Source organism: Oncorhynchus mykiss, chromosome 1 (genome assembly GCF_013265735.2).
Source record: "Oncorhynchus mykiss isolate Arlee chromosome 1, USDA_OmykA_1.1, whole genome shotgun sequence".
Lineage (NCBI taxonomy): Eukaryota > Metazoa > Chordata > Actinopteri > Salmoniformes > Salmonidae > Oncorhynchus > Oncorhynchus mykiss.
The window spans coordinates 48,071,599-48,131,518 of record NC_048565.1 but is presented as its reverse complement, the minus strand read 5'-3'; the positions used below and the strand labels follow the sequence as shown (position 1 = coordinate 48,131,518).

The 59,920-nt window shown below is 41.9% G+C and overlaps 1 protein-coding gene across 1 annotated transcript; it reads left to right on the top strand.

Annotated features, from left to right (window-relative positions):
- Nucleotides 1-8,162: 8,162 nt before the first annotated feature.
- LOC110524212 (terminal nucleotidyltransferase 4B) lies at nt 8,163-59,690 on the top strand. The gene is made up of 12 exons (XM_021603662.2): nt 8,163-9,046; nt 27,594-27,717; nt 40,978-41,024; nt 41,124-41,253; nt 41,379-41,486; nt 41,630-41,758; nt 43,126-43,339; nt 43,821-43,947; nt 51,515-51,618; nt 51,765-51,934; nt 52,218-52,364; nt 57,146-59,690. The coding sequence occupies exons 1-12, from the start codon at nt 8,472-8,474 to the stop codon at nt 57,323-57,325; spliced, it is 2,055 nt and encodes a 684-aa protein (XP_021459337.2). The 5' UTR covers nt 8,163-8,471; the 3' UTR covers nt 57,326-59,690.
- The last annotated feature ends 230 nt before the right edge of the window (nt 59,691-59,920 follow it).

The window sequence follows — 59,920 nt, the reverse complement described above, 5'->3', positions numbered from 1 at the left end:
AGGTGGATTGTATTTATCATCATTAGTCATTTAGGTCAACATTGGATCATTCAGAGATCCTCACTGAACTTCTGGAGAGAGTTTGCTGCACTGAAAGTAAAGGGGCTGAATAATTTTGCACGCCCAATTTTTCAGTTTTTGATTTGTTAAGAAAGTTTGAAATATCCAATAAATGTCGTTCCACTTCATGATTGTGTCCCACTTGTTGTTGATTCTTCACAAAAAAATACAGTTTTATATCTTTATGTTTGAAGCCTGAAATGTGGCAAAAAGGTCGCAAAGTTCAAGGGGGCCGAATACTTTCGCAAGGCACTGTAGTACTGGGTATATGCCTGAAGTTGTTATTTTACCCTAATAGGCATTGATGGAATGTAAATATTCAAAAAATGAAGTGAACGTCCACATTAAAGTCTATTCCGTTCGAAAACTGATATGTTGTAGATGTTAGCAAAGGTTTTACAAGGTTGTCACTGGACAAATTTGTTTTATGTGAGCTTTTCAGTGTCTTCATGCTAATCGTGAGCTAGCGCAGCTAACGCTAGCATTGAAATGACAGCCAGTCAGGCTGAAGAAGTTGCCTACGTTCAGCTGTTGTTTTGCTTAAATACAAGGTTTTGGGCTAAAAACGTAACTCAAAAACATGTCCTTCAATGCTGGCCGATAAGTCACATTTAGGTAGCTTGTCGTCCTTTAGTCTATGATAAATCAAAATAGAGACAACATAGTACAAAAATCAACAACTACCAGGATTATGAGTAGGGTGTTTTTGGAGTATCTCTGTTGTCTAATCTATATATGCCTGGCCCTGCATTCAAGCAACAATCTTGCTAGCATGTAATTTACCTTGATAATGTTAACATAGTCCAATGTGTTCCCATGGCTGTTGTAGTTTTTTCATCAGAGCTTTTAATAAAACACAAGATGGCGCCGTTCACTGCGGTTAGCAGTATAGTCGGGCAGAGGTTGAGGCTAACTATAATATAATATGGCCGGGGTTCGAGGCTACCTACGTTAGCTAAATTAGCTAGCCATTATCTGACTTAGTTTATGCTAAGCACGGCTGATCCTGGTGCTTGATTGTTAGCTGAATTTTATAGCCAGTAATGAGAAACAGATCTTTCCACTGCAAACTAGCTGATAAACATTATGATTCAGTAACAACAATTTTCAAAGACAAAATCGTTATCTTGTGAAGGTTCATACTCTGCTAGCAGTGGAAAAGGAAGTTCCTTCAAACTGTGAAATCTGGTTGAAAGGAGGACCTAGGGAAATTGGATGGTAAAAACATTAAAGAACGGCTAAATTAGCATGTGTCCGTGTATATTTCGCAGCTGTAGGGTTAATTTGACATGTGCAGGACCGCTTGCAGACGTTTATTTAGCACATGCTGGACCACCTGCAAGCACATTTGCACAAGCTTAATTTAGCGAGTGAAGACGCTAATTTAACGCGTGTACGTGTTCAGCTTACTTTACATAAGTAGCGTTAAAAAATATTGTTTTGACCACGTGCTTTATGACCCAAACAGCGTTCCATAGACTGCTGCAACTGGTGGTACACGACTGCAGGATTTTTGTATTCGACCCCGACTCCTGTGTTCCCAAAAACATGCTGAAACGAATGCGCACACACGTACACACCACCTCATTATTGCATTTTCATACTAGGAATAATACATGTGCATTCTAGAGAGAACTTGCATGTGCATGATGCTGCCCATTTGCTTATCAACTTATAAAAAGGCATATTTTATTTGAATACATGTGTATAAACTAGAATATTTCAGTGACATTTCTGCTGTGCGCAGCCTTGACAGCTCCCCTGGTTTTAGGCATCGCACTCTCTCTGATAGGCATATTCTTTGACGATAGCTTGTGTAATTTAAATAGCCTAAAACCAGAGAGGAAGAGGCGAAGTAAACAGGTAAGTTATGCGTTATAATAATTAACACTGTACATTTTTTACAAAAAAGAAATGAAAGACAAAACAAGAACCCTGTCTAACATGAATAAATTAGACTAATTCAATCCCTTCGACAGGCGCATAGGCCTATGTCAAAATGCAATTAAAAAAACAACAGTAGCACCAATTACACATTTACAAAAATTGCAGGGTTAACTCATGCCCATTCACAGAGACAGCGGAACAATGTTTTCACAGTTGGGTGCAGAAAAAAAGTTCCAAACAACCAGTTGACTGGTTTTAAAGAAATAAAAAACTGTGAAAACAATCAAACAAATATTTCTCATAAGATTTCAGTTTGCCTTCAAGAAAAGGTTCCTGGAGTATCCTTTAGGCGTTCTTCAAATTGAAACGGTGAAGAACCCTTTTTAATGGATCCTCAAAGAACCTTTTGAAGAAAATTTGAGTAATTTAAAAAAAATACCCCACCAGCCCAGTTATCATTATTATTATTCATTATAATATGCATAATAATAACAACAACACAATCCTCTAGTTCTCAGTGTTTGTTATGATTTTAGTAGCAAAGTCCAATGGATATATCCTCTGGCGTGTTGATGCTCTCCGTATCCATAGCCAGAATGATTTTGCAGCGAATGGTGATCGAGCAGGTTTCCTGTTATATTCATCAAAGGTGTAGGTATATGCCTCCTTGTCTGTATACCTGCAGACAGACACAAAAGTGAGCATTTTTGGCGGCTCAGGGTGGCTCAGGGCAGACGGGAGACTCTGGCGGCTCAGGGCAGACGGCAGACTCTGGCGGCTCAGGGCAGACGGCAGACTCTGGCGGCTCAGGGCAGACGGCAGACTCTGGCGGCTCAGGGCAGACGGCAGACTCTGGCGGCTCAGGGCAGACGGGAGACTCTGGCGGCTCAGGGCAGACGGGAGACTCTGGCGGCTCAGGGCAGACGGGAGACTCTGGCGGCTCAGGGCAGACGGGAGACTCTGGCGGCTCAGGGCAGACGGGAGACTCTGGCGGCTCAGGGCAGACGGGAGACTCTGGCGGCTCAGGGCAGACGGGAGACTCTGGCGGCTCAGGGCAGACGGGAGACTCTGGCGGCTCAGGGCAGACGGGAGACTCTGGCGGCTCAGGGCAGACGGGAGACTCTGGCGGCTCAGGGCAGACGGGAGACTCTGGCGGCTCAGGGCAGACGGGAGACTCTGGCGGCTCAGGACAGACGGGAGACTCTGGCGGCTCAGGACAGACGGGAGACTCTGGCGGCTCAGGACAGACGGGAGACTCTGGCGGCTCAGGACAGACGGGAGACTGGCGGCTCAGGACAGACGGGAGACTGGCGGCTCAGGACAGACGGGAGACTCTGGCGGCGCTGAGCAGGAGAAAGGCTCTGGCGGCGCTGAGCAGGAGAAAGGCTCTGGCGGCGCTGAGCAGGAGAAAGGCTCTGGCGGCGCTGAGCAGGAGAAAGGCTCTGGCGGCGCTGAGCAGGAGAAAGGCTCTGGCGGCGCTGAGCAGGAGAAAGGCTCTGGCGGCGCTGAGTAGGAGAAAGGCTCTGGCGGCGCTGAGCAGGAGAAAGGCTCTGGCGGCGCTGAGCAGGAGAAAGGCTCTGGCGGCGCTGAGCAGGAGGAAGGCTCTGGACAGACGGGAGACTCTGGCAGTGCTGGAGAGGAAGAAGGCGTTCCATAGTATGTATGTCGTGAAGCTATTACTGTGTAACTCCGGTAGGGCAACATCTGAAAAATAGCGCACTTGGTAGTGTGTACCTTTGCTCGATCAGTCGGTGACAGCCAACATCACCCGCGACAGAAAACGGTTGATTGTCAAGGGCAATGAATTCCATTATCTTGGCTTTGATGGATTTTGCCTATGAGTTGTCTCGCTGAAAATGTGTTACTTTTTCAAAAGACTGCTTGACTTGTTGACTGCTCGATCCACACAGCAGACATTGTGGGCTGGTTTAGGAATGCTGGGTTTTGCACATTGACGTTAAACTAGACATCGGCCGATACCGATGTTAGACTTTTTAGCTAATATCGGCCGATTCAGATATGTTCACCGATATATCGTACATCCCTAGTTCAGATATCTGCATGCAAATACAGCTAGCCTTCAACATATTCTTATAGCCTACATATTCTTACCCGTTGATATCTGTTGAATTGTGTCCATTTTCTGTTTTAGAATGAATGGCACAAATATGAAAAGATAGAGGTTATCATATTAAACAATATACATTTAGATTTAGGACAAACCTGATATTGAAGAGATCTTTACATTTTTCAGTTAAGTGTCTGCACCTGTTGTCCTTTCAAGATGTGTCTGTACTTGCACTCTGTGAAGCATTTATTTGGGCTGCAATCTGAGGTGCAGTTAACTCTAATGACTGTATCCTCTGCAACAGAGGTAACTCAGGGTGTTCCTTTCCTGTGGCTGTCCTCATGAGAGCCAGTTTCATTATAGCGCTTGATGGTTTTTGCGACTGCACTTGAAGGAACTTGCCAGATTCTTGACATTTTCCGCATTTACTGACCTTCATGCCTTGACCTTTTCACACATACCAACAAATTGGTATAATTATTCTACAGTGGTCTCTGCAGCGTACACCACTGTAGAATGTGGTTAGAACTTCAAGTTCCGTTTGATGCAACAATCAGCAATTGAGCTGCCCACACTTCTCTCACAGAAACATTTTGCACAAACACGGTCCTTACAAAGTTATGTCCAGAATGTGACCAGTTTATTTTTGGATGCAATGTTCAGACATTCACAGAAGTAGCTACAGCATAACACAATCATCCAACCTGGAAAATGTAGGCTACATTTGTCCTAGTGCTAACGGAGAAAAAAATTGACATAACAAGTGGTCATACCTTTCGTCTGACAGAAACTACAATATGAATTAGCTAATAGCAATTACTATTTATAATGAATCACATCATGGGTGAGCTCAACATTGATGTAAATAATTGAGTAAAACACTTTCTAGAAATCGAAAGTAATCCGACGATGGGTAGTTTGTGCGTGCCGCCATGTTTGTTTTTTTGCAAAAACCAAAGATAAGAGGAGACAAGATGAGTTTTGTATGTTTATAGTATGCATGTATAGTATGCATGTTGAATGGGGTGTGTCTTCTAAGATCATTCACTTCCCTTCATTCACTTCCGGAAGTTTACCCGAAAGATGAGTGAGAACCATTCCTTCAACTCATTATAACATCTTTGGTCTGACAGATCTTTGGTCTGACAGCTGGCAAATAGCATAGCATTATCTCAGTACAACCTAAAAAAGTATTTTACACACATCATAGGTGTCCATTACAATCTATGCAATAATCACGATGCATTATTCGTCACCAGTACTTGAAAACATGTGAATAAAACTGTAAATACATTATGCTACATACATACATACATACTGTATACGCCTACAGTAGAAACGACAACACAATATACAGAAAATAAGGAACTTACTGTGATAGGAACGCACACATGTCCAAAGTTATTATTTGTAAGGAAAACAACAAGGAGGGCAATGCGAGCGCCAGCCAGAACATTTCCAATTTGTGCAAGACTGTGCAAATGTCTGCAAACATGATCTGCGCAAACATTGGTGAAGTGCGTTGGCTCTCCTCTAAGAGAGAAGTTTGTCCTGCTCAGTAAAGCCTCAAACATAAATTGTCCGCAACATTGAAATGGGCTACTTCTATGTGAATTAATGAGGAGGAGGAACAAACCTTAATTAAACTGTTAGAAAATACAACTTGTTAGAAAATATTTTGAAATTGACAAGTTGAAACACAGTTTATAGATAATTAGCAGGCAGCGCGTGTTAACTGTCCTGTTGCGTAATAATCACATTTTGGAACAGTGAGTGCATTCTGACATCATGTGCATAAAACAACTCACGCTGGGGTGACCGTTAGATATATTTAGAACTCACATATGAAAAGGTTAACGTAGGGCTATCTTCTGTATACCACCCCTATCTTGTCACAACACAACTGATTGGCTAAAATGCATTAAGAAGGAAATAAATTACACAAATTCATTTTTAACAATGCACACCTGTTAATTGAAATGCATTCCTGGTGATTTCCTCATGAAGCTGGTTGAGAGAATGCCAAGAGTGTGCAAAGTTGTCATCAAGGCAAAGGGAAGAATATAAAATATATTTAGATTTGTTTAACACCTTTTCGCTCGAGCTTGACAAGCCCTACTGTCTGGTAACAGTATGGGAAGTAGCTAGCTTTAAGCCAATACCAGGGTGACAGTCACGGTAAGCACACGCATAAAACACATGAAGCAACAGTACATCTATCAACAATACTTTTAATAAAAAATAAAGAATTGCCAGTTTTATAACTGAAAATGTACACTTATTTGTGTAAAACTAAGTGAGATAGGACTCAGACTCATCCTCTGGCTTAAAAACATAAGTCCAAACTCTCCCAGTATCATAGCTCAATTTCTTCCGTGGTAAGAAACGGAAGAAATGAAAACCACAATCAAAACCGTCTAACTAGAGCAGAACGCACCCACTTTACATTCAACACGCCCACTACTTTCCCTAAGATCTTTATAACTAAACCAAGATAGGCCACAGCCAGTCGTTTCAAATTTGAAGAAATTAGTCATAGTTGGCAGAACAAGCAAGGAGGTAGGCAGAGCCAAGCACGAGCTAGCGAGATCGTATTGGCGCGTTCTAGCATATATTTCCGTTAGGGAATGCCTACTCTGTGAGACGCGAGTGTGCTGTCTAGCTCCCGCCTATCCTTTCTTTGGATTGGTGGATACTTCTCATTATTGTATCTTGATTTTAATATTCGATGAGGGTTGTTATTTAACTAGGCAAGTCAATTAAGAACAAATTATTTACAATGACGGCCTACTGGGGTTAACTGCCTTGTTCAGGGGCAGAATGACAGATTTGTAACTTGTCAACTCAGGGATTCGATCCAGCAACCTTTCGGTTACAGGAAAAACCTTCTCAAACCTCAGTAGCACTGATAAACTTAAACTTTTTCCTCTTTTCTACAGATCAACCTTTTGACCTCAATCACTATGCCTACCTTCACATTTGCTTTGATACCATAGTGTGAGGGACCCAATACTCATCCCACTCTATATCTATAAACTCAGACTACCAATCGATCGAAGATTTATCTTTGCAGCTCTCACATTGGAGAGGAAGTTACCACTATAGATACTGATCTAAAATAATTTTGCATGTTACTACCTCACGGTGAAGGTTAGGATTTTTGGAGGTAATCTGATTGGAGGTAATCTGATCTGTGTCTAAAGACCTATTCGCACATGACGAGTATTACTAAATAATTTTGGTTATGTAATTATAACCCCAGAATGTCCGTTATTCCAGAGCACGATTCGGACGGGACTATTTTTTTCCAAACTGCCACCTCTAATTCTTTCTCTTTTTTCAATAAATTGACAGTTCTGTCTGAAGCCTGGAGGTTCCATCAGCCTTCAGATGTGAGCCAAACAGCGCACTTGCACTTGATATGCATTTTTAGGCTATGGATGAGAAAGCGAACTTGTCATTTCCAAACGTTTAGCTCAGTTGTATGCTGCTTTGCGATCTATTAACAGCAAGGGTTGCATTAAATAGACGCAATATTTGTTTATGATGCATTTGGCTATGTTCAATTCATTCGCACAAAAAGTATTTACAAAAGCATTCACTGTGAAAGTTGATACATGTACTATAGGCCCTTCATATATCTACTATATTCAGCACTTCGTTTAATTTATCGAATCAGTTACTGTTTTCTTACTCAAACCGCGAGCAACATCTGTCAAACTCAGACATTTCTCAGGGATGTCGATTCGCACCGGGCAAGTATTGTCAGAGGACTTTGGAGTTTGCCAAAAAAACAGTAGGTTATTCTGGCTGGAATTGTTACTCTCCTGCCATGTAAAAATTACTGACATGGCAGATTTGAACGGCACTAAAATGACAGATGTGCTGTTTTGTGCTTGTGCACATAATTACGTTACCCCAATAAAACTCCAAGTAGTGGAGAAATTAAGTGGTTAATATCATTATTGGCACAGGCAAAACAGATAGCAATAAATACTTGTGGAAATATTCAATAACGTCGAATATAAGATAAAACATCAATGTCTGTCTATTTTGTTCATATTTTAAGCAGATGGATTGTTTCCCAGCAGCCAGAGTGATTTAATTTGTCAAGCTCCGTGACTTCGGAAACACCCCTCTCCGCCCACCTCCAGTCTACTGTCCCGAGAGTGGAGTTTGCGCAATGTTATCAGCTCCGCCATTGACGGAGTCGCTGGAGAAAATTGCACATAGCCTGTCGCGTTTGTTCTTAGTAAGTATTCGACGTCTAGATCATGTATTCTCACAACTGAATTTAGTGTCGTTAATACATACGGTTGTTTACATCTACATGATTGGATTTGCATAAACTGTACGGCAGAAGTTGTCAAGCCTCCTGCATCGTTAGCTAGCTTACGCACACCTAGCCAGCAGCGAGCGTGTCGTGCACGGCTGCGTCGCCCGTGTGCTCCACTCCATGGATCCAAGAATCGCCTGGTTCCAGCCAGAACAGCTCGGCCCTGCCAATAGCGCGTGGATGAATATTTGGGAAACGACACAAGGTCTGGGCAATTTGAGTTTGAGTAATCATAACAACCACGGCTCTGCTGTGTGGAACACGCCCACCACCAAGACGAGCCCTAGTACAACGGTATCCGTGAACTGGGGCACGGGCAACGTGATTCAGAACGGAGTCCCCGACGCTGTCACGAGCAGCAGTGAGACGAGGATGCAAGGGACGATCAATCCAAAAGGCGATAATGAAATAGAACATAAATTCGACCTATTGGAAGCAAATATCAACCAGCATCCTGCGGGGAGGGGTAGTAGTGGACCTTGGGTAGTGGGTGGCACTGCGTTCGGTAGCCTCAGAGAAAGAGAATGTGGACTTGGGAACAGACGGAGAAGAGACAACCGAGCGAGCACTTTCGGATTTAACCGCAGTTTATTGAGTATTGGCAGTAACTCTGCAGTGGACGACGCTGGGTGCCATGGAGTTGGTTACACAGGCACGCCTTGGAAAACCAGGAACTACTCTGCAGGGATTTTGGGGTAAGGAAGGATGCCTGGGGCAGCAGAACTCCTCTACACACACGTGTCATGTTTGAACTGGCAGGATGTCAATGTATTACAGAACACAGGGAGGGACATTGGTGTGTGTTTTGCCAATAAGTTATGAGCCACCTGATAAGTTGATCTACATGAGGAGATTTCTCACACAGAATGATCACATATTGCCTGTCTTTTCTAGCTCGTCAGTGATAAAGATGACTTTCGTTGAACATCATATGTACTATTCAGCAGCAGTTGTTTACAATATGTGAAGTCTTATCATAAGACTCGTGCAAACACACATTTGGGATCATGTGAGTTGAAAGAGTTGGGTGCCCACTTTAGAGTAGACTGCTATTATTATCCTCAGTTTTGTTTCCTTCCTCGGAACATGACCAGGTAGATCTGAACTGGCACCACACAAGGCTAGCTCAGCTCTGTTACATTCCAATGACTCATCTGGTTCAGACTCCACAAACTCCTTCCTACTTGACATACTGAGAAGTTCGTGGTACAAGTGTTTTTCAGTGAGAAGCGTGCATTCCTCAATTTTCCATTTATGATTTTATAATAGTATGGGCTCCTTGAATTATGGATATTTCATCGCTATCCTATATAGTTTCAGAATCAGAAGTAGGTCCTACACCCGAAACTATTAAAATGGCTAGGGGCCCATTCTATGAGCTTTTCAGTTAACCCCACCACTGATCTGAGACCTGAACATGTAGAAATGAAACCACCCTTTTCATTTTAGTCTTATCTCCTCTGCTGTATTAATAGCCTAGCACAGGGGTCTCCAACAGTACCAGTAGCTCGCAGCACACCTATGAGTAGCTTACCAAACAATTATGTTCCACTGCAAACTGTCATAAACAAATCTCACAAGTATCAGACCCTGCAAGTTCCCAGCTACTTACTAATCAAGGCAACACTGACATTATCCAGGGCTTGACATTCACTTTTTTTTTTAGCCTTTGGGCAAGTAGGACTGATTCTTTACTTGTCTGAAAGCTCAAGTCACTTGTCCCCCCCCCCCAAAAAAAGGTGACACTTTTTTTGTGTTTTTGTACGATGCAAGGAACCACTGTACAAAATAACCTTAATTATTGTCACTGGTATTGACAATGGGAGGCTGCTGGCCTCTTATCCCATGTATCATATCTTCTGCTGTTGTGGCCTTGAGCAAGGCACTTAACCCCCCACAAATTAAAATACTACACTGATGGGCAACTGATTCAAAACCATGTGGTCTGTCAACCCTCCATTTGGAGAGCTATTATCTAACCCTGCTCAAACACACCAGTCAGCTTATCAAGGTCCAGTTGATTGCCAGATTTAAATAAAAAAAATATATTTTTACAATGTGATGTTACCCCCAATCGTTCTCCTTAATGCTGAGAGCTAAACTGAGATGCATCATGTCCCATTTTTGCAGTCGGACTCACAACCTTCCAATCTCAGGGCAGACACTAACCACAAGGCCACTGAGATGGTCAGTTAGGCTATTCTAATAATATATATTTTTACTTTGTCAGAATTACATGGCCAGTATTGAATAGAGGAGAATCCGAGCCAATTTTGAGTGCTGCCCTAAATGCACCACCATCAAGCAGCTTAGGGAAGAGATCCTCTGTCTGTTAGCTCAGCTGCAAAAAAGGATAACATGCTTCTGAGTAAACCTCTGTAACCCAGGCAAATCGAATCTCAGTTTTAAATGCCTCCTATAGCAAAGCTGTTGCTGAGTTGGGAGGTGTTGATCTGTCCCAATCCAACGGACAGATGTAAAAGCTCAACTCCGCGGCCCGCGGGAGACTGGACACTCGCAAGGCGTAGAGGATTGGGGAGGCAGTCTGGGCACACTTTCATCTATACGAAAGATCCAATCCATCTATCTGACAGCTTTGCCCCTCTTGAGACGGACCTACCAGCCCCAGGAGTCTGCACGGATCCTGGGTGTATACTAACAGCCGGCAGGTGCCCGGTGGCACCCTCCCTAACAGCCACCACAGTTCAGCAAATCGCTTCCCCATCAGATTCCATCAACACCATTATTGTGGGCAGCTCGACGGTGAGATTTTGGCCTGCTTACGATCTGTGGACTGACCAAGGTCCACTGTCACCCAGGAGCCTGTGTCCATGACATCAACTCCCCCCTGCCCACGGTTCTGGCCAACTACTCCAATATTGACACCATTGTCACTCACACAGGTTTTAACTACCTTTTTTTTTTTTAGGCGATCTGAGAAACATTTTCCAAACACCCTCGCTAGCACAGGGAAGATAATAATTATCTATGGCCCCCTCCCGTGTTGCCGAAGGGGTTCGTAACTTTTCAGCTGACTCTTTGCCCTGAACGAGTACACAAAGAAACTTTGTAATGACAGGAATGTTTATTTTTGTGACAACTTTGATTTGCTGTGGGAGCAACAAGCACTTTTTAAAAGAGACAAGATTCACCCTAACCCCAGCGGTTCATGATTATTTCCAGCAACATCGCAAACTGTTTTGAGACTGGCGGACAGGGTCTATTAGTGCTCCAGTTCGCCCTGTCAGAAATAAGCAACAGAGAATTTGGAAAGCCTATCAACTCCTGTTTAAATGGCACTATGGTTATTGTGAGTAACCTAATTTTATGTTCCTTTTAACTTTGCCTTCTAGTGAGTTTATACAAACTGTCATCTCCTACCACTCTGATAGATAAGACTGTCAGAAAACATGGTTGTAACATTAATAAGTTATTCCAACCAATCCCCCCTACCCAGACAACAGCTTTTCATACTCTATCATAAAAGGGAATAAGGGGGGGGGGGCATCCTCTATTATTTTTTTTACTAATGCTCTCAGCTGTAAGACCATTTGTTTGGCGACTTTGGGTCTTTTGAGCATCATGCTGTACTGTTTAAATTTCAGGCACCCGTGCTTGCCATAACCCCGTATAGGCCACCAAAACACAGTGGTGTAAAACTACTTAAGTAGAAATACTTTAAAGTACTACCGTAAGTAGTTGTTTTGGGTACTTTACTATTTATATTTTTGACAACTTTTACTTCACTACATTCCTTAAGAAAATATTGTACTTTTTACTCCATACATTTTTCTTGACTTGAATGCTTAGCAGCACAGGAAAATGGTCCAATTCACGCACTTATCAGCAGAACATCCCTGGTCATCCCTACTGCCTCTGATCTGGTGGACTCGTTAAATAAACACACATGCTTTGTTTGTAAATCATGTCTGAATGTTGGAGTGTGCCCTTGCTATCCACAAATTTAAAAAATTGCGTATAGTGCCGTCTGGTTTGCATAACATAAGGAATTTGAAATTATTTTTATTTCTACTTTTGATACTTATGTCAATTTTAGCGATTACATTTACTTTTGATACTTAAGTATATTAAACCAAATACATTTTAAACTTTTACTTAAGTAGTATTTTACTGGGTGACTCTTACTTGAGTCATTTACTATTAAGATATCTTTACTTTTACTGAAGTATGACAATTGGGTACTTTTTCTACCACTGCCAAAACACTGCCCCACTTTCTTTACTGATTTAACTGAACTATTGTCTTTGAGAACTATGATAAAATAACTGTTGGGTGCATTTAATATTCATGTTGACCAAGATACTGACTCCCTAGCCATTTAATTTCTGAATCTTTTGAGCTCTATGGACTTTATCCAGCATGTTCCTGGGCCCACCCATAAATGCGGCCATACTCTGGACCTGGTTATTACCAAAGGGCTTTCTATTGACGTATCCTCTATTGTTGCTGTTGCTTTATCTAATCACCACTGTGTATTCTTTTACTACCTTGTTGCCTATTGCACAGGGTAATACTGAACGCATTATTAAGAAACACTATCTTACCTGTGAAGTTGCTACAGAATTTATTGGAGTGTATGAACAATACTCCACCTATTCTGCCTTCATCTTCTGATGATTTAGTTGATCACTTTAATTGCAAAATAAGGGCAACTTGGCATATATAACAAGGCAATTTAGAAATGCCAGACGGGCTCATTTTTATAACTTGCTCACTATTTATCAGAATAATCAGATAGTGCTCTTCTCAACCATTGATGGCTTGATAAATCCTACCCCCGCAAATCTTTGAACTTTCCTCCACATCTAAATGTAATGAGTTTGCGCCATATTACAGATCTAATGTTAGTTATCAGTCAAGCAAGACCCGGTGAGAATTTTGATATGTGTCCTAGGCTACCACGCAAAGGGACTATGGATTTATTTTCCCTGGTTGGCACAGACATGCACTGGAAATTGATATCACAACTTAAGCCTTTTACCTGCCTTCTCGAGGCTATCCCCACCACCTTCTTCATATCTGAAGAAGTGCAAGCTATTGTTAATCTCTAACTGTTCACAGGCACTTTCCCCACTGCACTAAACTGCTATGGTGAAACCCCTTCTGAAAAAAGTCATCTAGATTTTCTGATTTTAGCAAATTTTCAGCCAATTTCCAACCTTCCATTGTTAAGCAAAAATCTGGAGAAACGTGTTATTTTTAAGTCCCAACTTTATTTTAGAAAAATTCCAATCTGGTTTTCGTAACACCCACAGCACAGAGAAAGCCTTAGTTAATGTGATTTTAGCTGTTTGGCATCTGTGTTGGCTCTATCTAGTTTCTATCTAGTCTCGTACAATGCATTCAGAAAGTAGTCAGACCCTTGCCCTTTTTCCACATTTTGTTACATTACAGCCTTATTCTAAAATGGATTAAGCTGTTTTTTTTTTACCTCACAATCTACACACACTACCCCATAATGACTAAGCAAAAACATGTTTTCAAAATGTTTGCAAATGTATTAAAAATAAAAAATACTAAATTTACATAAGTATTCATTATAGACCCTTTACTATGAGACTTGAAATTGAGCTCCAGTGCATCCTGTTTCCATTGATCATCCTTGATGTTTCTAGAACATGATTGGAGTCCACCTGTGGTAAATTCAATTGATTGGACATGATTTGGAAGGCACACACCTGTCTATATAAAGGTCCCACAGTTGACAGTGCATATCAGAGCAAAAACCAAGGAATTGTCTGTAGAGCTCAGAAACAAGATTGTGTCGAGGCACAGATCTGGGGATAGGTACCAAAAAATGTGTGCAGCATTGAAGGTGCTCAAACACATAGTGGCCTCCATCATTCTTAAATGAAAGAAGTTTGTAACTACCAAGACACTTCCTAGAGCTGGCCGCCAGGCCAAACTGAGCAATCGGGAGAAGGTCCTTGGTCAGAAAGGTGACCAAGAAACTTATGGTCACTCTGACAGAGCTCCAGAGTTCCTCTGTAGATATGGGAGAACTTCCAGAATGACAACTATCTCTGCAGCACCACCAATCAGGCCTTCATGGTAGATTGGCCAGATGGAAGCCATTCCTCAGTAAAAGTCACTTAGACTCTCAGACCATGAGAAATACGATTCTCTGGTCTGATGAAACCACGACTGAAGTCTTTGGCCTGAATGTCAAGCAAAACATCTGGAGGAAACCTGGCACCATCCCTACGGTGAAGCAAGGTGATGGCAGCATCATGCTGTGGGGGAATGTTTTTCAGTGGCAAGGACTGGGAAACTAGTCAGGATCGAGGGAAAGATGAACAGAGCAAAGTACAGAGATCCTTGATGAAAACCTGCTCCAGAGTGCTCAGGACCTCAGATTGGGGCGAAGGTTCACCTTCCAACAGGACAACAACCCTAAGCACACAGCCAAGACAACACGGGAGTGGCTTCAGGACAAGTCTCTGAATGTCCTTGAGTGGCCCAGCCAGAGCCTGGATTTGAACTTGATCGAACATCTCTGAAGAGACCTGAAAATAGCAGTGCAGCAATGCTCCCCATTCAACCTGACAGAGCTTGAGAAGATCTGCAGAGAAAATAAACTCTCCAACAGGTGTGCTAAGCTTGTAGCGTCATACCCAAGGAGACTCGAGGCTGTAGTCACTGCCAAAAGGTGCTTCAACAAAGTATTAAGTAAAGGGTCAATGGAAAGGCTCTCAATACCTACAGTTGAAGTCAGAAGTTTACATGCACTTAGGTTGCAGTCATTAACTAGTTTTTCAACCACTCCAGAACTTTCTTGTTAACAAACTATAGTTTTGGCAAGTCGGTTAGGACATCTACATTGTGCATGACAAGTAATTTTCCAACAATTGTTTACAGACAGATTATTTCACTTATAAATCACAATTCCAGTGGGTCAGAAGTTTATGTACACTAAGTTGACTGTGCCTTTAAACAGCTTGGAACATTCCAGAAAATTATGTCATGGCTTTAGAAGCTTCTGATAGGCTAATTGACATAATTTGAGTCAATTGGCGGTGTACCTGTGGATGTATTTCAAGGCCTACCTTCAAACAGTGCCTCTTTGCTTGACATCTTGGCATCTTTTCTTGACATCAATCAAAAGAAATCAGCCAAGACCTCAGAAAAAAAAGATAGACCTCCACAAGTCTGGTTCATCCTTGGGAGCAATTTTCAAATGCCTGAAGGTACCACGTTCATCTGTAGAAACAATAGTACGCAAGTATAAACACCATTTGACCGTCATACCGCTCAGGAAGGAGACGCATTCTGTCTTCAAGAGATTAACGTACTTTGGTGCGAAAGTGAAATCTATATCCACAGTAAAACGACACCTATGTCGACATAACCTGAAAGGCCGCTCAGCAAGGAAGAAGCCACTGCTCCAAAACTGCCATTTAAAAAAAGCAAGACTACGGTTTGCAACTGCACATGGGACAAAGATCGTACTTTTTGGAGAAATGCCCTCTGTTCTGATGAAACAAAAAATATAACATTTTGGCCATAATGAGCATCGTTATGTTGGGAGGAAAAAGGGGGAGGCTTGCAAGCCGAAGAACACCATCCCAACCATGACGCACGGTGTGTTAGTATCATGTTGTGGGGTTGCTTTGCTGCAGGAGGGACTGGTACACTACACAAAATAGATCAATAGATCACGAGGATGGAAAATGATGTGGTGCTATATTGAAGCAACATCTCAAGACCTCAGTCAGGAAGTTAAAGCTTGGTTGCAAATGGACAATGACCCCAAGCATACTTCCAAAGTTGTGGCAAAATGGCTTAAGGACAACAAAGTCAAGGTATTGGAGTGGCCATCACAAAGCCCTGACCTCAATCCTATAGAAAATGTGTGGGCAGAACTAAAAAAGCGTGTGTGAGCAAGGAGGCCTACAAACCTGACTCCGTTACACCAGCTCTGTCAGGAGGAATGGCCCAAAATGCACCCAACTTATTGTGGGAAGCTTGTGGAAGGCTACCCAAAACATTTGAGCCAAGTTAAACAATTTAAAGGCAATGCTACCAAATACTAATTGAGTGTATGTAAACTTCTGACCCACTGGGAATGTGATGAAAGAAATAAAAGCTGAAATAAATCACTCAATTATTATTCTGACATTTCAAGTTCTTAAAATGAAGTGGTGATCCTAACTGACCTAAGACAGGGAATTTGTACTACGATTAAATGTCAGGAATGTGAAACTGAGGTTAAATGTAATTGGCTAAGGTGTATGTAAACTTCTGACTTAAACTGTGTGTTAAGGTATTACTGTTTCTTTTTAATAAATTAGCAATAAATTCGTAACCTGTTTTCGCTTTGTCATTATAGGGTCTAGTGTGTAGATGAATTTAAAAAAAGTATTTAAATGTAACCTTTATTTAACTAGGAAAGTCAGTTAAGAACAAATTCTTATTTACAATGACGGCCTAAGAACAGTGGGTTAACTGTTTTGTTCATGGGCACAACAACAGATTTTTACCTTGTCAGCTCGGGGATTCAATCGAGCAACCTTTCAGTTACTGGCCCAGTGCTCTTACTGGCCCAGTGCTCCTGCCACCCCTTGTATTGATAAGGAACATTTTTTTATTTAATTCATTTTAGAATAAGGCTGTAACATAACAAAATGTAAGGAAGGGGTCTGAATACTTTCCGAAAGCGTTGTAAATGTATGTATTAGAGGTCGGCCGTTCTTGTGATCATTAAAAATCCTACAATGTGATTTACTTTATTTTATTTTTCTCATTTTGTCCGTCATAGTTGAAGTGTACCTATGATGAAAATTACAGGCCTCATCTTTTTAAGTGGGAGAACTTGCACAATTGGTGGCTGACTAAATACTTTTTTGCCCCACTGTAAACAGGCTTATGTTTGGTTCTGATGGGGAAGAACAGTTCAACTAAGCTCAACAAAACTTATCTTCTTCAAGAATCAATGTGTATACAACGCCTAGTGAAAGTCTACACACCCTTGAACAGTTTTCACGTTTGAGATTGACTCCTTTACTCTCCAGCCACACCAGCTCAAGCTCAGGGTGCCAGCCTTCGGATTCACATTGAGTATTTTTGGCGCACGGTGGTGGAAGGTAGAGAGAGTCCATCAGAGAGGCTGAGGGTGGAGAGACGGTCTACTGGCAGGAAGACAAACAAGAAGACATGTATTGTAGAGCACATCACTTTACCTGGTCTTTCAAGTGATGAAGGGGGGTCAGCTGGAAACACTCGTCATTCAACCTATAGAATGTTGTTTTACATTATAATTAGTTATTATTAGTGGCAAGTTAAAATGTATCGTAAACCAGAATGTATGAACTAATTATTGTTCAACAAATAATGTTATTATGAGTGATAACTGTTGTCACAAGTTTCTGCCTGTGAACAGTGAGTATTTGGTGCATGGTGGTGGAAGGTGGAGACGGTCTGTCAGAGAGGCTGAGGGTGGAGAGACAGTCTGCTGGCAGGAAGACAAACAAGAAGAAATGTATTGTGGGGCACATAACTTTTATATGGGGTTCAAGTGAGGAATGGGATCAGCTGGAAACACTACTCATTCAACCTAATAGAATGTTGTTTTACAGTATACTTAGTATTTCTTATTTTATATAGATTTGCATTTCAATGAAAGAAGACAGCAGCTGATTGACCCATTGACTGTATAGGGTCAACCATGACTAGTTTCACAAAACGATTTATTGTTTTGTGGTCGACCACTACTGGAAACTAACGCACTTCTGTACATCGTGCTGTAAAGTACAATTGACCTTATTTTAGTGTCCCAAAAACGTAACACACTGCTCAAAAAAATAAAGGGAACAGCTAAACAACACAATGTAACTCCAAGTCAATCACACTTCTGTGAAATCAAACTGTCCACTTAGGAAGCAACACTGACAATAAATTTCACATGCTGTTGTGCAAATGGAAGACAACAGGTGGAAATTATAGGCAATTAGCAAGACACCCCCAATAAAGGAGTGGTTCTGCAGGTGGGGATCCACAGACCACTTCTCAGTTCCTATGCTTCCTGGCTGATGTTTTGGTCACTTTTGAATGCTGGCGGTGCTTTCACTCTAGTGGTAGCATGAGACGGAGTCTACAACCCACACAAGTGGCTCAGGTAGTGCAGCTCATCCAGGATGGCACATCAATGCGAGCACATCTGGGACATCATGTCTCGCTGCACCACAGACTGTCCAGGAGTTGGCGGATGCTTTAGTCCAGGTCTGGGAGGAGATCCCTCAGGAGACCATCCACCACCTCATCAGGAGCATGCCCAGGCGTTGTAGGGAGGTCATACAGGCACGTGGAGGCCACACACACTACTGAGCTTCATTTTGACTTGTTTTAAGGACATTACATCAAAGCTGGATCAGCCTGTAGTGTTGTTTTCCACTTTAATTTTGAGTGTGACTCCAAATCCAGACCTCCATGGGTTGATAAATTTGATTTCCATTGATAATTTTTGCGTGATTTTGTTTTCAGCACATTCAACTATGTAAAGAAAAAAGTATTTAATAAGAATATTTCATTCATTTAGATCTAGGATGTGTTATTTTAGTGTTCTCTTTATTTTTTGAGCAGTGTCCTTCCAGGTCAACTGTAATATGAATACCATTGTAAAGCACAATCATTGACGAGACCATCATGCTGCCCGTCTCTCCATGATTGAAGAAGGCGATGAGCTCCGTCAGGTCTTTTTAACAATGGAAGGTGGGGAAGCGAAACCTACTGCGTGATAGGGAAAGGGGGGAAACTGCATTCTTCACTCGATCTGTCCAACTTATCACCTCTAAAATGTAAATAAAACACTAAAGTTTATATAATGTGTCATTAAATACCTACAGTTGAAGTCGGAAGTTTACATACACCTTACCCAACTACATTTAAATTCAGCTTTTCACAATTCCTGACATTTAATCCTGGTAAAAATTCCTTGTTTTAGGTAAGTTAGGATCACAGCTTTATTTGAAGAATGTGAAATGTCAGAATAATAATTGAGTGATTTATTTCAGCTTTTATTTCTTTCATCACATTCCCAGTGGGTCAGAAGTTTACATACACTCAATTAGTATTTGGTAGCATTGCCTTTAAATTGTTTAACTTGGATCAAATGTTTTGGGTAGCCTTCCACAAGCTTCCCACAATAAGTTGGGTGAATTTTGGGCCATTCCTCCTGACAGAGCTGGTGTAACGTTTGTAGGCCTCCTTGCTCACGCACGCTTTTTTTAGTTCTGCCCACACATTTTCTATAGGATTGAGGTCAGGGCTTTGTGATGGCCACTCCAATACCTTGACTTTGTTGTCCTTAAGCCATTTTGCCACAACTTTGGAAGTATGCTTGGGGTCATTGTCCATTTGGAAGACCAATTTTCATTTTACTTGCTCATGAGGCCATCTATTTTGTGAAGTGCACCAGTCCCTCCTGCAGCAAAGCACTCCCACAACATGATGCTGCCACCCCCGTGCTTCACAGTTGGGATGGTTTTCTTCGGCTTGCAAGCCTCCCCTTTTTCCTCCAAACATAACGATGGTCATTATGTCCAAGCAGTTCTATTTTTGTTTCATCAGACCAGAGGACATTTCTCCAAAAAGTACGATCTTAAAAGGAACCACCATGTGCCGTTGCAAACTGTAGTCTGGCATTTTATGGGTTTTTTGGAGCAGTGGCTTTTTCCTTGCTGAGCAGCCTTTCAGGTTATGTCTGTGTAGGACTCGTTTTACTGTGGATATAGATACTTTTGTACCTGTTTCCTTCAGCATCTTCACAAGGTCCTTTGCTGCTGTTCTGGAGTTGATTTCCACTTTTTGCACCAAAGTACGTCATATCTAGGTGACAGAATGCGTCTCCTTCCTGAGCGTACTTGATGAACGTGGTACCTTCAGGATGAACCAGACTTTTTTTCTGAGGTCTTAGCTGATTTAAAAAAAAAATGAAAACATTTTTTCCCATGATGTCAAGCACAGAGGGCCTGAGTAGGTAGGCCTTGAAGTACATCCACAGGTACACCTCCAGTTGACTCAAATGATGTCAATTAGCCTATCAGAAGCTTCTAAAGCCATGGCAACATTTTCTGGAATTTTCCAAGCTGTTTAACCTCTCTAGGGGGTGTGGGATGGTAGCGTCCCACCTGGCCAACATCCAGTGAAATTGCAGAGCGCCAAGTTCAAAAACAGAAATCCTCATTATAAAAATGTATAAAACATGCAAGTGTTATACATCGGTTTAAAGATTAACTTCTTGTTAATCCAACCACGGTGTCAGATTTCAAAAATACTTTAATGGCGAAAGCCTACCATGTGATTATCAGAAAAGCGCCCAGCAGACAAATCATTACAAACAGTTACCAGCCAAGTAGAGGAGTTACACAAGAAATAGCGATAAAATTAATCACTTACCTTTGATCTTCATATGGTTGCACTCACAAGACTCCCATTTGCTCAATAAATGTTTGTTTTGGTCGATGAAGTCCCTCTTTATATCCAGAAACCTCTGTTTTGTTCGTGCGTTTTGTTCAGTAATCCACAGGCTCAAAGGCAGTCACAACAAGCAAACGAAAAATCTGAAAAGTATCAGTAAAGTTCGTAGAAACATGTCAAACGATGTTTATAATCAATCCTCAGTTTTTAGTCATAACAATCACTAATATTTCAACCGGACAAAAGCTTCGTTAATATAACAGAAAAACAAGAAAAGCGCGCTCTTGGTCGCACGCATGGAAAAACCCCTGGGACACGGCGGTGTCCACTCATTTTTCAGAATACAAGCCTTAAACAATTTCTAAAGACTGACATCTAGTGGAAGCCATAGGAAGTGCAATTTGAGTCCTAGGTCAATGGAATCTGTATAGGCAGTCAATGGAAATCCACAAACATAAAATAAATCCCACTTCCTGGATGGATTTTTATCAGGTTTTCGCCTGCCATTTCAGTTCTGTTATACTCGGACATGATTTTAACAGTTTTAGAAACTTGAGTGTTTTCTATCCAAATCTACTATATGCATATCCTAGCTTCTGGGCCTGAGTAGCAGGCAGTTTACTTTGGGCACGCTTTTCATCCGGAGGTGAAAATAGTGCCCCCTACCCTAGAGGTTAAAGGCACAGTCAACTTAGTGTATGTAAACTTCTGGCCCACTGGAATTGTGATTAAGTGAAATCTGTCTGTAAACAATTGTTGGAAAAATGACTTGTTTCATGCACAAAGTAGATGTCTTAGCCAACATGCCAAAACTATAGTTTAACAAGAAACTTGTGGAGTGGTTGAAAAATGAGTTTATGACTGCAACCTACGTGTATGTAAACTTCCGACTTCAACTGTGTTTGAAGGTTTGTGTCGAATTTGAATCAGGTTTTTAGGGCAGTGCTAAAGTTGTCTTCAGAAGTTAACAGCAGCTTTTGAGAGTCATGATGGCTTGCAGTGATGACGCAAGAAATGTATGCATTCAGTTGTACAATTGACTAGGTATCCCACCTGTCCCTTTCTTATTTTTAAACTGCGAGAGAAGTGCAACACCTGGTGGAGAGAGGCTGTACAACACAGAATGAGTTGCATTATGCGTACATTACGTCATGACACTACACAATTTAATGTACAGCGTCAGAGGGGTGGGTTTATTTTCTCCAACTTTTCTCCAATACTATCGGGCCATTACATTTCAATCAATGCTTGAATAGAAACGTAGTTCACACCCCAGACTTTGATGCCAACACAGTCGCTACAGTCCCATTAGTTTTTTATTGCAGTCTCGTTTGAATGCCGTGGTTGCGCAAATTTGTATAGAGTGGGGTTAGTCAACAACAGTAGCTAATTCCAAGTAATTCAGGTAGCAAATGTTACACAGAACCATCGGGACCATATAAATATGTATACATATATTTTATGTGGTACTGTAATTCAGCGTTTAGCTGCCATAGTACACATGAAACTAAATAAACTTATCATTGAATCTTGGCGCGTTCTTTGCCAGTTGGGGTCGCGCAAGTCCTTTAACTCACTGGACCTAGTTAGCTAACTAGCTAGCAAGCAAATGATAGCTAGCTGTCACTGTTAGCAAGCTATGTAGATCATGTGCTTTCCTAGTCTTAGCTAGACTACCAATGTTTTACAAATAATAACACTAGCTAGCTTAATTAGCTACCTAATATCACATCGGCTAGACCCTAAACATATTGCCTTAGCTAGCTCGCTAGGCTCTAACAGTTAGCTAAGATAGGTAGTTGGCTAACATTAACAAAGAAACTTTGAAAACCATGGCCAGTCCAGAAATTAAGCTAGCTACAATGTCAAACTAATTAGCAACAGCGACAAAATACACTGCTACAAATACACTAGCTGCAATGACCTATTTTGAACTTTTTGGTATCTTTTCCGGCTGGCTTGGCAGGCTTGAGCTGCAAGGCTGACGGCTCAAGCAGCAGAGGCCACCACTGCTGCATCGTGTTTTTTTGTTTCCTTTAGAGGTAATGCTAGTTCCCTATTAAGGATACTTCAGAAAGCATTGATGAGGGTAATTTGCGATACATGTATGCTGCTATTTGCTATGTTGAAAATTACAATCACAGATTTGTAAAACAGACAGGAAATAGTAGCCTATTGTTGACTTGGTGATGTGAGGTCTCAATCTTGAATTAAACTTTGTCTATGTTCACGTTCAGCAAAAATGTGGCATGCAAACTTGGGTTATGACAAAGAAACACTGTCAAAGTTACACAGTTGGTGATAGTTTATATTTTGTTCTGTCTTCTCAGAAAGCGCAGGCAACCCATAACTACTGTCAAAAGATCCATGCAGGAAACTGTTTGATATCTCACACGAGGTGTGCAAAAATAATACATGTGACATTAAGCAGACGCTTTTATCCAAAGCGACAGTATGCATGCGTTCATGGCCCCGGGAAGTGAACCCACAATCATGACGTTTCGAAAGCCATGATTTTTTCCCCCCATTGACTGTTATGGTCGTTATTTATTTGGCTATTTTAATAGGCTATAGACTACAGTAATTTGCGGTAATTCAGCATGCATGGTTGTAGGGTCCATCACTCTTTCAGCCAAGGTGACAGATTATCAAATGGAAGATTTTGGCCTACTTTTATTTATTTTTTTGAAAATACAATTATTCTATGTCCTAGGCTACAACAACCCAGTGTAATGAGGAATGTATTATTGTTAGTATACCATTTGTCTAGGCTGTAAACTGCAGTGATGTAGGCTAATTTTGAATAACCACTCAAATGTCCTTTTGTGTTTCATGCCGAAATAAAGCCCTGATTTATAAAACCATTTGGATCAGTTATGGGTTTATTCTCGACCGTTTACAAGGTCCAGAAAGTGAAACTAGTCCACTCATATGGTGTATTTTGTCAGGATGTATCAGCATTTACAGATGGGCCTACCATAGAAAAATAGGCACTGATGTGATGTCTGTTGTGTATCATGTATCCCAAGTCGTCCTGTAATTAACGTGGCCTCCACCATATGCATAACAATTGTCAATGCCATTTCATATTAGGCCAGCGTTGGCTGAATGACTGAAATTAATATAATTAGTGTGAGTGGGGTTCCAAAAAACATCTGTAGTAAAATCTCATTTATTTTTATCATAGATTCTCTAGGGGCCTTCTCCATCTGATAGCCTATAGGCTGAACATTTGCTAGCAAATTCAACGTGAGATTATTACATTAATTTGTTTTTGTTCTTCCATCACCTGCCGAATAAAAACCTCATGGCCCTACTATTGAAAATGTTAACTGTGCCAGATATGCTGATGTGGACTTGGCCCGAGTACCATTAGTCGGAACCAAGAGTAATATGATTCTGCCGTACTCGGGAAGAACTCAGCCTGTATGAAGTATTCCAAGTCGATGCAGAGTCTCAAACGTAATAGGCCCGAACCCACCGGGTTGATTGGGTATTAATGCCCATGATTTTGGAATGAGATGTTTGACGAGCAGGTGTTCACATACTTTTGGTCATGTAGTGCATATCATGAGTAAGTATAATGCCTTCAGAAAGTATTCAGACCCCTTGACTTTTTCCAAATTTTGTCACGTTACAGCCTTATTCTAAAATGGATATTAAAAAAATACTGCAATCTACACACAATACCCCATAATGGCAAGGCAAAAACGGCGTTAGACTTTTTTACAAATCTATTAAACATCAAATACAGCTACCTTATTTACATAAGTATTCGGACCCTTTGCTATGAGACTCAATTGAGCTCAGGTGCATCCTGTTTCCATTGATCATCCTTGACGTTTCTACAACTTGATTGGATTCCACCTGTGGTAAATTCAATTGATTGGACATGATAGGGAAAGGCACACACCTGTCTATGTAAGGTCCCACAGTTGACAGTGCATGTTAGAGCAAAAACCAAGCGATGAGGTCGATGGAATTGTGCGTAGAGCTCAGACAAGTTTGTCTCTCGGCACAGATCTGGGGAAGGGTACCAAAAACATATCTGCGGCATTGAATGTCCTCAAGAACACAGTGGCCTCCATTTTTAAATTGAAAAAGTTTGGCACCACCAAGACTCTTCCTAGAAATGGCCGCCCAGCCAAACGGCGTAATCGGGGGAGAAGGGCGTTGGTCAGGGAGGTGACCAAGGATGCGATGGTCACTGTTACGAATCCCTTTTGGCCTGACAATCTAGGGGGGGATGGTAACGAGACCCATAACATGACTCATGCAAATTATAATAGTGGAAAAGAGTGAGAACGAAATAACCATAGACAATTAAATGACCGTCAAACACTCATGGTTTATTTGAAAACACACGGTAATGGGGGGAGCAGGAAAAGGGGCTGAGCTGGACCCAAGGAAAGAAATAATAAGTATCCAAAAACACCCCCAAGCTAGACTAGCCTACTTCACCAACCGCTAACTAACTAACCAAAAATACAGTTGGTGGTAATCCCAGTTCTAACTAGTGTTTTTATACAAAGTATTCCTACGGGTAATGTATGCCCATGGGCGACTTATCTTGGTACCCCCTTTTCCCACCGTCATACAAACACCATAACAAAACCAATACTCACAGGTGGGGACAAAGTGACATGTAGATGCAAAAACCAAACAAGAGCTCTGCAGACAGATGGCATTGACAGAGAGATTGAGCTCCAGAGGAAACAACTGAATGGGTTTTTAAACCAAGGGAAAGGGAATGTGATAGGGTAATGAAAACAGGAGGAGGTGTGTTCTGATTAGCGACTGATTGGTGACTGATTGGGGAATGATGATTGCCTCCTGTGAGGAGGGGAGAAGGAAAGAAAATAAATACACATGCACACACACACACACACACACAGGATACACACACAGAATACCTGTATCCATAACAGTCACTCTGACAGGGATCCAGAATTCCTCTGAGGAGATGGGAGAACCTTCCAGAAGGACAACCATCTCTGCAGCACTCCACCAATCCGGCCTTTATGGAAGAGTGGCCAGACGGAAGCCACTCCTCGGTAAAAGGCACATGACAGCATCTAAAGACTCTCGAACCATGAGAAACAGGATTCTTTGGTCTGATGAATCCAAGATTGAACTCTTTGGCCTGAATTCCAAGCGTCACGTCTGGAGGAAACCTTGCACCATCCCTACGGTGAAGCATGGTGGTGGCAACATCATGCTGTGGGGATGTTTTTCAGCGGCAGGGGGTGGGATACTAGTCAGGGTCAAGGGAAAGATGAATGGAGCAAATTATAGAGAGATCCTTGATTAAAAACCTGCTCTAGAGCCCTCAGACTGGAGCAAAGGTTCATCTTCCAACAGGACAATGACCGTAAGCACACAGCCAAGACAACGCAGGAGTCTTTGAGTGGCCCAGCCAAAGTCCGGACTTGAACCCGATCAAACATCTTTGGAGAGATCTGAAAATAGCTGTGCAGCAATGCTCCCCATCCAACCTGACAGAGCTTGAGAGGATCTGCGTAGAAGAGAAACTCCCCAAATACAGGTGTACCAAGCTTGTAGCATCATACCTAAGACTTAATGCTGTAATCGCTGCCAAAGGTGCTTCAACAAAGTACTGAGTAAAGGGTCCGTGTACTTATGTAAATGTATATTTCATATATATATTTTTTTTGTTGGGGGGGGGGGGGGGGGATAAATTAGCAAACATTTCTCAACGTGTTTTTGCTTTGTCATTATGGGGTATTTTGTGCAGATTGATGAGGAGAAAAAACAATTTAATACATTTTAGAATAAGGCTGTAACGTAACAAAATGTGAAAAAAGTCAAGGGGTCTGAATACTTTCCGAAGGCACTGTGTAGCGTTTGTATCTATTATTTGTTGTTTGATAACTTCGTCATGAAATGAGCAGCAGAAGCTCAGAACCATCGCTAGACTGACACATTACTCACTCGCTAGATATGCAATTAAAGTGCCAAATCTAAGAAAACAAAATACCAGATGTAAAACAAATTGTGTGTTGATGTGATTTAAGCATTGACATGGACTCAACATTCCAATTCCATTGTTTCTTTATTAACAATTGTAATTTTGAAAGTGCGAAAACAAAAAATGACAGATTTTGTGGGGGAAATCTCCGATTTTTTGTTTATTAACCATTATTTTACCGGATATATTGACAGAAAACAACAGTGTACACAAAGGACCTGGGGAAGAGTTGCAAGGGAAAGGATAAGAATCTGCCTATTTGTAAGAAATGTAAAGTAGCTCTCATGCTAGAAAAGGTTGGAGACCCTCGGCCTAGCGTAATGCAGCAGATAACCGTTTCTTGTACACCATGCAGAAGAGGGTTGTTCTAAAGTGCTTTATTACTCTGGATGACATATTGAAAAGCAGCTGGCTGGGCTGGCGCACATTACATGTCCTCCTGGGAATACGCACTGCTGCTCTTTTAGTATAGTTGCATATGTGTCCACTAGAGTGTATTTATAGTAACTCCCTGCTCTGTAATCACAGGCTTCATAGCACACTGACAGACTGAAGGCCACTTCTAGGCTACATACTGTAGTGCTATGGGATTTGTTGGCTATAACAGAAACCTATCAAATGTAATGGGTGTCTGGCCTACCTGTTTCTCAATACTCTATAGACTTTATATAAACAGATGTAAATGAATGAATTGTATGAAAAGTTTGTAGGTTGTTTGTTTTTTCAGTTTCATGGCTTTGCCAGGGAACCCCTGACTGCATTACTATTTAGGGATTTCACACGTGTTCTAACCACGGTGTGTGTGTCTGACTTTGTAGGCTCCATGAGGAGATCCAGGATTTCTATGCCTACATGTCTCCACGGCCGGAGGAGGAGAGGATGAGGAGGGAGGTGGTGGAGAGGATAGAGCGGGTTATTAAGGACCTTTGGCCCACTGCTGACGTAAGTCAATCCCTTTCACTGTCGTAAAACATGTAAAACCCCCTTGACCGTTGACTTCCTTGTCCAGTTATTTATCGGCTTTGAAATGGTGTAGTAATTCTGATTTACATTTGGACACCAATGGATTCCAGTATGATAATGTTGTAGCTTCTGGTTGCTGTTAGGGATGCAACGAGTCACCAGAACGCATTGGTCCCCGGTTCAAATGTTTAAAATGCGAGTGCATCGGTCCGCGGGAGCCTAAAATGATCCAAATGAAGCATGGATCGGTAAGAAAACCAAATTAAAACATTAGGAATCGCAGGTTCGCAAATGTTTTTTATTTTTTTCTCTCTGCCTTATTACGAAATACTTTTAATCTGTTGTGATTTGAATTCATGCGTCCTCTCCTTCAGCCTATCACATTTTTATGCATGTTAACACCGTATGACATTAATCTACAAGTCAGATGAGAACTGTGCGCACAGTGCGAGAAACGCAGCTGCTCGCACCAAGGAGAGGAAGGCCTACCCTATCCCTGTTTTAAATTTATAGGCGACATCTGTGTGGCACCTTCAGCATTCAGATGTTTGTAAAAATGGCTTTTGTAATATTAAAAATAGGCTTTATTAATTGAAGGGCAACCCCATGTAAGTTGTTGGGCCAATGTTACCAAATGCGCTGTGGAAAATTGTGTTTTACCGGCAGAGATGTGTAGACTACCGGAATGAACACAACTCACATCTTGCTGATTGAACATCTAACTGCTGATTGGGGCTTTTCGATTGTCAGGTTCACCGTACAAAATATTTTTGGTAGTTCTGCTTTAAAGAGTCATTGCATTTGGTAACGTTTACATGAACCGTGTAAAGGTGGAATTTCATAACAAGGACAGCAATCATTTTTTGCAAGCAGGACTGGTCGGAACGGGAGAAGCAAGCAGCTCTCCTCAAAGTTCCAAACGGTCAAAACCATTCGCTCTGAAACTGGTGAAATCCAAAGCTGTGTTATATTAATAGCCTATGTTTTCATAGCTAATTTCTAAAGATAAATATTGACATATTACTAGCTCAAAACATTTGACCCTTTCCAGCCCGTCCATTAAAAAATCGGAAACATGTTTTCAATGGTTGTCAATGTCACTCCCTAAAAACACAACCTTATGGAACAATCCTTGGATAGCTTTTCAGAATTCACCAATAAATTGGTCCACATGGAAAACTAAAGGCATAGAAGTAGTACAAAACGTACTAACAGGAAATACATTCATTTCCATGACAATATAAAAAAATGATAATATTGGAACCCCAAATTTTAAAAACTGTTGGCACAAGATGGAGGGAAAGTTGGTGCATAGCTAACAAAATAACAGTTAGCAAAAATGTATGTTAATCCAGTATAACCATAATGTATAGAATGTATTATACAAATTCTACAGCATAACGGCAGAGTCATGTATTAAGTATCAAAGTAAGAATGACTCAATAGGTCATGCTTTCTGGGAGTGCTATAAAGTCCGGAAGTTGTGGGCAGAGGTAGGAAGTTGGTTGTCAGAAGTATTACAATGTAAACGTACTTTTAATTCATCTGCCGGCATATTTTGAGACATGGCATATGGGGGTGTAGTGACTAGAATGCTTTTCCAACAGTCTTGAAGGAGTTCCCACATATGCTAAGCACTTGTTGGCTTATTTTCCTTGACTCTGCGGTCCAACTCATCCCAATCAATCTTAATTTGATTGAGGTCGGGTGATTGTGGAAGCCAGGTCATCTGATGCAGCACTCCATCACCCTCCTTCTTGGTAAAATAGCCCTTACACAGCCTGGCGGTCTGTTGGGTCATTGTCCTGTTGAAAAACAAATGATAGTCCCACTAAGCGCAAACCAGATGGGATGGCATATCGCTGTGGTAGTTATGCTGGTTAAGTGTTCCTTGAATTCTAAATAAATTTGTGTCACCAGCAAAGCACCATCACACATCCTCCTCCATGCTTCAAGGTGTGAACCATACATGCGGAGATCATCCGCTCACCTACTCTGCATCTCACAAAGACACGGCGGTTGGAACCAAAAATCTCAGATTTGGACTCATCAGTCCAAAGGACAGATTTCCACCGGTCTAATATCCATTGCTCGTGTTTCCTTTAGTAGTGGTTTTTGATTCACGCCACCCTGATTCACGCAGTCTCCTCTGAACAGTTGATGTTGAGATGTGTCTGTTACTTGAACTCTGAAACATTTATTTGGGCTGCAATCTGAGGTGCAGTTAATTGCCGATTTCTGAGGCTGGTAACTCTAATTAATGAACTTCTCCTCTGTAGCAGAGGTAGCAATGGGTCTTCCTTTCATGTGGCGGTCCTCATGAGAGCCAGTTTCATCATAGCAATTGATGGTTTTTGCGACTGCACTTGAATAAACTTTCAAAGTTCTTGAAAGGTTCCGCATTGACTGACCTTCATGTCTTAAAGTAATGATAGACTGTCGTTTCTCTTTGCTTATTTGCGCTGTTCTTGCCATAATGTGGATAAAGTCTTTTAGCCAATAGGGCTTTCTTCTGTACCTATCTCCTACCTTGTAACAACACAACTGAATGGCTCAAATGCATTAACCTCTACGAAATTCCCCAAATTAACTTTTAACAAGGCAGGTTAGTTGAACTGCAATTTGTGACTACCTCTTGAAGCTGGTTGAGAGAATGCCAAGAGTGTCCAAACTGTCAAGGCAAAGGGTGGCTATTTGAAATATATTTTTATTTGTTTAACAATTTTTTGGTTACTACATGATTCCATATGTGTTATTTCATAGTTTTGATGTCTTCACTATTATTCTGCAATGTATAAAATAGTAAAAATAATGAAAACTTGGAATGAGTAGGTGTACATAAAACCCCTCTTTTGATAGGTTACAATGTCTGCATCAACGATATATGACTGGTTTAGTGGTTCAGGGGCGGGGATTAGGCTTTCTCTCAAGGTAAAACTCAACACGAAAATGGCTCATTTGACGCTGCTGGCGCAGGGAGACGTTTCTCCCCCACTCAATCGGATAGGGTATGAACTTTGGCAGCGCCACCATGCCGATTTGGACAACAATATCAAGGTAAGAAACTGTATATAATTTGTTTTATGTTGGTAATAATAATATTTGCATTTTAGAGTACTTTTTCCGATTGATAAGATGTTCGTCTGCAAAATGAGCTTTTGACGCCTGGTGAGCTAACTATCTACCAAGCTGAGTAGACTTGAAAAGTAAAATCCGCTTGAAAGTGAGTTGACTATTTCTAGCTGAGGTAAAAGTTAATATCCGCTCAATGACGATGACAATTTTTGAAGTACATGAAAAGCTTTAAGTGAATCAAAGCTTTTAAAACATATCCTCAAACGAGGTGGCAAACTAGCAATCTAGCTATAACTATGATGACTAGTTAGCCTGTGTTGGTCTAGTCAGTCACTCAAGATGGAATGGAGCAAGGTATGCTAACAGTACTTGATTTCTCTCTCCTCTTGCCTTCTTGATGTTCATGTTTTCTTTGATAACTGTACAAAATAAAAATGCATTTCTCATTACTTCGAAGATCACTTTAGCACCGCCCTAACAAACCGATTCAAATTCGACACAAACATTCAAATAGGTATGTAATGACATATTATATAAACTCTTTATAGTGTTTTATTTACATTTTAGAGGCGATAAGGTGATAAGTTGGACAGATCGAGTGAAAAAAAGGAATTTTCCCACACATCTCTCCTTCTCACTATCACGCATTAGTTTCGCTTCCCCACTCGACATTTAAAAAAAGACCTGACTGGGCTCATTGCCTGCTTGAATTATGCAGAAACGGGGAGCGTTTAGGTCATGTAATTGATTCTGTTGGAAAGGGGAGAAATTGTGCTTTACAATGCTATTGACATTACAGTTGATCTTGGAAGTATTATGTTTTTGGGGTGCTAAAATAAGGGCAATTGTACGGACCAAGGCGATGTACGAGTTTACGTTAACTGGCTAGTGATTTTATATTTTGACCATAGCTAGCCAGCCAAACAAGAGAAGGGTGCTGAGAATGAATGTACAGTGTTTTCGGAAAGTATTCAGACCCCTTGACTTTTTCCACACTTTGTTACGTTACAGCCTTATTCTAAAATGTATTAACTTGTTGTTTTTCTCATCAATCTACACACAATACCCCATAATGACGATGCAAAAACAAGTTTTTTTGAGAAATGTTGGCTAATTTATAAAAAGAAAAACAATCACATTTTACACAAGTATTCAGACCCTTTATTTAGTACTTTGAAGCATCTTTGGCTGAGATCACAGCATCAAGTCTTCTTGGGTATGACGCTAAAAGCTTGGCACACCTGTATTTGTGGAGTTTATCCTATTGTTCTCTGCAGATCCTCTCAAGCTCTGTCAGGTTGAATGAGGTGCATTGCTGCACAGCTATTTTCAGGTCTCTCCCAGAGATGTATGATCGGGTTCAAGTCCGGACTCTGGCTGGGCCACTGAAGGACGTGATGTGACTTGTCCCGAAGTCACTCCTGTGTTATCTTGGCTGTGTGCTTACGGTAGTTGTCCTGTTGGAAAGTTTAACCTTCACCCCAGTCTGAGGTACTGAGCGCTCTGGAGCAGGTTTTCATCCAGGATCTCTCTGTTCTTTGCTCCATTCATCTTTGCCTCGATCCTGACTAGTCCCCCAGTCTCTGCCACTGACAAACATCCCCACAGCATGATGCTGCCACTACCATGCTTCACCATAGAGATGGTGCCAGGTTTCCTCTAGACGTGACACATGTAATTCAGGCTAAAGGGTTCAGTCTTGGATTCATCAGACAAGAGAATCTTGTTTCTCATGGCCTGAGAGTCTTTAGGTGCCTTTTGGCAAACTCCAAGCAGGCTGTCATGTGCCTTTTTACTGAGGAGTGGCTTCTGTCTGGCCACTCTACCATAAAGGCCTGATTGGTGGAGTGCTGCAAAGATGGTTGTCCTTCAGGAAGGTTCTCCCATCTCCACAGAGGAACTCTGGAGCTCTGTCAGAGTGACCATCGGGTTCTTGGTCACCTCCCTGACCAAGGCCCTTCTCCCACGACTGCTCAGGTTGGCCGGGCGGCCAGCTCTAGGAAGAGTCTTGGTGGTTCCAAACTTATTCCATTTAAGAATGGAGTTCACTGTGTTCTTGGGGACCTTCAATGCTGCAGAAATCTTTTGGTGCCCATCCTCAGATCTGTGTCTCGACACAATCCTGTCTCGGAGCTCTACGGACAATTCCTTCAACCTCATGGCTTGGTTTTTGCTCTGACATGCACTATCAACTGTGGGACCTTTATATAGACAGGTGTGTGGCTTACCAAATCATGTCCAATCAATTGAATTTACCACAGGTTTACTCCAAGTTGTAGAAACATCTCCAGGATGGTCAATGAAAACAGGATGCACCTGAGTTCAATTTTGAGTCTTATAGCAAAGGGTCTGATTACTTATGTTAATAAGGTATTCCTGTTTTATTTTTTTTTATATACATTTGCTAAACTTTCTTAACCTGTGTTTGCTTTGTCATTATGTGTAGATTACTGAGGATTGATTTTTATTTAATACATTTTAGAATAAGGCTGAAACGTAACAAAGTGGAAAAAGTCAAAGGGTCTGAATGCTTTCCGAAGGCACTGTATGTATGTACTGGCATTCTCAACTTTCCTAATATTAAGCACGTTGTTTATTTTTACAACAGGAGTATAGCCTACCTGGCTGGCACATATCTATAAAGTAGTATATGTAGCGACAAGATTAAATCAAGAATAGTCTGATGGGTGACAATATTAGCCAATCGCTTGTGAATTCTATATTATCACTTGTGAATGATGCCCAGCATAAGAAACTGCCATTTTTTTTGCAAATTCTTCAGAATCATGTCCGTGAGAGGTGATTAGGAGCGCGCAGCACTCGTGGAGAAGGGCACAATGCAGCACTCCGGGCCAAGGGCATGGATTGTTTTAGTGTGCATTACGGCCACTATCAAGTGCTTGTCAAATTTGTAAATGAGAGACGAATGAAGTGTGTAGAGCCTGCGCAGAGCTCATGCCTTTCAAGCAACTTTTTTCAGATAATCATTAGTCGCATCATGCAGCCTTACATTGTATTAAAATCAAAACATATAGCCCAACGTTTATAGAACTGCAGTTACATTAATACCTATTTTAACCGCTCAACACAGAATGGTTGCATGTGCGCACACCCTCAAATCGTTGGAGAGAGAAATTATATTTAATCAGCTTTGTTCAATTGTATTCTTCATACTATAAAATAATGAACTAATTTAGCCCACAGCCATTTGGCATAGCCAGATCAGGACCTAACATAAGGACAACTTAGAGTATGCTATTCTAGACTACATTTTCTTCATATCATGCTTCTTTAGACCGGTCTAAAAATAATGAATTTATTGTGAAGGTGTAGGCTATATTACATGGATTATTTTTTACATTTTTTATTTATTTAAATGGTGGATGTTCCAAAGGTTTGCATCAGTGGCTTGTAGACTGTGTGGAAGCCAGGAGATGCTAAATGTGTTTGTTAATTGTCAATTACCGTGAGGCCGGCAGTTATTTGCTTGACAATCACCGGCTGACAGAATTTTGTGACCGCCACAGCTCTAGTCTGGAGGAAACATGGCACCATCCTTATGGTGAAGCATTGTGATGGCAGCATCATGCTATGTGGATGTTTTTCAGCAGCATGGACTGGGGAAAATAGTAAATATAATGCATTTCAGAATGAGGCTGTAACGTAACAAAACGTGGAAAAGGTCAAGGGGTCCTAAAACGTTCCGGCCGGCTGGCTGGCTCCATAGACAAACATTGGCAGTAGAATGGCCTTACTGAAGAGCTCAGTGACTTTCAATGTGGCATCGTCATAGGATGCCACCTTTCTGCCCTGCTAGAGCTGCCCCAGTCAACTGTAAGTGCTGTTGTGAAGTGGAAATGTCTAGGAACCACAACGGCTCAGCCGTGAAGTGGTAGGCCACACAAGGTCACAGAACAGGACCGCCGAATTTTGAAGCGCGTAGCGTGTAACAATCGTCTCCTCGGTTGCAACACTCACTACCGAGTTCCAAAATGCCTGTGGAAGCAACGTCAGCACAAGAACTTCATCGGGAGCTTCAGCCTAAGATCATTGGACTTTGGAACAGTGGAAACGTGTTTTCTGAAGTGATGAATCACACTTCACCATCTGGCAGTCCGACGAGAGAACGCTACCTGCCCTAATGCATAGTGCCAACTACATTTTTCTGGAGGAGGAATAATGATCTGGGGCTGTTTTACATGGTTCAGGCTAGGCCCCTTAGTTCCAGTGAAGGGAAACCTTAATGCTACAGCATACAATGGCATTCTAGATGATTCTGTGCTTTCAACTTGGAGGGAAGACCCTTTCCTGTTTCAGCGTGACAATGTCACTGTGCACAAAGCGAGGTCCATACAGAAATGGTGTGTCGATAAGTTTGGAAGAACTTGACTAGCCTGCACAGAGCCCTGACCTCAACCCCATCGAACACATTTGGAATACGGACTGTGAGCCAGGCCTAATCGCACAACATCAGTGCCCAACCTCACTAATGCTCTTGTGGCTGAATAGAAGCAAGTCCCCACAGCAATCTTCCAAAATCTAATGGAACGCCTTCCCAGAAAAGTGGAGACTGTTATAGCAGCAAAGGGGGGACCAACTCTATATTAATACACATGATTTTGGAATGAGTAGCTAGTTATATCCCCAAAGCCATGTAGTCATCCCCTGATGACGTTTGAGAAATTTACCGGACTCATAAATGTTGGGTGCGTAACCTGATTAGGGCGTCCACCCACAGTGCTCAGACTGACAGAAATCACATCACATTTAGAATATGGTAATTATTTATATTAACATAACAAATTCTGATGTGCACTTTGGACATGTTAGAATAACTGTCCACATTTACTTTTCCTCAGCCAACAAGACAAGGAACGAATAGCAAAATCACTAGCTTATGTCAATCTATTGTAGAGAAGTTTAGGCTACCTATTCGATTGGTCAGCTTGTTGAGAAATAAATGGCCTTTTCCAAACAGACTCTGGGACAGTTGTACAACCTGTAGGCCTAGGCTACAGTACATTAAGTAAAATAACAACTTTAAAAAGCAAGTCTGCAACAGATCAGAATGTTTGCCTCACATGTATTAAAACGTTCAAGTTTCAAACATTGCTTATTGCAAAGTGGTGTGTGACGTACTGATGAAGCCTGCCTTCCATTGCCGTTTTAATGCATTCAAAACAACTGGGGAAATTGGAAATCTCTGACTTCCGACTTCAGTTCGTTCAACGATAACTGGGGAAAAAACGAGCACCGACTGGGGGAAAAGTATTTTTGAACCGTCATCCAACTCGGAATTTCAACTCAAGAACTCTAGCTTCTTTTTAGAGCCCCGACTTTCCGACCTGCAGATCACTGACGTCATGATTTGAGTTCCCAGTTGTCCTTGTGATTTGATAACTTGTGGATACACTAATCACTTTCATTCATGATTCCCATTTTTATGTACTGAAGTGTATTCTGAATATAACTTTGTCAATCTTAAGCTATTCTTCGGCGGGGTTGTCACTGATTTTACATTTTGAAATGTACATTTTCCTTGTTTGTCTTGGAGTTTTAGAAATGGACAGAGGGGACCAGTACCATCGAATAATGCAGTCCCTGTCTATGAGGAGGACACTGATGGCAAATGAGCTGCGGGTCATTGCCGCGCAAGTCCTGTAGGATGAGGACGACAATGAAGCCATGGCCTTCTTAAAGGAATATATCCTATGATGCTGAGCTACTTGGAGAAGACGAGGCTGAAGAGAATGAGATCAAGAAGCCAGAGGAAGTGGAGCCACCAGCTCCAGGCCTCTCAGCCAAGCTCTTCAACTGGAAGGTAACTATAGATGTGTTATTGTTATCTATTATCGGGCCTGATAAATCTATCTTCATGCAGGCGTTCATGCAGGCGTTGGTGGTGGTGGTTTGTGGGTTCCCAAATAGTCAAGGTTGGGGTCTTGTTTTGGGAGTGCCCGTCGTATGGTGATTCCGTCAAAGCATGGCTTGAGGTTACACCTACAGTATTCTACCGGTTTCTTGGACTGCTCGTTTACATGGGATTTACCGAACTGCCGGACCTTCATCGGTACTGGGGTGCAAAGTCTCTTCGGGGCTCTCTTGGGCTAGAGCTTTAATGTTGCGTAATCGCTTCAAAGCTCTGTTGGCTGCTTTACACGTTGTGGATCCTGCCACTGAGGATAATGCAGATAGGCTTAGAAAACTGCGGTCCTTCCTGGACCACCTGAAACAGACCTGTAAAAAGCTGTATCAGCCAAAGCGAAGTGTAGACCTAGATGAGTGCATGTTCAAAGGGGCGATCAGGATTCAAGCAGTATTTGAAAGGGTGGCCAACTAGGTGGGGATTTAAATGAAGCGTCATTGCTTCATCTGACACAGGCTACACATCAGGTTTTAAAGGTTTACATATGGGGATATGTGTTGGCGTAGGATAGGGGGCAATGAATTTGCCATGCAGTAGAGAGACACACATACTGTTACTTGCCTTCCCAATTTTTCCCAGTGCAAATGATTCCACTCAAGTATAGGAAGGTGGTCCGCCAGCCGCCTGTAATCCACGATTACAACAGACATATGGGTGGGGTTGACAGGTTTGATAAGTTGAAATTTGATCCGTTGATCAACTCCTCCATTGTTTTTGCAGTTATCAACAGTTAACTTTTGTTCCAGGAATGGCAGCGTAATCACGCAGCACCTGGCAAGGAAAATTAGCAAATTGGTTACTGCCAGATTACATTCAGAGACGCTTTCTCACCAGTTAGGAGGTAATTGTGTTAATGACCGGTATCTTTTGACAGACCTTTGTCTGTGAAAACTGTAAGCTCATCTTTTCACACACAGCACGTGCCCAGTCTACAGGCGCCCTCTATAAATTGCTCGCTGTGTTTCCTGTGTCACAGGAAAGATAAAAGAGAACAGGACCCGGTTTGTTTGTGTGGCATATGATTTTGCATCGTGGAGGACCGACATTGTTTTAGGTTGTGGCACTCATCTGAGTTCGACTCATAGCAGAAATAGGCACTAGTAAAGGGACTCGGATGTAGCCCAGATGTTCACTAGTAAAGGGACTCGGATGTAGCCCAGATGTTCACTAATAAAGGGACTCGGATGTAGCCCAGATGTTCACTAGTAAAGGGACTCGGATGTAGCCCAGATGTTCACTAGTAAAGGGACTCGGATGTAGCCCAGATGTTCACTAGTAAAGGGACTCGGATGTAGCCCAGATGTTCACTAGTAAAGGGACTCAGATGTAGCCCAGATGTTCACTAGTAAAGGGACTCGGATGTAGCCCAGATGTTCACTAGTAAAGGGACTCGGATGTAGCCCAGATGTTCACTAGTAAAGGGACTCTGATGTAGCCCAGATGTTCACTAGTAAAGGGACTCTGATGTAGCCCAGATGTTCACTAGTAATTCCTTTTCCTGCATGTCCTTTCTTCCTTGGATATTTTCCCTTTCTTTTCTCAGACATCCTGCATACCAACCTCTATGTTTCATTCATGATTCTAATGGCCTTGGGGATGTAAAGGACTTGTAAATTGTAATGAGTGTAAAATAATGTTGCGTTTTTGGAATTGTTCCTGTACTGACTATGTGTAATAGATTAAATGCTAGTTGAATGTAGAAATGGAAGTTGTAAAAGCTAATAATTATTGTTAAATGCCTTATTTGTTCACATTTTGTCATTCCAGTTCAATTCTGATGAAAGTAGCCCTGAAATGAATGTTGTATGGTTATGATAGCGGTTTTAAATGCCTTCATTTTCAGGTTTGAATGAGATAATGTATTCCGCTAAGATTATTCTTTCAATAAAGTTCTTGTTTTATTAATATTATATCACTTGTTTGTCTTTTCTTATCATATGTAAGACTAAATGCTAGTTGTAGTTTTTGGTGCAGATACAGTTGAAGTTTACGTACTCAGGTTGGAGTCATTAACTCGTTTTTCAACCACTCCACAAATTTCTTGTTAACAAACTATAGCTTTGGCAAGTCGGTTAGGACATCTTCTTTGTGCATGAAACAAGTAATTATTCCAACAATTGTTTGCAGACAGATTATTTAACTTTATAATTCACTGTATCACAATTCCAGTAGGTCCGAAGTTTACATACACTAATTTGACTGTGCCTTTAAACAGCTTGGAAAATTCCAGAAAATTATGTCATGGCTTTAGAAGGTTCTGATAGGCTAATTGAGTCAATTGGAGGTGTACCTGTGGATGTATTTCAAGTCCTACCTTCAAACTCAGTGCCTCTTTGCTTGACATCATGGGAAAATCAAAAGAAATCAGCCAAGACCTCTGAGAAAAAAAATTGTAGACCTCCACAAGTCTGGTTAATCTTTGGGAGCAATTTCCAAATGTCTGAAGGTACCCTGTTCATCTGTACAAACAATAGTAAGCAAGTATAAACACCATGGGATCATGCATCCGTCATACCGCTCAGGAAGGAGACGTGTTCTGTATCCTAGAGATTAACTTACTTTGGTGCGAAAAGTGCAAATCAATCCCAGAACAGCAAAGGACCTTGTGAAGATGCTGAGGAAACAGGTACAAAAGTATCTATATCCACAGTTAAACAAGTCCTATCTCGACATGTTGTGGGGGTGCTTTGCTGCAGGAGGGACTGGTGCACTTCACAAAATAGATGGCATCATGAGGCAGGAAGATTACGTGGATATATTGAAGCAACATCTCAAGACATCAGTTAAAGCTTGGTCGCAAATGGGTCTTCCAAGTGGACATAGAACCCAAGCATACTTCCAAAGTTGTCAAAATGGCTTAAGGACAACAAAGTGAAGATATTGGAGTGGCCATCATAAAGCCCTGACCTCAATCCCATAGAAAATGTGTGGGTAGAACTGAAAAAGTGTGTGTGAGCAAGGAGGCCTACAAACCTGACTCAGTTACATCAGCTCTGTCAGGAGGAATGGGCTTAATTCACCCAACTTATTGTGGGAAGCTGGTGGAAGGCTACCCTAAACGTTTGACCCAAGTAAAACAATTGAAAGGCAATGCTGCCAAATACTAATTGAGTGTATGTAAACTTCTGACCCACTGGGAATGTGATGAAAGAAATAAAAGCTGAAATGAATCACTCTCTACTATTATTCTGACCGTTCATTTTCTTAAAATAAAGTGGTGATCCAAACTGACCTAAGACATGGAATTTTTTACCAGGATTTAATGTTAGGAATTGTGAAAAACTTGAGTTTAAATGTATTTGTCTAAGGTGTATGTAAACTTCTGACTTCAACTGTATGTGTTTAATATGCTATCCACATAAAGTGTCTGATCGCAGAACATTCTATAGAATTTGAGAAAAAATACCATTGGTCACTAAAGCGTCGGTAAACCATTCACAAAATGTATTTCGATTTTTATTTCGGATCAATCCTTACAAAATAAGGAAGACTCAAATTTCGCCAAGTTTTTCCTCGATCGTCATGAGAGAATATTGTAAATTGCAGTTCTTTTGGAGAAAATCATTGATTTTTGTGTAAGATGCACATTGTCACAGGTGTTTTTTCTTGACTGATTTCAAGTTTGATTGAGGTGGTGCTATTGTATATCATACCATTTGAAAGAAATGTTTTTCAGCTTTGAAAATTTGTAACATGTTTTACTATAAATGTTTGACCCCAGCAAATTATTCTAACTTATGCACACCGAGGTCATGGTCCATCAAAATATAGAACATTCCGCTGGGCAGGAAATGGTTTTAATCTGCTATATGACAAATTAATCAGTGGTGCATTAGGATTTCCGATAAGTTTGAGGACAAAAACAAATTGCCCAACCTAATCAGATTCACATTCTCCCCTATCGCTCAGCTCACACACTACGTCATTCTCTGTCACACACACACACTGAGCTCAGACAGATCCAGCTGAGCTCCATCAGCATCAGATATTAATTTAGAATGTAAAATGAACGTGTTAATGCAGCAATTGTTAGTGCATCGTATCAAACCGAATGGCATGAATTCGCTCCACCGACCAAATCGAATTGTTTCAAACTCGTTCTTGTATCGGAGCCCATGTATCTAGATGCATATCGATTCGTGCTTGGAAGGAGAGATGCACCTCCCTAGTTGCTGTCATGGAGTTTTATATGCATTGTCACAATCTAATTTACTAATGCTTTGAACAATGCTTTGCAGGTTCAGGTATTTGGGAGTTTCAGCACAGGTCTCTATCTACCTACCAGGTAAGCTGTCCATCCATTTCAAGTAATTTGAAAATGTTTCATAACTGTTATATTTCAACTTGGCATGAGTTTGTGATAATGTGATTATTTGTGTTGCAGTGACATTGACCTGGTGGTGTTTGGGAAGTTCAGGGAAGGAGACAGCCTCCCACTGTGGAGGTTAGAGGAGGCCCTGAGGAAACACAAAGTGGTGGAGGAGAATTCTGTCAAAGTGCTGGACAAGGCCACGGTTGGTGTTTTGTGTCCTGTCTGTGGAGGAAAGCCTGTTAAGTGTGTGTGTGTGTGTGTGTGTATGTTGTGAACTATAATTCCGTGTCTGTATGCCTGTCAAATCTGATCTCTCCTTGTCTTCAGGTGCCAATCATCAAACTGACAGACTCTCTCACGGAGGTCAAAGTTGACATCAGTTTCAACATGAAGAATGCTGTCAAAGCTGCTGCCCTCATTAAAGATTATAAAAAGGTACAATGCTCCCAGTGTGTGTGCTTGCACACGCATACGTTTGTACGTACATATTTGAGCTCATATCTGCATTCAAGCACAATTCTCCTGGTTTGAACTGTTGTTCTAATGTTCTAATGTTCTCTCCCTTGCTCTCTCTTCAGAAATATCCTGTGCTTCCATACCTGGTGCTAGTCCTGAAACAGTTCTTATTACAAAGAGACATGAATGAAGTGTTTACAGGAGGAATCAGCTCCTACTGCCTCTTCCTCATCGCTGTCAGCTTCTTACAGGTGGGTCGGTGGCCTTCCTCTCTATACTGTATTCAGACCGTTTGCTATGAGACTCGAAATTGAGCTGAGGGGCATCCTGTTTCCATCAAAAATCAGTGATGTTTCTACAACTTGAACGGAGTCCACCGTTTGTAAATTCAATTGGTTGGACATGATTTGGAAAGTCACACACCTGTCTATATACAGTTGACAGTGCATGTCAGAGCAAAAACCAAGCCACGAGGTTGAAGGAATTCTCCGTAGAGCTCTGAGACAGGGTTGTGTCGAGGCACAGATCTGGGGAAGGGTACCAAAACATTTCTGCAGCATTGAAGGTCCCCAAGAACAACGTGGCCTCCATCATTCTTAAATGGAAGAAGGTTGCAACCACCAAGACTCTTCCTAGAGCTGGCTGCTCGGCCAAACTGAGCAATCGGGGGAGAAGGGCCTTGGTCAGGGAGGTGACCAAGAACCCGATGGTCACTCTGACAGAGCTCCAGAGTTCCTCTGTGGAGATGGGAGAACCATCCAGAAGGACAGTTATCTCTGTCAGCATGGGCATGTTTTTCAGCGGCAGGGACTGGGAGACTAGTTAGAATCGAGGGAAAGATGAACGGAGCAAAGTACAGAGATCCTTGATGAAAACCTGCTCCAGAGCGCTCAGGACCTCAGACTGGGGCGAAGGGTCACCTTCCAACAGAACAATGGCCCTAAGCACACAGCCAAGACACCGCAGGAGTGGTTCGGGACAAGTCTCTGAAGATCCTTCTGTCGCCCAGCCAGAGCCCGGACAGAGCCCGAAGCCGATTGAACATCTCTGCAGAGACCTGAAAATAGCTGTGCAGCATCCCTCCCTATTCAACCTGACAGAGCTTGAGAGAATCTGCAGAGAAGAATGGGAGAAACGCCCCAAATACACCCCAAGCTTGTACCATCATACCCAAGAAGACGCTGCCAAAGGTGCTTCAACAAAGTACTGAGTAAAGGGTCTGAATACTTATGTAAATGTGATATAGCTGTTTTTTTTATTTATTTTTTATACATTTGCAAAAATGTCAACCTGTCTTTGTGGGGTATTGATTGTATTTAATCCATTTGGAATAAGGCTGTAACGTAAATTTTGGGGGGTAAAAAGTCAAGGGGTCTGAATACTTTCCTAATGCACTGCATCATAATTATTACACTCCCAATCTTGTATTCTAGTGAAATTATTATATGAAGGATTTTCTCTGCCTTTTCTCAACCATTGAGAGCAAGGAGTAATTACTTCTGTACTGTTGACTAAACTTTATTGATCCCCAGAGGGGAAATTGGATTTGTCACCTGCAGTATAGTGTTCTTAAGGTAGAAACAAGTTATAAGCTGTATTGTGCGTGTGTGTGTTTCAGCTCCATAGCAGAGAGGACGCCTGCAGTCCCAACGCCAACACTGGCGTCCTGCTCATAGAGTTCTTTGAGCTGTACGGCCGCCATTTTAACTACCTGAAGACGGGGATCCGGATCAAAGACGGGGGGTGCTACCTCTCCAAAGACGAGGTCCAGAAGAGCATGCTGGATGGATACAGGCCATCCCTGCTCTACATCGAGGATCCACTGCAGCCAGGTGAGCCCTGGCTCACACACACACCTTTAGTTTGTCTAAGATTGCTTACTGCAGTGTTTCCCAAACTCGGTCCTCGGGACCCAAAGGGGTGCACGTTTTAATTGTTTCCTAACCTTACACAGCTGATTCAAATGTATAAAGGCTTGAGGATTAGTTGATTATTTGAATCAGCTGTGTAGTGCTAGGGCAAAAACCAAAATGTGCACCCCTTGGGTTCCGCGAACAGAGTTTGGGAAACCCTGGCTTGCTGCATACGGTGGTCAAAATATGGTAGCAAGCTAGCTAGCTATGATGTCTCTGAAAAGTACGCACTCAATGAAGTGTCTTGTGCTTCAGAGTTCTGCCATAACTAAGACATCAGATGTAGTTGTTTTATAGAGATGTTTGAGAACTCTTATGGTAGGCCAGATGCAATAAGCAGCTGCCAAGTTTATGTTTGTACCTGACCGTGAGCGTTTGGTGTTTGTCCTGTGTTGCCCAGGTAATGATGTGGGCCGTAGCTCGTACGGGGCCATGCAGGTGAAGCAGGTGTTTGACTATGCCTACATGGTGCTGAGCCACGCTGTGTCGCCCATCGCCAAGTACTACCCCAACAACCACAGCGAGAGGTACAGGGCAGGGCTGGGACTCATGGGGGAAGGTTACTGTCACATAATCAGTAGTGATGGCAGAAATAGACGATAGTTACATATCGCAGTATTATTTTTGGACAATATTGGATCGATATTTGACTCCCATCCTATAGCTTGTTCTCCGTCTTCTTTTTAAATAGTGAGCCAACATTTTTCCGCACTTTTATTTCCCTGACTGATCAAAACGTGTATTTATACATTTTTTCGGTGAGGGTTTCAAATCACAGACAGGCAATTATCTTCCAAAAGTACTTTGATCCACCACCCCCTCTCGGCGACCAGAAAAAAAACTCTCCGCATACCACCCTTTCCATGTGGGCCTGAAAGCAAAGAAAGTAAAATATATATATATATATATAAATATATATATATATATAAATAATATATATATATATATATATATATAAATATATATATATATATATATATAAATATATATATATATATATATAAATATATAAATATATATATAAATATATATATATATAAATATATATATAAATATATATATATATATATATAAATATATATATAAATATATATATATATATATATATATATATATATATATATATATATATATATATAAATATATTTATTTATTTATTTATATAAAAATAGGTATATATATATAAAAATAGGTATATATATATATAAAAATAGGTATATATATATAAAAATAGGTGTATATATAGGTATAAATAGGTATATATACCGATAAGGGAGTGAGTAGCTCTGTTTTGTACCGATTAAACTGTGGTTATATGTAGAAGCCAGACAAGAGTTAAACTTAAGTGTCTAAAATCGCTAGATCAATATATCCTTAAGCAACTGGGCGCGAGTGAGTGGTCAGTTATGTACAACAGCGAACCAATCAGTTGGTAAAGCGATGAGGCGACAAGAGCCCAATGAGCCATTGTTTTCTTCAGAGGAAAAGACTAGGAACAATCTGGAGATGCAAATTAGAGTAATGAACAGCTAAAGGAAATCCAGAAAACATCGCTAAAATGCTCTCAATGCTCATCAAAACAAACTGTCACAATCTGTTGTTAAAAAAAAGATTTGTGCTCGAAAGGAAAGTGGAGTCTATCATGTCAGACATGTTTATACAAGGTTTGCGCATAAACGCCAGACATTGAAATTAGCCTTCTGGAAACAAGGTTGCAAACTTTAGGAGATGAACTGGAACAGAAAGAAAACAAAATGAGATGAAACATGGGAATATTGTCCTTCCCGGAAGACATGAACAAAGGAGACCTTTCCAGCTACGTGGTCAAACTGATATCAGAGGAGCTTGGCGTGGATGTATCACCAGAGGTTCTGGAACGATGCCATCGGATCAGTGTGAAACAGAAGAACGCTAAATAGCCTTGCATGGCAATTTTCAAGCTGTGGAACTATCAGACCAAAGCCAACATTCTGATGGCACGGGAGGAAAGGAGATCAAAATCCACGGCCAGTCCATTCGTCCAGGACCTGTCTGCTAAGCAATATATTCCCATCAGACAGCCACTGGAGGAAAAGGAATCAAGTCTCAACTTTGCTTCCCGGCAGTGCTGTGGGTATGGAAGGGAACACAAAAGCTGGAATTCACAAGCACCGACGAAGCCCTAAACCGTCTGCAAGAGACCTATCCAGTTGAAGGAGAGCCCACTGCCCTGAGGAGAGGGCAAGGCGGGGAAAAGCAATAAGCACATACAGTGATGTCTAAAACCAACTTATCGTAAATTGAGACCATATTCTTTCCCATTTCCCCCAATACAACCTAAACTCTACTGTCCCCAAGTAACTGTTCTTCTCTAGGAAGTAATGATAGAAGTACCGATGCCAATGGACTACATGGACACAGAAAAGACAACATTTAACACGTATGTCAATAATTGTTGTATGGACGTGTGTGTGATTGTGTGTGTGTGTCTGTGCATATGACTGGGAGGGTGAAGGAGGGTGAATATGAGGGTGGGAGAGAATGGGTGGGTGGATGCATAGGGTAAATGTTGTATGTGAATAAAGGAGAATGGATAAGTCGATGGGTGTAAATGTGTCTGAGAAGAGGAGATGGGGAAAAGATGGGAGGTTGGGATAAACTTTCCCTGGACGCGTAAGGGAGGGCATGGTTCGGAGGTGGTGGGGTAAGGGTGAGAGGTTGGGACAAGCTTGGGTGGGGTAAAGGGGGGAGAATTGGGAAATGGCGGTGGAGAGGGAAGGGTTGGCTTGGGAGAGAGAGATGGAAGGATTTAGCTATACTACAATGTAATTGTATTTATTTTTTGTGACTTGCAAACCTGCTGTAAAATGAATGAGTTCTGGAGAAATTAGAAGAGAATGTCGAGTCATTATTGTTCCTTGTTTGTCATTATAGCTAAGATTCAATGGGGGTTATTGGTGAGAGTGTAGAGGGGCTCTATCCACGGTATTGTGTAGAGGGGCTCTATCCACGGTATTGGGAGGGGGTGACTGGGATGGCATCTGACACTTCTCTGACGTATGTGTGGGGCTCTACTCATCCCACTTCGGTCTCTCGGTGGACCCCACTCTCCCCAAGTAGTCCCCCACCAGCCACTATACTTTTAATTTACAAGGTAATACAAACTGACCACAGTTCTTATGCGTCCGTGTTCCTCCAATGTATGTACAATGACATAACCCAGTCTTCTGGATTTTTTTGTTACATTAGGAGAGGAGTTGGAGCTTGAAAGCCCTAAAACGGCATAGCGCCACAAAGTACAAAGAAGTACTTTGCTTTATGTTTCCTGTGTGTTCTCGGTTAAATGTCTGCTCAGCCCACATGCTCACACACTATATATGTAATGTATATAATTACTATGTATTCATACTATGACTATCCCATTCCATGGAAGGCCCACCGCCCTAATATGACATGTCAGCTAAAATGTTTGATCTGGTTTGTCAATGATAGGCGGAACAGACAGGGTTGACTTTGATTCTATTCAAGTAATAACTTGGAAAGGTCACATGCTTCATGATAGGAAAAAAAGCATATGGTTCTTAAACACTTAGAGATTGTCAGCTGTAGTAACAGCAGAGGTGTAGGCATCCTGATAAATACGAATACACCCTTTTTTCTTATATCCCAGCAAACGGACTAAGAAGGCCGTTTTCTAATGTTGAATTGTACATACATGGTGAAGAATACACATTGTTTTCATTGGAAGTGAGTAAATGTTTTACTCACGTTGGCCACGGTGAAGGAGAGCCCACAGGCTTTGGTAGCGGGCCGTGTCAGTGGCACTGTATTGTCCTCAAAGCAAGCAAAGAAGTTGTTTAATTTGTCTGGGAGCAAGACGTCGATGTCCACAACGGGGCCGGTTTTCTTTTTATAATCCGTGATTGACTGTAGACCCTGCCACATACGTCTCGTGTTTGAGCTTTTGAATTGCGTCTACTTTGTCTCTATACTGGCGCTTTGCTTGTTTGATTGCCTTGTGGAGGAAATACACTGGAGGGAATAGCTGCACTGTTTGTATTCGGTCATGTTTCCGGTCGCCTTGCCATGATTAAAAGCGGTGGTTCGCGCTTTGTTTTGCGCGAACGCTGCCATCAATAAACTGTTTCTGGTTAGGGGAGGTTTTAATAGTCACAGTGGGTTCAACATCACAGATGCACTTGCTAATAAACTCTCACCGAGTCAGCGTATATGTCAATGTTGTTGTCTGAGGCTACCCGGAACATATCCAAGTCCACGTGATCTAAGCAATCTTGAAGCGTGGAATCCGATTGGTCAGACCAGCGTTGGATAGACCTGAGCACATGCTTTTCCTGTTTTAGTTTCTTTTGTTTCAACAAAATGGAGTCATGGTCAGATTTGCTGAAGGGAGGTTGGGGGAGGTGAAGACAGAATTTGTCTAGAACATTATAGTTTACACATGTTCCACCACTGACATTCAACATTATGATGGGCTTGTGGTGTTCGGGGCCGTGTTGTGGACAATTGGTACAGCAGTCCCACACTCTTCTAGCATCTGCTCTCCAACAGCACAGGGGCCTGTGGCACAGTAAGGTCGAACAGGAAGGGGATGCGCCGGCATTCAGATGCAGAGAGGGGAGGTGGAGTTCAAGGAGAACGGTCAACAGCCTGCAGTAAAGTGGCATGACAAACGGGCCATGTCCTCTCCACTGTCCAATCAGCAACCGTGTCGGCCACAGGGAAGGTGGATCACCTGACTGGAGTGAGAAAGATCAAACCAGACTGTGTGCTTGACTATAACCTCAAAATGGGGGCAGTGGATAAGGCGGACATGATAAACAGCTTTGTGGAATGCGCTCTGAAAACTACCAAGTGGTATAAGAAGATATTTTCCCATCTGATCGACACTGCTGCCCTCAATGGCCACATAGTTCACCGCCAACTGACAGGTGAGATGATTACTGAACAAGGCATTTTTTGTAATTGGACGTAGTTCACATACAGTTCCATTATGCAATTATAGTGACAATATCTCACCCACCTACCCACTGCCTCATCCTCTCCCTTTCCTCATCCTCCACACTCCCTCTCCCCCATAGGTAAAGTAATTACCTACCAAAAGTACAGAGAGAACCTAATGAGAGCGCTGCTGGAAGGAGCACCACACCCCTCGGCGCCCATCCACTAGGGGCTGTGCTGCTGCAGACAATCCCCTACGCCTCGCTGCACGGCATTTTCCCTACAAAGTCCCTCAAACTGCTACTCAAGGTAGTCGCACACGGAGGCATGACAAAGTCTGCCTGTCTGGTGCCAGGAGAAGGAAACCGAGGTTGACAAAGTACATGTGTTCAGCTTGCGACACACCTCTGTGTTTCAACCATGCTTTGGGGAGTATCATATGCTCAAGCACTATTGAGCACATCTGCAGCAATTAGTGACTGACTGACCTGACAGGTGACTTGACAGGTGACCTGCTATGATGCTATGCCTTTAGGGGTGGGGTGTGGAAATGCAGTTGTTGTTCAATCACTGCATGAATATGAAATATGGGTTATGCATATTCATAAGTTGTCAGTCTTTTCTTGCAGTTTTTTTTTCTCCTCTAGCAAAACAAGTTGTTCAACCGCCACCAATACTTCAATAAAATAGACGACTATTACATATAGGCCTATGTGTTTTCTTGCTTGGTTTTCATCCATTAAAACTGTTGAGGGTACGCTAGCATACAAAAGCTGTCCTCAATCTTCACCTCAAAAGATGTCCGGCTCCATTTATGACATTGGCAAATGATGTCCAATACGGTTTGTGTGTGGTTTTTGAAAGTACAGAGGATAAAGAGGAATGATTTTGTAATTAGAATACAATGTCAGGATATAGCAATACAACAATATTACAAAGAAGTAACATAACACTGCTTTCAAAAAAATATAATACATCGTATTGACCAAATCCTAAATATGAGTTATAGAGCAGTAAGAAACGGTAGCTGTTGTGCTCCACAAATAGTGCAGGGCAGGACAGCGCTATGCTAAAACGGGCCTAATGAAAACCAACCATAGTCATAAGGCCAGGGTAGCTTCAAAAGGACAACACAAGCTAATACTTCTCTGACACAATTATCATTTGTTTTACAGAGCTAATAGAAGAATGTAGCTAGCTACTTAAGGACGATTGTGTATAACACCATAAAGGTTATGAAATAAGTGACGTTACCTCACGTGTCCGCAGTTATAAGGAATACACACAAATGATGCTCCTTACATATACAGTGAGCTACAGTAGAAACGACATACAGAAACTATTATAACATAATAAGGCACTAATTTTGATAGAAACACACACGTCCAAAGTTATTATCATGTAGTAATGAAAACAACAATGAAGCCAGCTGGAAAATTCGGCTCAGTAAATGCCTAAAAAAAATGTAAAAAGTGAAATGGCCTACTTTTATACGAATTAATGAAGAGGCAGAACACATCTCCATTTGAACGGTTAGAAAAGAAAACAAGTTAGAAAAGCATTTGAAATTGACAAGTTGAAACAGCCTGTAAATAAACGCAGGCAGCGCGCCTTAGTTTGAAGGCATGACATATTCCATGGCACATGGTTTATGAACTGATATGCAAAACAACGGCAGATTCAAAACTTAAATTATTAAAGAAAAATTCTTGCAACCAATGGAATGTTATATTCAGTAGCAGTCAAAAGTTTGGACATTCAAGGGTTTTTCTTTGACTATTTTCTACATTGTAGAATAATAGTGAAGACATAAACTGTGAAATAACACGTGGAATCATGTAGTAGCTAAAAAAGTTTTAAACAAATCTAAATATATTATACATTTGAGATTCTTCAAATAGCCACCCTTTGTCTTGATGACAGATTTGCACACGCTTGGCATTCTCTCAACAAGCTTCATGAGGTAGTCACCTGGAATGCATTTCAATTAACAGGTGTGCTTTCGTAAGTTCATTTGTGGAATTTCTTCCTTAATGCATTTGAGCCAATCAGTTATGCTGTGACAAGGTAAGGGGGGTATACAGAAGATGGCCCTATTTGGTAAAAGATGAAGTCCATATTATGGCAAGAACAGCTCAAATAAGCAAAGAGAAACGTCAGTCCATTACTTTAAGACATTAAGGTCAGTCAATACGAATCACTTCAAGAACTTTGAAAGCGCAGTCGCAACAACGTTCAAGCGCTATGATACAACTGGGTCTCATGGGGACTGCCACAGGAAAGGAAGACCCAGAGTTACCTCTGCTCTAGAGGATACATTCATTAGAGTTACCAGCCTCAGAAATTGCAGCCCAAAAAATGCTTCACAGAGTTCAAGTAACAGACACATCTCAACATCAACTGTTCAGAGGAGACTGCGTGAATCAGGCCTTCATGGTCAAATGTCTGCGAAGAAACCACTACTAAAGGACACCAATAATAATAAGAGACTTGCTTTGGCCAAGAAACACGAGCAATGGACATTAGACCGGTGAAAATCTGTTCTTTGGTCTGATGAGTCCAAATTTGAGATTTTTGGATCCAACCGTCATGTCTTCGTGAAGCGGATGATCTCCGCATGTGTGCTTCCCACCGTGAAGCATGGAGGAGGAGGTGTGATGGTGTGGCGGTGCTTTGCTGGTGACACTGTCAGTGATTTATTTAGAATTCAAGGCACACTTAACCAGCATGGCTACCACAGCATTCTGCAGCAATATGCCATCCCATCTGCAGAGTGAATGAAAAGCAGCCAAGTGCTCAGCATATGTGGGAACTCCTTCAAAACGGTTGGAATAGCTGGTTGAGCGATTTCCCAGAGTGTGCAAAGCTGTCATCAAGGCAAAGGATGGCTACTTTGAAGAATCTAAAATATATTTTGATTTGTTTAACACTTTTTTGGTTACTACATGATAGTATGTGTTATTTCATAGTTTTAAGGTCTTCATTATTATTCTACAATGCAGAAAATAATGAAAAACCCTTGAATGAGTTGGTGTGTCCAAACTTTTGACTGGTACTGTATATATTTTTTGTTACAATATTAAGTGGGGAAAAAGATTGCACATGTGTGTCCCCTTTTCCAACCTGTGGTAACATTGTTTGTTGTGCGTCCTGCAGTATACTGGGCAGAATAATCCGGGTGACTCAGGAAGTGGCAGAATACAGGGACTGGATCACCATGAAGTGGGCTGATCTATCACTGAACTCCCTGACCTTAAACGGTAAGGAGATGAGACATTTTACAGCCCATTTTATATCATTGTTTTTTAATAGATTTTCACAGTTATCCAGTCCAAGTACAACACTATATCAAAACAGTGTAAACTTGTCTTGCCCCACATTTCTTACTGTTTCCCCTATGTCACAGGAAATGATGTCACGTTGCTGGTGGAGCCTCAGCAGGAGTACGAATGCAACAACAATCTCTCTGAGGAAGGGGCGGAATCACCAAGCTCCTCCTCTCCTCCTCCTTCCTCTCCATCCTCCTCTTCATCATCCTCCTCGCCGCAGTCTTCATCAGCTAGCTCCAGCGACGCTGTGGGTGCCTTGTGAAACCGAACGTGTTCTCTCCACACACTTTGCACCATAAAGACCAGGGGCTGTATGTGTCAAGTGATACTCTGAGGAGCTTAATACCTACAGCCCCAGTGCTGACCTTTCCTTAGCAACTATGATGTAAAATCTCTAAAGATAGCTCTAAAATATTAGTCTATCAGAAAGGTCCCTTAGGCAATCTACCCTTTCATGTGTTAGAAGTTTGAGATACCTGTCGTTAAACTGTATTTTGCCCTTGTTTGATTGGATGCTCTGAACCCTCCAGGATTCGGACGGAAGCCCCTGTAAAACGGTGTTGCCGCGTGGCAGGCGGGGCTTATCCGCACACAGAGCTGCTCCCCTAGGATTGACCAATCACAGGGCTACAAGTTCCTCTTCCGGAAGCCATGTGAGCCACTCGAACAAGAGCAAGGTAGGTGACTAACTATAGCATTGCTCACCAACCGGTCGGTCGCGATCGACTGCTCGATCTCCAAGGCATCCGTAGTCGATCACCAAACGTTTCTGTAAAAAAATTTAAAAAAAAAAAAAAAACCTTGCATTCCTATTTTATTTTCCAATTAGCTCTGCTGGCGGTAGGTGCACTTGATTTAGCAGCCCTAGTGCCAGGAAGCCAAAGTGTTCCCATTTCGAATCATTTCATGTGTCTGACGGTAGAGCTTACCCTGCAGGCCTACCGTGGCCAATCCGATAGCTCAGATCACTGTGTCTGCACAGTTTCCTCAAGCCATTTGTTGTAAAAATAAGCCTCTAGTGCACAGCAAATTGAGACTGAGATTTCCAGACTTGACTAGAGAGATTCAATGAATACAGCAAAGAGCTGCTGTTTTTTAAAATTAAGTTTGTGTATTAGTTGTTATTCAGCACCGTCATCTTGCTCAACACTTTTTTTATAAGCCATAAAATGTGTGTTCTCCGTACTATCACTCATGCTACAACCAGCACTGCAGCTGCAATGAGTGAGTATAGCAAAGTGTTTCGATAAGTTTGCGTTATTATTCGAGGCAGAGGCTTGTCTTTTTTTAGTATCAAGAAATATTTTACTTTCTCTGTTCATAAGAGTAGCAACTTGAATTGCTGCACGATTCCGAAATAATGCAGTGCGACTTGAGTTTCGCCATCAGCTGGAAGACTTTGTCTCAGTGAGAGCGGAGGTACGGTGAGTCGGGTGAGAGGCCGTTATTCTCCTCTCTCCCTCCCCTCAGACTGACCATCAGATGCAGGCCATCACACCAGTATAATAAAATAAAAACTAAGGCCTGTTATATTCAGTGAAGTGCCCTTTTAATATAGGCCACATGGAAAATTAAATAAATCAGACTGGCTAAAGGGCCAAAATTCAACACCATCTGTGACTTCTAGGAAGACAACACTTAACCCTGACATTTCTACAAGTTCTCTTTGCCAGTCAACTTTGGTACAACATACACTCTCGTGACTTCGGTTGAAGGATCTACAATGAAATCTGTGCCTCGCTGGAAGCCAACCTTCCACAGGTGGTAAGCGTGAGGCTTGGATTCATTCCTTCAATTATGCCGCTCTTCACCTCTGTTAACAGGAACAATTCACGCTACATAAACAAACAATGGAACTCGAGACTGTCTTTTCGTTGCGCCAACTGAACTGGCCCTTAGTGTTAGAGCATAATCTCCCACTGGATGTTGTGGGCTGAAGTTTGTATGGTTCTAATAAGTTTCATAATCACAAACAATTAGTTAATCTTCTAATTGCTTGGCCTGGTTTTAGCAGTAAGTAAGATGGCTAATGCCACTGAAACGACGAAGGCAAACAAGCTGGGTTTGGTTTCACGAACATGCCCCAATGAATAGAAAGATACTCACGTTTGTTGTCTTGTATGTCTCGGCTCGGTGCATGATCAGGCTGCCCTCGTTCAAATCAGTTTGTGTGTGAGACTAGGGGATGTCTGGCACTGTTCCCCTACTAGTCCGCGGTCCAGGTTCTGTTGACAATCGTGTAGCATTCTTTAGGGGCCTTGGTGTTTCCGATAGTGACATTCTCTCCCGGATGCCCGTATCTCGGATGAGTCGGTGTTGCGGAGTCTGATGTCGGGTCAAATGTCTCCTGGCTTCTGTGGGTATCCCCCCCCCCCCCCGCTGCCTGTGTCTGGGTTCAGGCCCCACCTCTGTGATCCGGTCCTACATAGACTTACGAGACCAGGCTAGCTAACACATGCTGCATAGCGTGCTAGCCTGGTTAGCTAACTTGCCAAGGTGAGCTAGCTACTACTAGCTTTTCCTGTCTCCCCTGGGTGGAGTTGCTTGGGTAGCTCTCATTTAGTATAAGTAGCGCTATGTCAATTAGTTATTCTAAATTTACTGTGCTGCGGTCAGAGGCTAGCTAGCTTAGCTTAGACTAAAGAGCCTCCTGACTAACTTTGGCTATCATGCATAACTTCCAGTGAATTAAGCTTACTAGCATTCCCCCAGTGCTATGGCAACCCCATCCTTATTTTCTATTCCTGGAGTTGGGAGGGGTAGACCGAGCGGAGCTTGCATGCTCCTTCGATGAGGAAGTAGCCCCTGAGCAGCTGCACCACAGAAACATTGCTATGACGACAGTGCTCCCACATTTTGCTAGGTCAAACAGGATACTACGTCAGTCATTGCCAGAGCCCTCTATGCCCGTAAGAGCTGGGCTTCAGGCAAACCTGGGCACATAGATTGTGCTAGCCACTCACCTGACGCATCTTGCAGCCAATGCTGCTCACTTCAGGTGTCCCTGTCATTCATATGGGCCATGGCCCAGTGGTGGAATCCTCTGCTATTGTCAGGGAGCTGTATTCCGCAAGGTGATCACATCAGACGCATCCTACGAAGGCAACTCTGCTCATCTGCGTGAATATGCCTTAGGCATGCTGCAAGGAGGCGTGAGGACTGCAGATGTTGCCAGAGAAATAAATTGCAATGTTCGTACTGTGAGATGCCTAAGACAGCGCTACAGGGAGACAGGACAGACAGCTGATCGTCCTCGCAGTGGCAGACCACATGTAACAACACCTGCACAGGATTGGTACATCCGAACATCACACCTGCGGGACAGGTACAGAATGGCAACAACAGCTGCCCGAGTTACACCAGGGACGCACAATCCCTCTATCAGTGCTCAGACTGTCCGCAATAGGCTGAGAGAGGCTGGACTGAGGGCTTGTAAGCCTGTTGTTAGGCAGGTCCTCACCAGACATCACCGGCAACAACGTTGCCTATGGGCACAAGCCCACCGTCGCTGGACCAGACAGGACTGACAAAAAGTACTCTTCGCGTTTATCGTCAAAGGAATGAGCGTTACGCCGAGGCCTGTACTTGATTTGGAGGTGGAGGGTCCGTCATGGTCTGGGGCGGTGTGTCACCTCATCATCGGACTGAGCTTGTTGTCATTGCAGGCAATCTCAATGCTATGTGTTACAGGGAAGACATCCTCCTCCCTCATGTGGTACCCTTCCTGCAGGCTCATCCTGACATGACCCTCCAGCATGACAATGCCACCAGCCAAACTGCTCGTTCTGTGCGTGATTTCCATGGCCATGGCCAGCGAAGAGCCTGGAACTCAATCCCATTGAGCACACCTGGGACCTGTTGGATCAGAGGGTGAGGGCTAGGGCCATTCCCCCCAGAAATGTCTCCGAACTTGCAGGTGCCTTGGTGAAAGAGTGGGGTAACATCTCACAGCAAGAATTGGCAAATCTGGTGCAGTCCATGAGGAGGAGATGCGCTGCAGTACTTAATGCAGCTGGTGGCCACACCGACTGTTACTTTTGACCCTCCCCCTTTGTTCAGGGACACATTATTCAATTTCTGTTAGTCATAAACGCAGTTGACAGTGAGAGGACGTTTATTTTTTTTGCTGAGTTTAGCAGCAAGAGGCAATGCTTACCTAGCAGTGTACGCGCCCACTCCACCAGGGGTCTGTCAGCGTCTTGGGCATTGTTTAAAGTGTTGACTGTAAGAGATGTTTGTGATGCGGGGAGTTGGGCATCACCACACACTTTTGAGTTTTATTGCTTGGATGTCACTGCTCCCAGTGTAGCCCACAGTATGCTTATGGCTGGGTCTGGGGGAAAGTCACTAGGCAATGCAATACCCAGACTTCCGCATCTGGCAGGGTCAGGTCTGGGTGGTCTGCCATGGGGCGTTTTCATTTAGTATCTGTTGGCGTCCGTATGGGGCGTGATTATTTCCCCATAATATGTTGTACCGACATTGAATGACTGAAAGGTAAAGTAACGTTAAGACTATAACTACTTTTCCCTGAAGGAGGGAATGAGGGTACATCTGTTTGGCCCCGCGCCGCCCGTTCCTGGGCTCGGTGAAGAGCGGTATTAAATTGAAGGAATGAATCGGAGCCTCACGCTTATCACCTCTGGAAGGCGGGGACTTCACTGGCCTGGACAGGTGTTATTGTAGATACTTCAACAGAAGTAGTGAGAGTGCAACTCCCCATAGTATGTAATTTCCCTACTTCAGGGAACAGGAATTATAGTCATAACATTGTTTTCACAATCATTGAAAAGCCATAGTTTTGCTTTGACAAAGTCATTTCTGAATGTTATTTATTTCATGCAATTAGTGATTAATTTAGTCTGTCCCTCATTTTTAAGGTCAACCATGTTATGTGAACTGAACTTTCATTAGGTATTTTTTTCAAAGCAACATTAAACATCTAATAGTCAAATTATAGTGTAAAAGCAGGTGAGCTGGTTCTACTCTTTTTGGCCCTTTTCTGGTGTTTTGTGGTGAAAAATTGAGCATCAACCCCGTTACCCATAGGTAGACCGGCTATAATGTTTTTACAATTTAACATGAATCTTGCTTTCAATTGCGTCTTTTCACAAGTGGATTTATGGCTGATTTAAGATGAAATCGTCAACCTGTTACGTTATTTGACATTTAATAGGCACTTATTATAGTATTATTTTTATTTATTTAACCACAGCAAATGGGAATACGAGTTTTTAAAAAGTTTAACATGTGCTCTTTATGACAATGTTAATGTGGTGACATCCCGTATTTACATGTCTCAAAAGACACGGAATTGGTGGAACGAGTCTATATCAAACAAGCTTTAGTGTTAACTTAACACACATCCATGTATGTCACACTAAATGTTATTCCAAGACACATTTCCCATCAGTGGACAATACAGTTCATCTTGTCTTATGTGTTTTCCTGGCAACAGGTGGACAGAGAAAGTTTGACGTCTCGTCAGAACAGCCATGCCAACACACAGCCAAGCACAGAAACAGGACAGTCGTCATGCAGGAACCACCAAGGCAGCAGGCGGAGCTGTACGGGCAGGAGGAAGAAGCCTCAGCACCAACGCAAACCTGCGCCTGCGGTGGAGGACCTCTGTAGATAGGATGCGCCATGTCACAGAACTCAACTCCACTCTCTGCCGCCGAAACAAAGGCCATCGTGTTACTCTTACCAGGGCTTTTGGTCGTGATATTTTTAAAGCCAAGTTGGAAGGAGATTTCTCCTTTTTCTGTTAGTTGAATGGGCAGATTGACGCTATCCTCGTCTTGAGGGCATAGTCTTTCTGTAATTTGAACACACTGCCCATTGGAGGAAGGTTGTCGAGCCTGAACAGTTGTTCCTGTACTTTATGAAGTGGCAATACACCCTGGTGCATTGGTTGGGTCTATACTGGCAGTTAAACTTTACAGCATAAATGACAAGGGAAAATGTATGGTATAAAACTATGGATATTATTGCTATATTGGGCAAAATGCTTGCACTGACAACACGAGTTGTTGAAAATGTACGTATTTCAGCAACTCATCTACATTTGCAATGGAAAAAGTAGAGCAAAATGTTATTTAAAAAGGCGAAATGGAGGTTAGAGTGAGACAGAAAAAAAAAAACAATGGATAGGGATTGTATATTTTTCACCAGCTGAATTAAAATGAATATCGATTTGCCATCTCTCCTGGACTGGTCCAAGTGTGGGTTCTAAGTGCCAACTCCAACCATCAGCAAAATAGATTACTACAGTACCATGTATGAGAGCACAAGATCACGAAAGGATCAGGCCAAGGGATCAGCCCAAATGGACCAGTTTCCGTGCATAAAGGGGATGATTTTTGTAATGATCTGTTCAATGGCTATTTCACAATACTGTTTAATCACCGTAATATCTTACAGTCTAATGTACCTACTGGTAGAATACAAAATGCCACAATATCTGCAATTTGCAAACTTCCTGTACATGAAAACATCAGTACTCCACTATTTTGCCTATTTACAAAATGATTTGTATTTGTTTATGTATTTATTTTTTTAGTATATTTATATGAATCTATAAATGTTACGCCCTGTGGATGGAAAGGTTAGGAATAGCCTGTATGCGTGTGTAAGAGAGGGTTCAGATGCACATTTTGTGCCGACTATCTCAGACGCCTCGGTTCTAAAAGTCTTACACCCCAGAATGGTTTTGGAAATGGTGTCTAACACTTTGCTTTTACGTATCCGGTGCTTTCAGGCCACTGATTGAAAGTCATTGGCTTTGTTCAATTTCTGTCTCTAGCCCTTTTCTCTAGCTCTTACTTCTTCCTTGTCTGGCTTTTATACAAAAGGATTGGACTGGATGTCAACAATATGGTGATAGTTCCTCCGAGCCTTTAACGAGGGTGAGTTCCTCCAAGCCTTTACCGAGGGTGAGTGCAGCTTCTTCCCAAGTCACTTTCACCCATCTAATCCTTTCAGATCCGCCTAAAGAATATAGGCCCAACTTTGACAGTGCAAATAAATTGTGCTACTGTTAATTGAGAACATTATACACCTTACACACTGCATTCATTTTAAAAGTTAGATAAAGTTTCAACAAGAGCACTACTTTTGACGTTATCAGAATGGCAGGTTGACGTTTATTGGGACGAATCTCGTCTTGGAAGCAGAGCGATTTCTGATAAGGTTAGCAGTGTGGTTGGGGGTTAGGGTTCAAATCAGATGTTGACTGTGGCTGTGCCAGCTAGTGACTAGCCTGCAGTGGCCTCCAGTACATGAGTCATCCCAATGAATTCCAGCATCAAAATGTCACTAAGGGTTGGGCCACTGTTAGTCCTAGCATTTTCTTCTTTTTTTTTTCAAAAATTGGTCCTCACAAAACATTTTGTGTGCAGTCTAGACATTTGTTCCAACCTTCAAGATAGCTCATTGTTTTACAAGTGATAATATATTGTAAAATAAATGCATATTTCCCATTGCCTGTTCTTTATTATATGTGATTAGAATATAACAAAATTCATTGATTAAGGAATGTTTTTTTTCTTCCTGTTTTGTCTTTCACGGCAAATGTGTTCATGTGTTCACTGCCCAATCATTTCAACATTGAATTGGTTTTTCAAGCAGACGAGCCACCATCAAACATCCTAGAAGTCAACAAGATGATTGTTTACATTCAGTATGCCATTGTCAATTCAATACCAGTCAACATTTCTCTCCGCGTTCCAACCATGAATGAATTTGAAGATGGGAAAAGGGTTTTATTGCTGTGAACAGTAAAGCTGTTTTGTTGAATGGTAATTTTCCTTATCTTTTCTTAGCGTTGTCTACAGCAAGTGTACAATCCCTGCATTGAAGTTGTATTTTCATATGATTGATATTATTTAGCTAATTATATTTTTGTGGAAGATGAATAGATATAAATGTCAAGAACCCTGAGGGTAAAAGTGGCAAGTGGGAAAATGTAAGTCTCTCATTATTAAAATAAACTTTTGAAAGAACTGCTGGTCTGTCTGCGTGTACATGTCCCATTTCAGCACTCTTTTGAAAACGTTCTCCCCAGTTGAAGTTTTTCCACAACTCTCCCATTGATGACATCAAATATTTTACAATAAAGTATAAATTGTGCACCAAAGAACAGCATCGCGAGGGAGAAGAGCCGAATGAGATACCATTGAATGCCTACCATTGAACGTCTGACTGACATGTCGTGATACCAACAACTGACTAA

Coding starts and splice junctions, on each gene's coding strand:
- LOC110524212 (XM_021603662.2), top strand. CDS start 8,472: ATGGATCCAAGAATCGCCTGGTTCCAGCCAGAACAGCTCGGCCCTGCC. Junction 9,047..27,593: donor TACTCTGCAGGGATTTTGGG/GTAAGGAAGGAT, acceptor CTGACTTTGTAG/GCTCCATGAGGAGATCCAGG. Junction 27,718..40,977: donor ACCTTTGGCCCACTGCTGAC/GTAAGTCAATCC, acceptor AATGCTTTGCAG/GTTCAGGTATTTGGGAGTTT.